This window comes from Alnus glutinosa, chromosome 1 (assembly GCF_958979055.1).
Source record: "Alnus glutinosa chromosome 1, dhAlnGlut1.1, whole genome shotgun sequence".
In the NCBI taxonomy this organism is placed as follows: Eukaryota; Viridiplantae; Streptophyta; class Magnoliopsida; order Fagales; family Betulaceae; genus Alnus; species Alnus glutinosa.
Genome location: NC_084886.1, coordinates 26,110,357 through 26,182,445, shown reverse-complemented (window position 1 = coordinate 26,182,445; position 72,089 = coordinate 26,110,357). Strand labels below are relative to the sequence as shown.

At 36.3% G+C, this 72,089-nt stretch overlaps 2 protein-coding genes, 2 long non-coding RNA genes, 1 other non-coding gene and 1 pseudogene across 5 annotated transcripts; 1 reads left to right on the top strand and 5 right to left on the bottom strand.

Moving 5' to 3' along the window:
- Positions 1-8,001: 8,001 nt before the first annotated feature.
- On the bottom strand, positions 8,002-12,906 carry LOC133877977 (serine carboxypeptidase-like 40). The gene is made up of 7 exons (XM_062316450.1): positions 12,355-12,906; positions 10,990-11,097; positions 10,547-10,824; positions 9,954-10,223; positions 9,134-9,339; positions 8,500-8,605; positions 8,002-8,401 (listed from the first exon to the last, which is right to left on the bottom strand). Exons 1-7 carry the CDS (start codon positions 12,815-12,817, stop codon positions 8,237-8,239), a joined length of 1,596 nt encoding a protein of 531 aa, XP_062172434.1. The 5' UTR covers positions 12,818-12,906; the 3' UTR covers positions 8,002-8,236.
- A 9,798-nt stretch (positions 12,907-22,704) lies between these two features.
- LOC133877983 (putative calcium-transporting ATPase 13, plasma membrane-type) lies at positions 22,705-35,528 on the bottom strand (annotated as a pseudogene).
- A 4,499-nt stretch (positions 35,529-40,027) lies between these two features.
- Positions 40,028-40,459, bottom strand: LOC133870454 (uncharacterized). Its single transcript, XR_009900736.1, has 3 exons — positions 40,415-40,459; positions 40,151-40,230; positions 40,028-40,057 (listed from the first exon to the last, which is right to left on the bottom strand). It is a non-coding gene; the product is annotated as an uncharacterized LOC133870454 (long non-coding RNA).
- Positions 40,460-41,654: 1,195 nt separating this feature from the next.
- LOC133858342 (uncharacterized) lies at positions 41,655-42,192 on the bottom strand. Its single transcript, XR_009898511.1, has 3 exons — positions 42,077-42,192; positions 41,902-41,953; positions 41,655-41,748 (listed from the first exon to the last, which is right to left on the bottom strand). It is a non-coding gene; the product is annotated as an uncharacterized LOC133858342 (long non-coding RNA).
- Positions 42,193-50,699: 8,507 nt separating this feature from the next.
- Positions 50,700-50,838, top strand: LOC133859004 (small nucleolar RNA Z247). Its single transcript, XR_009898672.1, has one exon. It is a non-coding gene; the product is annotated as a small nucleolar RNA Z247 (small nucleolar RNA).
- Positions 50,839-56,586: 5,748 nt separating this feature from the next.
- Positions 56,587-59,900, bottom strand: LOC133877960 (putative calcium-transporting ATPase 13, plasma membrane-type). Its single transcript, XM_062316427.1, has one exon. The coding sequence runs from the start codon at positions 59,816-59,818 to the stop codon at positions 56,765-56,767; it is 3,054 nt and encodes a 1,017-aa protein (XP_062172411.1). The 5' UTR covers positions 59,819-59,900; the 3' UTR covers positions 56,587-56,764.
- Between the last annotated feature and the right edge of the window lie 12,189 nt (positions 59,901-72,089).

Genomic DNA, 72,089 nt, shown 5'->3' with positions numbered 1-72,089 from the left:
CCCACTTAATTCCCAATTCACACATTAGGTTAAAAGTTAGTGAACTTGAACAATGAACTTGGTCCACTTCCTATAATCCCCATTACCCGCTCCAAAGGGGAAGGGGAAGTCTGAACTTGGTCAGTGGAGCATTTTATCAAGCACCTTGTGTGCAATGGAAAAACAACCCAAAAATTTTAATAAAGCAAAATGCAAAACAACAAAGCTGGTAAAAGGGAAGAGGAGATCACCCCTAGCAACACAACAGACTCGGCCAGAGAGAGAGAGAGAGAGAGAGAGAGAGAAACCTTTTTTTAGCGTGGCCGGAGACAGAGCTGGACTGAGACCCAACCAACCAATTACTCCTTTCCTTTCATAAATCAAACTGCAAAACCATAGTTCACTGAAATGCCAGAGAATGTCGCAGCCAAAACAAAAAAACCCCAAATCAAAATTTCAAACAGAATGTAGCAGCAAAAAAAAAAAAAAAAAAAAAAAAAAAAAAAAAAAAAAAAAAAAAAAAACCTGCCCATCGGAGAGAAGATCTGCCGGAGACAGAGCTGGACTGGGACGAGATCTGCCGGACGACAGAGGACGCCGGACGCCGAGAGAGAACGGCGAAGAGAGGAAAACCGCCGGAGAGAGAGAGAGAGCTGGAGAGGATCTGCCGGAGGGGGAAGACGACGGACAACCGAATCTGGCGGAGCGGGAAGCGCCGGAGAGAGAGAGAGCTGGAGAGGATCTGCCGGAGGGGGAAGACGACGGACGACCGTCTCTGGCGGAGTGGGAAGCGCCGGAGAGAGAGAGAGAGCTGGAGAGGATCTGCCTGCCGGAGGGGGAAGACACGGACGACGGGCGACGGGCGATGGGCGATCTGTACGGACAGAAATTTGAGAGAGAGATAGGGACTGGGCAGTGGCAGTGGTGCGGGGAAATTTGATTTTCCCCCTCTCCAGTTTTTTCTAGCCGCATGAACCAAAAAACAAAAAAAACAATAAAATATTCTTGCCACTTAAGCCTGTTGTGTGAGAGTTGTGAGACTTTTGTGTATAGATCATTTCCCTTTTTTTTTTCTCATCAAGAACATGTCCACATCCACTGTACGTCCACACGTTTCCCTTCTTTTTTTGTTTCTAAGGTTTTATTTTTTGGTGCCTAGGTCATTATGATTTTTTTTATTTATAAATATTTGTTAGAAATATGCATTTAAATATATAAAACACTCTAAAAAATAAAAATAAAAAATTAACAAATTAACTGAAACTCAAAATAAATTATATAAATTTGATACTAACAATATAATATTAAATTTCAAAGCTATAAAAATTAAAATTAATTATATTTATATTTATATAAAAAGGCCTCATTTATAATTTTCGCCTTAGGCCCCAAAACATATAAAGCCGGCCCTGATTTTTCGTGTGCCAAGGAAACAAAAAATTATTAGAGCACTCCCATCATTGACCCTAAAATGGTTCCCTTCCCTATGTTTAGGGAAAATATCATAAAAAAGACCAAATATCAACCTCCAACAGATACCTTAAAATTGGGTTTTTTGGTTGGGAAGCAACAGTGCTTCCCAACCCATTATTTTAATATAAAAAAAAAAAAAGCTCTCTCCTCTATCTCTCTGCTCTCTCCTCCTCTATCTTCCCCCCATTGCCGAAGCTCTCCCTCGGCTTCAAACCTCGCCTCCCACCCATCCACGTCTCCTCTTCCACAAATTCACCATCCCACCATCGCCGGCCTCGTCCTCAGCCCCTTGCCCGTCGGAGCCTGGGCCTTTCTCGGCCTCACCGCCTCTGTCGTCACTAAAACCCTGTTCTTCTCCTCCGCCATCTCCGCCTTCACCAACGAGGTCATCTGGCTCATCGTCATCTCTTTCTTCGCCCACGGCTTCGTCAAGACTGGCTTGGGCGATAGGATCGACACCTACTTCGTCAAATGGCTGGGCAAGAGTACCTTGGGGTTGTCCTACGGATTGACGATCAGCGAGGGCCGGCGGCATCTTCTTGCCAATAATCAAGTCTTTGTCGCTATCGGCGGGGAGTAAACCGGGCGATCCGTTGGCGAAAAAGCTCGGGACTTGAGGCTGTGTTTGGAATGCGGGAAAAGAGAGGCAAAGGATATTGGGGAAATTGTGAGAATTGCGGGAGAGATGAATTCGGTGAAAGGCAAGGAATTGAGGTGGCTGTGGTTGAAGATAGAGGGTTTTGGGGAGAGGATTAAGGAGGCCGTGGAGGGTGAGGGAGATACAGGCGAGAGAGGAGGGACTTGGAGAAGTTTATGGAGAAGACGAGAGAGAGGAAGAGAGAAAAAATAAAATAAAATAAAATAAGAAAGAGAAAAAATAATAAAATAAGATAAGGAAATAGTATTTAATTGATATAGGGAAAATTTAGGGAATCTATTGTGTGGTGTTTTTTTATAGAGAAGTAAAAAATAGTTTTGTTCTTTAAATATAGAAAAAATTGTAGGGAAACTGACGGGAGTGCTCTTAGGCATTATGCCATTATTCTTCTCGGGTATTGAATCAAGTCTTTCGCAGACCAAGGGGAGGAGGAATGATATCACAAGGGTTGTCTTCACTTTCTTTTTCATTAAGTATCTTGGACGATCTAGGAGGTTTGAAATGGTAATAGAAAAGGCAAGGGAGTTATTTTAGTGGGAATAGAAACCCACATATGCTACCAAATCCAAAGCAGAGTTAGTGGCATATAGAAAAATTGTAATGGGATGATGACACGATTTAAAGCTCTGCAAGTTCTTTCTCCCTTTGCTGTTAAAATGAAATGGGTATCCTGTTGCAATGTGAAGAAGCCTTGACGAAGGTCCAACACTCCAACGTAGTGTTTCTGAAGCTGGTATAGAAAAGCATGAAAAGTGGACTGCAAAATTTGAGTCTTCATCTTTGGAAGTAGACGTTAACACCGTCTAAAGGAATCAGTTAGTTCCTTTAAAAACAACGTACGTAGCTTATTTTAAAATTGGAAAAAGTACACATAACCTCCTTAAACTACCACTCAATTGTTAATGTACCCCCTAAACTACCAATTGTGTCAATATCCCTCTCTAAACTACCAAAAAATGTCAATGTCACCCTTAAGACTAATAAAAAGACAAAAATGACTATAATTTTTTTTTTGAATAAGACAAAAATGTCCTCATAAATTCAAAAAATTAAAACTAAAACTAAAAAACTAAAAAAATAATAAAAATTATTTAAAAAAATTAAATAAAAAAAGAAAAAATAAATAAAAAAAGAACAATTTTTTTTATTTTTTTTTTTTAAAAAGCAAACGAAAAATAACTGTAATTTATTTTTATTTTTTTAAAAAAAAATGAAAAAAAAAACTGAATTATTTTTAAAAAAAAAAAAAAACTGTTTTTATTTTTTATTTTTTTTGGAATAAATTTTTGTTATTTTATATTTTTTTAATAATTTTTTTTAGTTTTTATTTTATTTTAATAATTTTATGAAGGGCATTTTTGTCATTAGAGGGACATTGATTTTTTTGATAGTTTAAGGAAGGACATTGACACAATTGATAGTTTAGAGGTACATTGATAATAATGTGATAATTTGAGGGTTAGATGTACTTTTCCGTTTAAAATTTCTACTTTTCAACCTTTACCGTCCATTTTTAACGGCAAATTAATGTGCTGTTTTTTTTTTAACCAAAGCTGTTTCTCTTTTGTGTACTTTCACCTGACTTCTTGAATCAGATGGCCGATGGGATGACGTGAGAGAGTTCACGAGTAGCCATCTTTAAATGATTTGAGGCGTCAGAGGGTCCCATAGAAGAATTGTCCAAAAATCCTATGAGCCTCCATGCTCCACAAATCTGGCACATACACGTGCACAGAAACACCCAATTGGCGTCCTCGTGTACGGTTTTGGACTGGGATAAATAGGTGAAGCTGCGGAGCACTCTAGCATCTTCTCCTCATACTCCCGTTACAGCCTTTCAAGAACACTCGTGAAAGGGACAAGTCGAGGACCTGTCCTTGACCCGACAAGTCCACTTGCACATTTCACGCATTATTTTTATCATTATTTTACTTTTTTCCTGATTCCAAATGAAAAAGCTAGTTATTGCACATACTGCTCACTTTTATATTTATTCAAAAAAGAGACAGCGAAATTATTGGATGTTTGTTTCTTGTCGTCTCCCATATTCTCATGTCATGGAAGAAAGCTTCCTAAAATGGAAATGAAAAGCTGGGTGAGGTTGAGCAATCTACAAGGCCCAGAATCACGAGATGTGTCTTTAAATTGTGTCTTTTCTATTTTTGTAAATTTTTTAAATAAATAATGAATTAGTGAAAAGCCAATGATAATGATAAGATATTTTATCTTGATAAAATAAATTACGTTAAAAAATCGTCTCTATTTAACTCATCTCAACTTTACAATAAGCTAACCTTCTTTTATAGGTCTGATACTTCATGTAATATTTGGACAATGGAGGTTCAATTTTTTTAATAATTTTTTTTTCTTTTCTTTTGTATTCCCTCTTATACAATTGTATTATATTTTACTCCCTCTATGCCAAAGAGCTGCATCCTTTTCTTAATTATTTATTCTCGCCAATAACCATAACTCAATTAATTCAACAGACATTCACCCTTGTCTCACATGCTTCAAATAAATTTGGCGATGACCCTAGTTTAAGATGAATTTGTTTTGTTGATGCTGATTTTTTACCTGGTGACGTGGCGTGATCAAAGACATCTCTTCTTCCATGTGTTGGCCTACAAAACAAGAAAGACCCGCCGAGGGTTGGCCGGCGAAGCCGCCTCCGACGATCAAGTCAGTCCAGTGTCTAAAGAAAAGGAAGAAGGAGAGAGTGAGAGAGAGTCCAAGAGGCTGGAAAAAAATCCCCCTGTCAAGTAGTCCTTATAGCCCTTTTATATCCCTGCATGCTAAATGTTCGTTTTACCCTTGTCAAGCACACTGTCCAATGGGGATGTCTGATATCTTCTCTGACTTGATTTGACTGGTCTCATAAATATTGGAGGCTTCCTGCGACCAAGGCTCACAACCGGGGACTAACCCATTCCAGGGGCTGAAATCTCACTCTGGGGCAGACCTGGCCCCACTTAAAGGTGGAGACAAATATTTCCCTAACATGTTTCATAATTTTTAATTTTGTTTTGATTTTTATTTATTTATTTATTTTCGCATCATCAATAGCGACAAATGGTTTCAATTATACAGTTTTTAGTGTCGACAAAAAAATATTTCACCATTATTTAGTGAAAAAAGTTTTATTTTTCACCATTGTATTGAACGTTCAAGAATGAATCACATCATTAATATTCTGAATATCCGTATTTCAATGTTAAGTCCAAATGAATCAAAACATATCACTGTTTTGCTATCTAAGCCAAATCTAAAATTAAATACTGATTCCTGTGATTTTTCCTTTCACATGCATTAGAAGGTTTTCATGTAAAAATCTCAACGTCTTTCTTTGGGTAGACCCGTTTGATTTATTAATTTGCATTGTTTGTTCATTTGCAAAAAAATAAAATAAAAATAAAGTAAATAAATTTAGATATGTGTTTGTGATTAGTGTTCAGCATTATTTACAGTTTTCTCTCTTATGCAATAACACATTTTTTTCACAATAAATGATCAGTTAAACTTCTTTTGTGAAATACTAAAATTCTTGGGTGATAGAATGACTTGGATTGCCTTGCCGGTTTAGTGAAAGCAAATAAATAACACGTGAGGGAAGTAAATGAGTCAAATGACACACCCTGCAAAACTCACATATTCAGACTAGTAAAATACATGAAGTTCTGATAAAAACAAAAATGCCGTAGGTGTGTGGACAATGGAGTAGGCATAATTATTAACCTTAGTCTTATCATGGTGGTCCAAGCATTTTCGTGCATGAAAAAGAAGGGTAAGAAAAAGAAAGAGAAATGACTTTCAGCTCGTGAACTGTTAGTTATATTTTGGTTTTGCAGAGTATTTTTTTTTCCTCCGCAACAAATACGGTAGTTTACATGCATTAATGAGCATGTATTAAAAACCACGTTGTTTCATACACATAAAAACCCGTGTAGTCCCGCTGTCTGGGGCATGTTTGGATGGAGTGAAGCACAAGGGGAGACAGTACATACACATAGAAATCAAAAGCTTACAGATACAAAGAGAGAGAGAGAATAATCTCCCTGTCGTAATCATATACACATGCCGTGAGGGAGTTCACGAGTAGAGAGTACAGATGCCCATCGCAATCATAACAAAAAACTGTGTCCCACTTTAAATGAGTTGAGGCATCAGAGGATCCCACAAAGAAGAGTTGTCAAACATCCTAGCCCTTCCAAGCTGCGCATCAGCCATATGAGCCTCCATGCTCCACAAATATGGTACATACACATGCACAGGAACATCCAATTGGTGTTCTTGTGTACGGGTTTGGGCTGGGATAAATAGGTGAAGCTGGGGAGCACTCTAGCATCTTCTCCTCATAGGCTCATACTACTGCTACTGTTACAGCCTTTCAAGAGCACTCATGAAAGTGGCAATGACAATCGGTAGATGAAATTTTTTCCTCCACTTTATAAATACTTATAAATTGTCTATCAAATAATGAAGTAATTTTTAAAATTATTATTTTATTAATCACAGACTCAATGATAATTTTAAAAACTACCTCATTATTTGATGAATATTTATATGACATGTTGAATTACTCTCTGAGACATTTAAAATGGTAAACCTATAATGTTCAATCCACTAACTAGTTGTACTGGGACAAAAATTTCTTAGAAATTAGGGCTCGTTTAACTGTTTTATTATTATTATTATTATTATTTTTGTATTATATTTTATTATTTTATATTATATTTAAAACTGTGAATACCAAGATAATTAGTTTTTTAAAATTATGTTTTGATGGTTTAGAGAACTTTAAACAATATTAGAAAAAGTTTGATAAAATCTGAATAAAATTTTAATTCTAAAAAACAACACAAACATGTTTTTGAAAAATAATAAAATATAATAATAATAATAAATAAATAAATAAAACAACTGTTACTCAAACATGCCCTAGGTTGTAACAATTCAAACTCTAAACAAACTGAACGGGTGGCTTGGCCACCCCCAGTGGCCGCAGGGGCTGGCCGAGGGTGGCGCGCGGCCACCCCCAAGCTACAGGGGGTGGCCCGATGGCCACCCCAGGCAACTGGGGGTGGCCTTTCGGGCCACCCCCAACGCACGCCACCCCTAGTGGCTGGGGGCGGCCAGGCCACCCCTTCACCCCCAAAGGGGTGGCCAAGCCACCCGTTCAGTTTATTTTTTTTTTTGAATTTTTTTAAAAAAAAAAATAAGTATTTTTATTTATTTTTTAATAAATTTATTTTTTTTTATTAAGATGGACACGTGTCGCCATAAGATGGCGACACGTGTTGCTGACGTGACATTTGACGGAATCTGTTAAAAAATTTAACAGAATTTGACGCCAGGGATCAATTTGTAATTATTGCATACCACGAGGACCTCTCAGTAACTTTTTAAACCATAGGGAATAAAAAATAATTATGACATACCACAGAAACCAACAGTGCAATTTTTCCTTTTTTAACTCACTCCTTCGGTTGAAAATTGATTTGTGCCATTAATTGGGCCAATGCAACGTAATTAGTTTGCCACATCACAAGGTCACCATGTGTTCAAAACAATAAATTTTTGTTATATCTAAGAAAAAATGCAAAATGAAAAAAGAAACAAAGCAGGGTCGGGCAGTGGCCAGACCATCCTAGGTGCGAGGGTGGTTGAGACTTCCCAAAATCCATCTCCACCTCTTCAAGTAGGTGAAGGGCCAGCCAAAAAAACATTTGGGATGGCTGGGACTTACCCCCACCCAAAGGTGAAGGTGCAGTTAAGCCAACCCAAAATTCATTTAGGGGTGGCGAGAGGATGACCAAACCACCCCAAATACATAGAGTGAATTGTCAAATTTAGAAATCCAGAGAATAAATTAAAATTGTGCAAAATCCCAATGATTAAATTTGAATTTTCTATATATAAAAAATCTTCTTTCGTATCATTCACTTCCTTCTATTGCGACAAAGACGCAAATGTTTTGTCAAGACAATAATGATTAATGAATGATATCAATGTTTGCCAGTATATTGATATCTATAGAACTAATCAATCACTAATAGCTTCCTGGCTGAATTTCTAAATGAGATAATATATACTAAATTAAAATGCTAAACAAATAGATTAAAAGAATCAGCTAATTAATGATCTGTTAAGGTCAGGAAGAGGAGTGCCATCGAGGAAGTTCTTGATCAGAGTAAGTGCTCTAGCAGGTTGGAATGCCGGAACCATATGTCCTGCAGCTCTTACTGTTGCAAATGTTAGGCCCCCCTCATATACTTCTGTAAAGCCTCCAACCTGTGACAGATCAAAATGACAAAAACAATATATTAATTTCTTTAGCAGGGTCAAAGAGAATTCAGTTTTCCAAGCTGAGAAAATTAGAATTAAGTTACCTCTCCTTTGTCGAACCAAGCACGCCATGCAGTCTTCACATGAAGCTTCATACGTCGTAGGGTGTACTTTGTTGAAGTAACCGAAACAACCATATCCGTGTCACCACTACAAATTGATATCCCAACAAAGACTTGTTTTAAGATTTGCATAATATATATGATTATCATATATTGATAAGATCATGATGTTAAGTTATAATCCAAAACTCTTCTTTTACATATTAAACTTGTTTCTAATAGAAATTGTTGCCAAAACAAGAGGTGAAGTCAGGTATATCATCAATGACTCTTTGGCTAAAGGATCTCCATTGGAACAAAGGTCAAGAATTCAAAAATCCTTGAATCCTTGAATCAAGAATTCACCACTAATCGCAAAAGGTTAAGCCTAATTATAATATGAAGCGGTAAATTTAATCATTTAACACTTTAACAAAGTCGAGATGATGCGCATCTAGAATATTCTAGCATATAGATTCTATAGGATCCATTTGGGTTCTTCTATTGCAAATAATTTGACTCACTTAGCCAAATATTTGGTCCATAACTATTATTATGCCACCATCAATTGACAACAATTATAGTATATGGTTGATGTTGATGTCAATAACAATAATGGCAATGATGTTTTCTTTACCTATAAATCCAAACTTGAAGTCCATTAGCCATAAGTTCCTTTATAACGGAAGAGATGCTTCCCTTGAAATCTGAGTATCCTCCCAGGCTGCATTCATCCCATTTACCTGGAATTTTTGTTACATTGGCATGAAGTGCTTCTTGAACATCCCGCCGATTCATATAAGCCGCCACATAATTAGTCTCACAATAATCAAGGTTCAGTATCTACACCACAAAATAATAGATCATTCTATTTTGATTTATCTAGAGCATAATCGTTGTTTAATGATATAAATGAGTAAAATTCACTCCATATATATTGCCAAAAAGATATTCTTATTACACCGCAGAAACCAACTCCATGATGAGGATAGCTTGGATGCTCTTCCTTTGCATGATAACTCTAGGTTGTAGCTTATATGAATGCCTGAATTGTACAAAGCAAATATACACATTCAAATACTAGTGAGTTTAATTTGGTTAAGTTAGCCAAAACTATTCTCTTGATCAGTATTTCAAAAACCATTCCCTTCAGTATCTCTTTCATGCATGGTATCATAGCAAGGTTAATCTCACGCTAGTCTCCTCAGTTCATCTTTTTCCAAATCAACATCCTTAGCTACTCTGTTACTTCAAATGGGTTGACAGCATTCTTTTCTTGTAATTCCTACATATATCGTGTGCCTGTGTGTACAATGAATGCATGAATTCAAGCAATACAACATATTTCAAACTCAAATGTGTTTTAATTCTTTAAGGTGAACCTTTTGTATAGCTCCTATATACTTATGGTCTCTTCTCCTAAAATTCATAACTTTAAAAGAAAAAATGTCACTTACAGAAACTTTCTTAGGCGGAACTGTGAGGTTGACGTGCATGCAATCAATAGGTGGAGAAATCAAAATATTTGTGTTCTCAGTTGGAAATGCATCAACTATAACTGCATTCCAGGCTTCTTTGCACGCTTTGCTGAATTTTTCATTGGGTAAGGAGAAATTACAGTATTTTAGCACTCGAGATGTGTCTCGATCCGAAGAGAGAGCATGGGTCGAAGCAAATTCGAAGCTTCCTTGTCTTTCAGCTTCAAAATTAATTGTTGGATTTCCAAGCTGCATATAATATACAAAATTCAATATATATGAAATATGTGGGAATAGCTAGCGATTTCCAAGCTGCATCAATCTATATGAAATATAATTATAATTACATTAGTAATTAATGCATATAATTTTAGAAAAAAAATAATAATAATTACTAAGCCATTTGTCCTTCAAATATGTGGGAATAGCTAGCGATTTCTACTTAAGCAGATGAGCTCCAATTATAAAGACTCGCATTTACTGCCCTCGGATTACTAGCAATATCTAATTATCCAAAGAACCTAACGTTCCAATTATTGGTCTAAGAGAGAGAGAGAGAGAGAGAGAGGTACACTGATCCCTTTGAGGTTGATAATGGTTTTGCTAGCCTTCTTGTTATTGTGGAGAATAGCATTTGCAAGCAGAGGAACATAAAATCCAGCATAACTTTCTCCAGAAATATAGAAGGCCCGGTTCTTGTACTCAGGAAATCTCTCAAGCCAATTCACCAAAAACCGATAATTATCTGTTGTAGTGGCTATATCTCCCATTTCATCATCAAAGTCGGATGATGTATTGGAGTATGAAAAGCCAACCCCAGCAGGAGACTCAATGAAGAGGACATTTGCAGCTGAAGAGAAAATTTCAAAAAAATAGAATTCATTTTTTAAAATATATATATATATATATATATATATATATATATATATATATATATATATATATATATATATATATATAAACTCTCCATGTTTTAGGAAAAATTAAAAAAAGACATGTTATTAGATAAATTTACCATGATTCCAAGAAAATTGGTTTGTATAAAGTGTTTTGCCATCGCTCCGCACACGAAATGGGCCCACCTCTTGCATTGCTCCAATACCCAAAGATGAACAAGCTGGGCCTGTACATACATTAAGCAAGCTAGGTTAATCATTGAATTAGAACATAGGATTAACTAGCTAGGTGGCACTTAATATAGACGTTTATTTCAATTTTTTAATAATTCGTACGTAAGTGCCTTTAGAGCATCTGTATCAAGCTCTCTAAATTTTCTCTAAATTTTAGCTAAGTAATCTACTTTTAATATTTTATCTATCACTTTTAAAAAGTTTCCTCCATCAAACTCGATCTCTAAATATTTCTCTATTTTAGCTAGATATTATTTTTATTGGTTTTGAGAGCAACCACTTTAACTACCTATCATGAACATCAAAATTGCACCATAACAACATACTCAATAAAAGGAAAAATCAACCAAACTAGAACATATTCACAAAGCACCCCAGATCAAAGAAATACACCATGGGTTTTCACAAAGCCTAGTCAAATTTAGTGAAAACGCAAGATGTGTTTCTCCATATCAAAAAATAAAAGAAAAGAAAAGGGTATCTCAGATTTTTCCTTTACTCTTAGAAAATCAACGAGAATAATGGGGGGTTTTTCAAGCATTACACGGTAACATCATACCCAATTTACAGAAGTGAAAAGAGAGAATCAGAACTTACAAATCATAAAAGAGTAAATTAACATCTGATTTTGAATTCTTACGGATCATAAAAGGACAACAATCCCCCCAAAAAATACCAATTCCTTCACAAACCCATCAAAAATTATGCCCAAAACCCCCACCGAGCCACCTTCAAGTTCCACAAATTAGCCCAAATCCCACCAGACCCACCAATTTTTTCCCAGTAAAATCCCCAATTTCCGTTCTACCAAGTCCCGATTCTTCCCAAAAATGAACACCCCACAAACAAAACCACCCAACGCCCAATCGAACTACTACTTCTTCTTCACCGATTTTTTTCTGCTGCTTTTAATTTTTCTTTCCTTCTTTTTTCAATAGATACAGATGCTCTTAATGCTAAAAATACAAGATGCTAATAAATGTATAATCCCCAACTCCAAGACAAGTTTATTGTTATTATTGGGAAACAATAAAAATAAAATGAGTAGTTAAGTTTTCACACTACTTCAAAATTTTCATATTAATTGTTTATTGTTTTTGCTTTCTTATTAAAATAAAAGAGGATAAAAAAAATGTGCCTAACATTATTCAATTCTTTCAAATAAATACCAAGGGAAAGAGAGATGAAATAAATGAAAGAAAAAATGCCATTATTTTGTATTTTCGTCAAGATCGAGTATATATGAATACCTCCAGTAACCCAAAGAAGGAGAGGCAATGTGTCATTAGGCTGCTGAGCTTCAACAAAGTAATAAAAAAGGGCACGACCCGCTGATTGATTCACCGTGATATAGCCACCATACTGAGAGAAATTTACAGGGGGTTGTCCTGGCAGCCTCTCAATCCTATCTTTCTCCTTGAAGCCCTCCTGAGGATAGACATTTGTTTCAATATTGCCATGTTCGAATGCCTTGAAACGACTCGTGTTCACACCAAAATTTGGCTTCAACAACGTGGCCTTGTAGCCATAGAGTGAAGATTGTTCTTTCATACTCCCATGAGTTTGAGCCACAAAGCACGAAAGAATGAGAAAGGTTAAAAGAAGCCAACAAAAAGGCCTGCTGCTCTCCATACTCCTTTGTGTTTCCTTTGTTCTATATAATGTAAAACAAAAGGAAAAGAGCGAGAAAAGGAAGATGGAAACCAATGGCATTGTTGCCGAAGGAGGAGAAGGACACAGTATGAAGAAAAAGGAGAAGAAGAAAGATTGAAAGAGAAAGCTAGCTGGAACCCAAAGAGTGAAGAAGATGGACAGACGTTGGGGAGGAGCCAGGCCTTTGATGAGTTTCAAATCTCCAGGTATACGTGGCAGCAGGTGCTGAGAGATGTGAAATTATGGTCGACAACTCATGCGCAGCAGGAAAATTCCAGAAGTTCAAGGGACTTGCGTCAATTTGAGATATGTGATGACGAAACACACATGCGCGCAGTTACTGAGTACTGACAGTAGTGCTTCTGAAAAAGTGACTTTAATACCACGAGACGCCATTTCAGATATTATATGAAATGAATTAAAAGGAATTTCTTTTCAAAAAATAATAATAATAATAAGAGAAACTTTAATGCTCAATTGAAAATGCTGAAAAAAAAAAAAAAAAAAAGAGTATATAGATGGATTTTGTAAAAATTCGACGGAGATTTTTGCTATCAAAATCCTATTTTGCCCATTAATGAAACCCATTTTTACTACAAATTTGAAGCTTCATCCCCTTTTATCGTAGACTAAGGTACAAGAAGCATTGACTTTTACGTGGACCACAACAATAATGACATTTTGCGCATTAACTTTTGCATTATTTTCTTTTCCATTAATTCGCTCCAACGTGAACCATTAATAAAGAAAAAGTGGTGTACAACTTCCACACCACTTTTCCGATCTACACCGTTCATTTGAATTCACGCAATAACTAAAGTTTTATTTACACCGTTGATTTGAAATATTAGGTTACAAGTGCTTGCACCTAGGAGTGTAAACGAACTGAGCTACTCGTGAGCTTACTCGAGATCGACTCGAATCGATTATTAAATGATCTATTCGTGAACACAAAATCAAACTCGATTATTAAACGATGCAAACTCATATAAACTCGACTCGACTCGATTAAAGCTCGTAAACTCACTCGTATAAGGATTGACTCGTTTATTAAGGTTCGACTCGTGTGTGTGTGTATATATATATATATATCACTTTTACTATTTTATATACATATTGATATAATCAAATAATTATAACCAATTAATATTTATTGACCATTTTTAGTTGCTACTTAATTTATGCTTACATATACTCAATATACTATTTGTAAGCATAAATTAAGTAGCAACTAAAAATGGTCAATAAATATTAATTGATTATAATTATTTGGTTATATCAATATGTATATAAAATAGTAAAAGTGAATAATATCAATACTTAATTGTTAAGTGACTTAATTATATGATATAATGACAATTCAGATACTTAGTCATATGATTTATATTATATTATTCATGTAATAATAGGATTATATGATTATATAATAATATAACATTGTGGCATATGATATGTAATCACTGATTCACTATATCCAATGTTATAACTTATAAGTATTATTATTAGATACTCATGAATCATTAGATCATCGTCATCACGTGATCCAAGATCTAAAATCATATGAATTGTTAGATCGTATGAATCATATGATCATACGATAATATTTAGATCATATAATTTATATGATATTAATATTATTAAAAGATAGTTAGGAATTATGATAATTATGACTTATAATGATTATATTTATCAATGTTATCATATATATATCAATCAAGCCATAATTATAAATTACAATACATAATGTCATATTAGTATATAAATACAATGATTAAATATTTAGATTCTTAGATACACTGATTAAGTATGATGTAAGGTTTTAAGTATCTAATAATTATTAATAATACTTAGAGTCTTAGATACAATGATTAAGTACATAGATTACATACATAAGTATGAATTCACATTAATCATATAATATAATAACACTGTTGAAACTCAATCATATTATCCTTATATAATAACATTGTAATTCATATAATCCAAAATTAAGTTATTAGGATTGGTCGGTTAGTCTGATTAGAATTACCAATGTTCTAATTATGATCACAGTTTAGGTGTTATCATTAAAATTTAGATCATATGATCTAACATTGTGCATTTGTACTACATAATTGTTAGACATTAATTATATGATATAAGAATTATCATTAAACCTTAAAATAAAGCATTATTATCATTAGATATATAGGACCATATGAAAATATAATAATTATCATTATTAATGTTTTAACTTAATATTTATATTGACTATTATTACATCTTTTTTAGTTAAATACTTATGAATCGACAAAATCGTTATATGTAATATACTTATAAGTTATATCACGTGATTCACATGATTTTTAAGATCAAAGATCAAATGATGATACTTTTTTGTTTGAAATAATATGATAATACTTAGATTATATGATACTATAATTATATTTATATCTATATTAACTTATTAAGTATGTAATTATTAAGATTATGAATTGTTTAATCATAATTCATAAAGTATTAAGATTAAATATTAAATACATATGTGTGTGTGTGTGTGTGTGTACAATATGTGTGCAATTTTTTACAAGAAAAATAAAAAATAAATATACCTCACTTTAATTTATTATATAAAAAAAAATACACCCAAAAAAGATAAAAAATAAATAAATAAAAACACTTTAATTTACAAAAAATAAAAAACACATCCAAAAAAGGCATTGTGTGTACAATTTGTGTAAAATATATGTGCAAATAATATACTTCACTTTAATTTATGATTAAGTGTCTAATTAAATAAACAATATATATATATATATATATATATATATATATATATATATATATATATATATATATATATATATATATATAAAGTTAAACTAGTGTGTTATTATTATAATTTAGATCATATGATTTAAGTATACTTAAGAATATTTAGATAAATTAAAAAAAAAAAAAAAAAAGATTTAAGTATTATAAACTTAGAATAAATATCATTCATAATTATATGATTTAACTATCGCATTAGAAACTTAAGTATCACAAACGGGTTCGTTTTGTACCACCAAGTAGGTAATTTTTTTTAGTTACAATGTAAAACTTGTTGCTTGTGGCTAGTAAATTCTAATGAGGGAACGTTTTACAAGAGTTTGTCCTATTCTCTATATTTAAAATATTTTTTGTCTCCTATATGTTAACAGCCTAGCAGGTTTCGCACAATAAGCTAGCCAGCTGGGGCCCGGGGATTGCACGCTCCACTAAGCAGTAAACACGTGGTTTCCAAATTTCAGTTCTAATCAAGGACTCACGCATGGTTTCCAACTTTCCCACTTTCCCGAATTCCCGCCCCTAGTTTTGGCCTTTTCATTTTTGATTTTTGAGAACCTTGTGCATGCGGCGTGCCAGTGAGCCAGTGACGCCAATCAGTCAGTCACAGTCTGACGCTGAATAGTGATTGAGGCACGCACGGACGCACAGTCCACTAAGCAGTAAACATACAACACGCACGTCAGGTGCTACCGTGCTACTAAAAAAAGTCAAATTTCCTTAATTTTTTTGGCCGTACGATCTTCTGTTGGTGAATCTGAATCGTTGATTGCAAGATTAATCTAAGCCGTTGGTAGCAGCTGAAACCAATGATCCAGTTTACCCTACCCCGAGAAAATATATGGTGTGTAAACTGATTGTGTGCTCACTCTCACTAGATTTGATCCAACGATTTTAATTTTAATCTTGAAATTGGTTATAATACTTAACGGTTAGGATTGCAAGTGACCTTAATTTTAGCTGTATAAAGGCGTAGGGAATTATTTTCAAAACCAAAAATTTTGTTTGATTTAAAAATTGGAATTTCTTGTTAGTGTCTTTCAAAGCTCGATTTTTTTTTTTTTTTTGAAACCAGACCACTAACCAGTCTAACCAGAACCAAATCAGATGGAACTTTCTGCCTTTCTTCCTCTTAGCAGAACTGAGAAACTAGAGCATTTGGGACTCCCTCAGCGCAGTTGCTCTACTTCACTCCCCAATCTCTCTTTGAATTTAGGGGTTTCAACGAAAATAGCGTTCTTGCTTAACAAAACTAGCGTCGTTTCTCATTTCCGATATCATATTTTCCCAGGTACGCACACTACGTCTCTTCTTTATGCGATTCTCCTACCTTCGACGCCCTTTTCTTTCGATGTCTTATGTGTTTCTCTCTTCCAATTTGTTCTCTGCTTCGGTCTGGTAACGCAGAAGAAGGAGGACACGCCACGTATACCACATTGAACTCGGGCCTCGCGAGAAAGTCGTGAGTCTCTCTCTTCTATCTTGCTCAAAATTGGTTTTATTTTTTTTGTTGTTTTATTTTATTTTTACGCTAATTTTTTTTTTTTAGATAATTTGATTCAAGCGAGCTTGAGCCGAGTACTTGAGTTCGGGATCGACCAAAATGATCGAGCTCGAGCTTGGACAATATATTTTCCTACGCGAGCCGGTCTCGCACAGGATTTTTCAGCTCGTGTCGAGCTCGAGCTTTACTGTTAACTAAACGAGCCGATCCCGAACAGGCAATACCCGCTCAGGATCGGCTCGTTTACATCCCTACTTGCACCTAACAAATTCTGAAAAATGATAGATTATGATTGTGTGTTGTGTGTACAAAATGTATAGGTCATCAAAGTGGCAATGACAATCATTTGATGAAACTTTCTCTCATTCAACGGTTGTTAATGAACAAAATTATTCAAAAAAACTGTTTTTACGGTGAACTTGCGTACATAGGAATATTTCCGGTCAATTTTTTTTTCCCCCCTTACTCCAGCAAGCTAGCTCGACGTCTATGTAAAAATCAACCTCAATTTTATTTTATTTTTTCCCTTTCTCACCATTTCTCACATAAAACTCAAAAACAATAAATGCCGGAACTTAGAAAAAATAATAATAAAAAAAAAATGTTAGTGGGAAGGTTGTAATATTACAACAAATAATGGCTCAACTAAAAAAAAAAAAAAATCGTATTTATATTAAATTTTAAAATGCGCAATTTGAATTTTTTTTTTTTTTTAAAAAAAAAAAGTTAAGTGTTTGATAAATTGTAAGTTAGTCTTTAAAATATTGTATTTTTACAAAAACACCACATTACATGCAATTTGAAAAATTAATTTTTTACGTTTTAAATCGCTAACAAACCTGATCGATGACAAGTGACTTTATATAGACTTTCAAAACTGCGAAAAAAAATGTTGCATGGGGTGAGAGGTGAGAAAAATATTATTATATTGGAACCCAGCCTCCCTGGCATTAGTATAATTGTGAAGGTCAATTGGGATGCAATAAGAGGATGGGTATTAGTGTAATTGTGGTAAAAGTTGTACTTGTCCCAAGATTTTCCTTAACAACAATTTTTCCATCTTCCTTCAATTATAGGGCGGTAGGATATGGGCTAATATATTATATTTTTCCATTCAAAAACATATTGCAATTACATATTGGATATATCATGCTTAAGTTATGGCATGATGATGTGAGATCTGAATGATTAAATCAGATATTTCTCTTGGACAAATTAAAGTCTATTCAATATTCTGTTTCAACCCTATTATGAATATAAGCTTACAACGATGCCAGCTGGCATCACGAGCTCTGAGCTCACCCATACTTGGTTGGAGTTCTGAAAGATACACTTGGTTGCTCTATTTGTAAATTTTACAAAACATATTTATCACACAACTCAGTTACGTAGGTACCTATATACCAGAATATTGAAATCCAGATATAAGGTTTACTGAGGCTTTTAAGGGCAATTCCATCTAACAAAAAAGATGACATGGCTTCCAACGCAAAATTTATTTATTTTTAAAAATAATAATAATAATAATCAGATTTAAAGTAAAATTAGATATGAAACACATACTAAGAATATTGTATGCGTTAATGATAAACAAACCCCTGCTTGTAGGAATCCCATCTACATAATAATAATGCTAAATAATAATCAACGGACACCTCAAGTATGTTGGGTTCTCATGCACGTGGGTCTACATTTCTATTTAAGGAAAGGAAATTGTGGACCACACGGAGATCAATGTGTGAACATGCATGCATGTTGAACTGGAAAGGGTATTTGGTACCAGACCACCATTTTTTTTTTTTTTTATCAGAAGACATAAAAAGTACGAGGAAAGAAAAAAATACAGAGCCTATCTTGTTTGCTTCCTTGGCATCTGGCAAAATAGCTGAGTCCTTTATGGCGTTTGCTGAGAGAGTTGGTCTACTGCATTAATTGTCTTCATTTTTTAATGGTAAATTTTAAACAGGATAAAATTCAAAAAAATTTGAAGAATAAATATATTAAATTAATGGAGACTTTTTAAAATTTATGAATATAATGATAAAAATAATGAAAAATAAGTGAAATATTTTATATGCAGTTTTGAAAGCTTTGCAATAATCAACCGGCGGTAAAAGATTTCGAACCATCTCCCTTCTTTTTTTCTTTTTATTTTATTTTATTTTATTTTTTATTTTTAGAGTATCATACTGAAGAGTTGTGCTATAGTGCTAATTGTCCTCAAATGTTTTAGGAGAAAAATGTAAAATCAATTTCGGTAATTTATTATTTGTAATTAGTTACTTGTGGTTCAAAAGTCCTTAAAATATGCTAAAAAATAATTTACTCTCTACAATCAAATTTTATCCCCTGACACATGAATAGGCAACTCTGCCTATTCACTATTCAATGTTAGATGAAAAATTTTACTCTGGCTATTCTGCTGGAGAGCAAAAAAGAGCCAAAATAGTTAAATTTAACCATTTTGGTTAAAATAGCATGTCTGTTGGAGATGGCCTAACGGTCTACAAAGTTGTAAGTATAATTACTTACTGAGATTGAAATGATACTGTTTTACTTATTGAAGTATTTGATAAAGTGTTGAAATATGATTATTTAAATTACATGAGCCTGAGTATTTTATGAATAACATGATTATATGTTTTAATTATTTTACATGTGTTGAAATAATTTGTGAAATGAAATAGGATTATGAGAACAAAAGAATGACTTTAAGAGAGACATGTTATTGCACATAGTTGATTAATGAAAATAAAAGATAAATAAGAAACTAGAAGGTTTTTTATGTTAACTGTGGAAGCCGAAGGGGCCTTCCAGGTTAAATAAGAAACTAGAAGGTTTTCCTATGTTAATTGTTGAAGTCGAAAGGGCCTTCCAGGTTAAATAAGAAGCCAAAAAATCTTAATGTGTACAGTTAAAAGGTGTTTTTATGTTAATTATGGAAGCGGAGGGGGCCTTCCAGATTAAATAAAAATTCATAAAGCTTTCTTATGTTAATTGTGGAAGTCAAATGGTCCTTCTAGATTAAATAAAAAACCGGAAAGTTTTCATGAATAATGTTTAAACGAGGAGCCGAATGTGCTTCTCATGGAAGTTAACCGCGAAGCCCAAGGTGCCTTCTGATAGCCATAAGTGAAAGGTTAAAGTCCTTTGGAAAGCCAAATGAGCCAAAAGAGTCTCTTGGAGAAAAATGAGAGAAGAATACATTATATATAAGAATAATGTAATTTATATGTTTTATGATTATTGATTGGTTTCATTGCTTTATATTTATATACATACGAATTTTATGAGATAACATGTATATTGGTATATATGTATAAAGCCATACATATTAAATAATGTCACTAAAAGATAAGTGAATTTTATTATATATTATTAAACAACTCTACAGTACTTATCTTACTAACTATGAATTACATAAAATGATTCTTTTTGGTAAACCCAATTTAGTTGTTATTATAATCACCATGTTGGAGACATTTTCTAAAAAGATGGCTCATATTTGAAAATGCTCAATAATTCCTTATACTTTATTGAGGCCGTGGACTTATTAATTCGCTAATGTAATTGTGGATCACAATTGCATAGTTATTGTGATAGAGCTTGCAGGTATGGAAGATTGTAGGAATCTCATAGCAATGCTTAGATGTCTTTTCTTGAGGTACTCAGGGACCCTAGTCTCATGAAGTTCTGATTTGAGTTAAATCGATATTTATAGAATTTGTTTTAATGCCATGTGTAGTATATTGTAGTTTAGATATATAAAGAGTAAGATTTGAGTTTGTAATGACTTTACAATATGTAATAGAATTTCTGATATGTCTTATTGTTGAGTTTATAAGATCAATTGAAAGGCAAAACTTTATTGTTGATATTTTTGCTGCATGGTTAATATATATATATATATATATAAACTCTTAGAGTTAGTAGTGCTCAGTGAAGATCGAGAATTTTCACTTTTGTCTTTCATTAAGTAAAGACAGGGCACAACAGAAGGTATTTCACGCATTTTCAGTAAAGCCCCATTGCTTGGTCAATTTTTCCACTGCCTTAAAAACTAGCCGTGATTCTCTTCCCTTCATCCTTTGCACTTTTTTTTTTTTTTTTTTTCTTGCTTCTTTCTTCTCTTTTTTGAAATTACCATTTCGTTAAAAAAAAAAAAAAAAGGTGCAATTTTTAAATCAAATGGCAGAAAATAAATTATTTAAAAATTACATTTTTAAAAAATTACTATTTGAAAACGCAGAAAACTGTTTTGTTAAATCACAGGCAAATAGTGGCGATTTTTAAATTTTACTACTAATTTTTTTTAGTTTTGCCCCCCAATTTTTTTTTTTTCAACTTGGCCATCCCACATATTTACAAGGCTGGGTCTGCCACTGCAGGCAAATATGTACTTTTTTAAAAACACAAAATTTTAAGACTAATATGCTATTTTAAATATCAAACTGCGATTTTGCTTAATACTTAACTACATTTCTTAAACTATTTTTTGAAAACGCACATTTTAAAATTGCTATTTTTAAATCGCAAACACAAACGAACCTTAATGAACATAAATTCCAAATCTAACAAAATTTCCTACAACACATCACGTATCTCTTTCTTTTCTTTTCCTTTTCCTTTTTTTTTTTGGAAAGCTACACATAACACTCTCAAACTACCACCTCATTATCAATGTTTCCTCCAAACTACCAATCGTGTCAATATCCCCCCTTAAACTACAAAAAAAATGTCAATATCTCCCTAATAACAAAAATACCCTTCATAAAATTATTAAAATAAAATAATTATTAAAAAAAACAAAAATTTATACAAAAAATAAAAATAAAAATAAAAATAAAAAACTGTTTTTTTCTTCTTCTTTTTTTTTTTCGTTTGTTTTTTGTTTTTTGTTTTTTTTAAAAAAATCGTTCTTTTTTGTTTTTTAATTTATTTTCCTTTTTCTTTAATTTTTTAATTTTTTTAAGTTGTTTTTTAAAAAATATATTTTTTTGTTTATTTTTTAATTTTTTAGTTTTAATTTTTTTTTTTTCATATTTATAAAGACATTTTTGTCTTATTGAAAAAAATGTAGGGTGATTTTTGTCTTTTTGTTGGTCTAAGGGGGACATTAACATTATTTTTTATTTTATTTTATTTTATTTTATTTATTTTATTTTTTTTGTAGTTTGAGAGAACATTGACACACTTGGTAGTTTGGTAGGGACATTGACAATCGAATGATAATTTGATAGGGATATGTGTACTTTACATTTTTTTTTTTTTGTTTTTTTTTTTTTTCATTGAAATATCTCTTGCATTTAAATCCTCTCGAATGATCCATCATCCTCTTCTTCTTTTTTTCATTGAAATATCTCTTGCATTTAAATCTTCTCGAATGATCCATCATCCTCTTTAATATGCATCTTCCTATTCCCAACTTTTTAAGAGGTAGCTGGCCCTCATTTAAACCTCTTTGACAAAATATAAGTTGCCGGGTTTGTTTTTTTTTTTATTATTATTATTATTATTATTTCTATTGACATGATATAAAAATTAAAACATGATTCTCTAAGAAAAAAAAAAAAAATCTTTCAAATATCATCTCTGATCTTTTATATCTTAAAATAATAACTCTTCCCTCGTACAAATGTTCAAAATTAAAATTATTTTAATAAACCACTTTCAAATAGAACATATAATCTACTTATTTAGGTCCTTTCTTAAAAACTCTTACTAAATAATTATGGACTGGGATATCACATTAGGTAGCAAAGAAACGGTTTCTGTGGAACAGGTATCCACTTGACAATCCAACCGATTGGCCAAGATAGTGCTGCGATTCCAATGCATGCACCCCATTGCACCCAATTCAACCTTTCTGTATCTGCAAACTTCTTCAAAAACTGTACCATGATCACCTGAAGAACAATGGTTATCTGTTGAATACTAAACTTAATTTTTAATAATATTTATTTGAGTCTTTTCTTATTCTTATAAGTTATTAATTAAGTGACTTGAAGAGGTTGTGTCTTTTGAGTTTTCAATAGTTATTTTACATAGGAGTTACATGGGAGTTATTTGAGATGTAAATGAATGGAGTTAATGTGAAGAAGTTAGAAGGGTCATTTGTATCCTATAAATATTCATGTAAGCAAGTTATTTTGAATTAAGTTGAATAAAAGTATACAAAGTCCTCTATCAATTTATTGTCTCTCTTCCTTTTCATTCTCTCTCTTAGTGTATGTGTGGTTTCTAATTTCCAACAAACTGGTATCAGAGCCCAGCTTATTGATCCTAGAGAAATGGCCAATTCAACCTTTCCATTTCAATTCCCTCACCTTTCCAAAGACAATTTTGATAATTGGTGCATTCGTATGAAGGCATTGCTTGGATCACAAGATACTTGGGAGATTGTAGAAAAAGGCTACGATGAGCCTAGTGACGAAGCTCTTTTGAGTCCTAATCAAAGAGAGGCTTTGCAGAAACTTCGAAAGAAGGATCAACAAGCTCTCACCCTTATTTATCAATGTTTGGATGAGGCTATGTTCGAGAAGGTGGCGAATGCAACCACCTCCAAGCAAGCATGAGAGATTCTCACAAACTCTCATCAAGGAGTTGATAAAGTGAAGAAAGTTCGCCTTCAAACGTTAAGAGGCGAATTTGAAGTTTTACGAATGAAAGATTCCAAGTCGATTGCGGATTATTTTTCAAGGGTGTTGGCCATAGTAAATCAAATGAAGAGATATGGAGAAAGATTGGAGGATGTTCGTGTCATTGAAAAGATCCTTCGTTCCTTGCAACAAAGATTTGACTATATCGTTGTTGCTATTGAAGAGTCAAAAGATTTAGAAACCATGAGTATTGATCAACTCATGGGATCTCTTCAAGCCCATGAAGAAAGGCTCAACAAGAAGAAAGAAGAGCCATTGGAACAAGTTCTTGCTACAAAGATTTGTTTCAAAGATAAGGAAGAAGAACCGGAAATGAGTCAAAGAGGACAAGGTCAAGGATGTGGACATGGACGTGGACGAGGCCGTGGCCGTGGTAGAGGAAGAGGAAGAGGCAGACGTAATAGTTTCAATTACGAAGAGAGAGGTCAAGCATCAAGAGGACGAGGATGAGGAAATAATTTGAAGCAATATGGAAGAAGGTATGATAAATCTCAAGTTAAATGTTATAATTGCCAAAAATATGGTCATTATGCTTGGGAGTGTAGAAGCCATACTAACAATGTTGAAAAGAAAGTTAATTATGCTGAAAATGAGGAAGCGGAGCCCACTTTATTGCTAGCTTATAAAGGAGAAGAAAGAGGAGAGAATAACTCGTGGTATCTTGATAATGCGGCAAGCAACCATATGTGTGGAGACAAAAACAAGTTTGTGGAGCTTGATGAATCGGTGAGCGGAAATGTTACTTTTGGAGACTTATCTAAAGTTCCAATAAAAGGGAAAGGTACGATCTTAATTTGCTTGAAAAATGGAGAACATCAATTTATTACAAATGTTTATTTTGTTCCAAGTATGAAAAGTAATATTTTGAGCTTGGGACAACTCTTGGAAAAAGATTATGAAATTCATATGAAAAATCGTAGTCTTTTACTAAGAGATGACAAGAAGAATTTGATAGCTAAAGTTCCCATGACAAGCAATAGAATGTTTTTATTAAATATTCAAACGGATGTGGCTAAATGTCTCAAGACTTGTTTGAAAGATTCATCTTGGCTTTGGCATTTGAGGTTTGGACATGAAAATTTTGGCGGATTAAAGTTGTTGGCACAAAAGAAGATGGTGAATGGCTTGCCTTCCATTAATCAATCGGATCAACTTTGCGAAGGATGTCTTGTTGGTAAACAATTTCGGAAAAGCTTTCCAAAAGAATCTACTACAAGAGCAAATGAGCCGCTTCAACTTGTTCATGCGGATGTTTGTGGACCAATTAAGCCATCTTCATTCGGTAAAAACTGTTACTTCCTCCTTTTCATTGATGACTTTAGTCGAAAAACTTGGGTCTATTTTTTGAAGGAAAAGTCTCAAGTCTTTGAAGTTTTCAAAAAATTCAAAGTCTTTGTAGAAAAACAAAGCGGTTATTGTATTAAATCCTTGAGATCTGATAAAGGAGGCGAATTCACATCTAATGAATTTAAAGAATTTTGTGAAGCAAATGGAATTCGTCGTCCTTTAACGGTTCCGAGATCGCCACAACAAAATAGTGTTGTTGAAAGAAAAAATAGGACAATTCTCAATATGGCTCGAAGCATGTTGAAGACAAAGAGAATGCCTAAAGAATTTTGGGTGGAAGCTGTTGATTGTGCTGTATATTTATCAAACCGTTGTCCTACAAAAAGCGTATGGAACAAGACACCACAAGAAGTATGGAGCGGAAGAAAGCCAAGTGTCTCTCATTTGCGAGTTTTTGGAAGCATTGGCTATACACACGTACCGAATCAAGAGCAGTCCAAGCTTGATGATAAAAGTAAGAGGTATATTTTCATTGGCTATGACTCAAGTTCTAAAGGCTACAAGCTTTACAATCCAAATTCCGGCAAAATGGTGATTAGTAGAGATGTGGAGTTTGATGAAGAAGATTTTTGGGATTGGAGCACTCAAGAGGAAGAAAAATATGATTTCTTTCCTTTTCTTGAAGAAGAAGAAGAGTCAAGAAACGAAGAGGTTACTACACCTTCTCCATCACCAACAAATTCTAGTACGCCGTCGTCATCATCTTCGAGAGGAAGTTCTCGTGAAATGCCACCACACATGAGAAGTCTCCAAGAACTCTATGAGGTAACAAAGAATTTAAATGATGATCTAACTCTTTATTGTCATTTTGCGGATTGTGAACCAATAGGTTTTGAAGAAGCGGTGAAATATGAAAAATTGAGAAATGCCATGGATGAGGAAATCAAAGCAATTGAAAAGAACAACACATGGGAGTTGACGACTATTCCAAAAGAACAAAAACCCATTGGAGTGAAGTGGGTGTTCAAGGCAAAGAAGAATGCTAAAAGAGAAATCGAGAGATACAAAGCAAGGTTGGTTGCCAAGGGTTATAGCCAACGACCCGGCATTGATTATGGTGAAGTTTTTGCTCCTGTTGCACCGTTGGAAACCATAAGGATGGTGATTTCTCTTGCGGCTCAAAATAAGTGGAAGATTTATCAAATGGATGTAAAATCTGCTTTCTTGAATGGAATTCTTGAAGAAGAAATTTATGTTGAACAACCTATGGGCTATGTCATCAAAGGGGATGATGAGAAAGTCTTGAAGTTGAAAAAGGCATTGTATGGCTTAAAACAAGCACCAAGGGCATGGAATAGTAGAATTGATAACTACTTTCAAAAGAATGGCTTCCACCAAATGTCCTCATGAATATGCTCTTTATGCTAAGGTGTGTGAAAATGGAAATATTTTGCTTGTTTGCTTGTATGTGGATGATTTAATTTTTACAGGCAACAATCCAAGTATGTTCGAGGATTTCAAGAAAGCAATGACTCAAGAATTCGAAATGACAGATATTGGCCTCATGTCCTATTATCTTGGAATTGAAGTAAAGCAAATGGAAAAAGGAATTTTTATTTCTCAAGGAAGTTTCGCAAGGGAAATGCTCAAAAAGTTCAAGATGAACAATTGCAAACATGTTAGCACTCCGGTAGAATGTGGGATTAAATTGTCAAAGCACGAAGAAGGAGAAAGGGTGGATCCAACAATCTTCAAGAGTTTAGTTGGAAGTTTGAGATATTTGACATGCACAAGGCCAGATATTCTCTATGGAGTTGGGCTACAACTCATTTCAAGGCGGCTAAAAGAATTCTTCACTATGTCAAAGGTACAATTGATTTTGGTCTACTTTATCCATCCTCTATTGAATTTAAACTTGTGGGTTACAGTGATAGTGATTGGGGTGGAGATGTAGATGATAGAAAGAGCACAACTGGATTTGTTTTTTATTTGGGGAGTTCGGCATTTACTTGGAGTTCTAAAAAGCAACCAATTGTGACACTTTCAACATGTGAAGCTGAATATGTTGCCGCTACATCAAGTGTCTGTCATGCAATTTGGTTGAGGAAATTGTTGAAAGAGCTACACATGCCACAAGAGGATGCTATGGAAATTTTTGTTGACAATAAGTCGGCAATTGCATTGGCAAAAAATCCGGTATTCCATGATCGGAGCAAATACATCGACACGAGGTATCATTTTATTAGAGAGTGCATTGTCAAGAAGGAGGTACAACTCAAGTTTGTGAAGACTCATGATCAAGTTGCGGATATTTTTACAAAGCCCCTAAAGAATTAGATTTTTAGCAAGCTACGAGCATTACTTGGAGTCACTGAAAATTAAGTTTAAAAGGGGATGTTGAATACTAAACTTAATTTTTAATAACATTTATTTGAGTCTTTTCTTATTCTTGTAAGTTACTAATTAAGTGACTTGAAGAGGTTGTGTCTTTTGAGTTTTCAAGAGTTATTTTACATAGGAGTTACATGGGAGTTATTTGAGATGTAAATGAATGGAGTTAATGTGAAGAAGTTAGAAGGGTCATTTGTATCCTATAAATATCCATGTAAGCAAGTTATTTTGAATTAAGTTGAATAAAAGTATACAAAGTCCTCTATCAATTTATTGTCTCTCTTCCTTTTCATTCTCTCTCTTAGTGTATGTGTGGTTTCCAATTTCCAACATTATCATGATGATCCCCAAAAACAATCTATTCTTGTGTATCCCCTTGAAGACGTTCTTCTTCTCGAGCTTCCTTCCATTGAATTCATTGAAGACTTGGCAAAGAACAAAAGTATTAAAGATTAAGGTCTCATTTACCTTCTTAGTCACACCAAAGATTGATTCACCTTTGAACTGCAGGGTCAAGAGGACGACTATTTGATATGAAGCTTGGGCTAAGAGGTTTCTCCACATAATGTTGGTAATGAGTGGCTCTGTCCGACCCACAGGTAGTTTATCCATAAGCTCCTTAGTAGGTTGCTCTGTCGCAAGAGCCAGAGCACCCAATGTATCCATGATCAAGTTCACCCACAATAACTGCACTGCTGTTAGCGGGACTTCACCAGTTGAAACTGCTGCCACAAAGTTGATCACCAGAGCAGCAACATTTACAGTAAGTTGAAATTGGATGAACTTCTGGATGTTATTATAGACACATCTTCCCCACTTTAGAACTGTGGCCACAGAAGCAAAATTATCATCCAAAATGACAATGTCTGAGCTTTCCTTGGCCACCTCGGTGCCTTGAATCCCCGTCGAAAGTCCTATATCAGCTTCTTTTAGTGCCGGTGCATCATTTGTGCCGTCGCCAGTAACTGCAACCACGTGGCCTTTTTGTTTCAAGCATCCTACCATCAAAAGTTTGTCGAAGGGAGAGGACCTTGCCATCACACAAATTTTATCTACTTTCTCCAATCTCTCCTCTGGCGTATAGTTTCTGAATTCCACGCCTTCTACTACTGCTCCACTGACCATGTCTTGACCAGGCCTGAGTATCCCACACTCGGTGGCTATAGCTTTTGCAGTGAAAACATTGTCTCCCGTGATCATTTTAATGTTCACACTGGCATATTGGCAATCTTCCACAGCTTTCTTCACCCCTGGACGACATGGGTCCTTAAGCCCCACCAGTCCTAATAGGGTCAAACCATCTTCTTTTAGCTTTTTATTTTCTTGATCTTCTTCTGAAACCTGCTTATGTGCAAATGCAATGCACCGGAGGCTGCTAGCTGCCATACCTTGAATAATTTGCTCAAATTTCATCTTTTCAGCATCATCAAGATCTTTTACAATTCCAGAAGCATCATAGTAACTTGAACACATCTTCAATATCATCTCTGCAGCACGTTTCCAGTGTACATGGATTGTGTTGTCTACCTTTCTCCTCACAAGGACTCCGCTTCGTTTCTTTTGGGAATTGAATGATTCAACATAAAGAATCATACAACTTTGCACCAGTTGCTCCATTTCCATGTTTAGGTGCAGAACAGCCCATGAAAGAATTGCTTTTTCAGTGGGGCTACCTGAGAACTCAGTTTCAGATTCTGAATTAGGCCTGTAAACACTACCAGTTGTGTTCAGAGCAACTCCTTCCTCGACCAATTCAAGAATGTATGGAGCAATTGATGAGTAAGAACCTGTTGCAAAAGTTTCTTTCCCTAGCCAAAACTTTGTCACCTTCACTTGATTGAGCGTGAGAGTGCCTGTTTTATCAGTACAAATGGTGGTGGCGGAGCCCATAGTCTCACAGGCAGAGAGCTTCCGCACCATTGCCTGATCAACCATCATTCTCTTCATGGAATAAGCAAGTGTGAGGGTGACGGCCAATGGCAAACCTTCTGGAATTGCAACCACAACTATAGTAACTGCAGCAGCTACAATCCCCACCACAGCGTTCACTATGTCATCAACCTTGGTCTTGCTGCCATTGAACTCTTTATTCCATTGTCATTTTCCGTATTTCCTGTGAAGTAGCGAACCAACAAGACTACGAGAACTAGGAAAGCGACTAGCAAACCAACTTTACCTATTGATGAGGTTAACTTGTTGAGGCGAGCTTGTAAAGGTGTCTCTTCGTTTGTGTCACGGCTGATTGAACTCATCATCTCGCCCCAGGTTGTGTTCATGCCAACTGAAGTGACAAGCATCCGAGCATAGCCATCGACCACCTTAGTACCAGAAACCAAAAATGGATGACTGCAATTTACTTCTACATGGTCACTCTCCCCTGTCATGCTGGATTCATCCACTTGCAATGAGTGGCCGTCAAAGAATAGCCCGTCAGCTGGAACTTGATCTCCAATCTTTAAGCAAACGACATCTCCAACCACAATTTCAAATACTGAAATATGTTGACGCCTCCCAGCTCTGACAACATCAACTTGGATATTGTTGCTGACTTTGGATAACTTTTCAAATTGTCTGTTTTGCCTGAAGTTGCTTATGGAAGAAACAGCAATGACAAGAAGTATAGCAACAAATATGCTTCCACCATCATACCAACCTTCTTTGATTCCATGCTCTTTAATGCCGAAAGCAATAGAAAGTGTGGCACAGCCTAAAAGGATGAAAATGGTAAGATCCTTGAAGGCTTCCACTACGAAATGGAAGAAGCTCTTTGCAGGCGGTCTTTTATATGTGTTGGAGCCAAAAGCCTCATGCCGGAGAGCAATATCTTCAGCATCTGCTTGAATGCCGAATTCAACAGTGGCTTCAAGACTGGATGCTACTCCATCAACCCCTCCAAGTTTTCGTAGCCTCTCAACATTTTTGTCTTTCACAAGTTGAATGAGCCTGGTTTGATCAATTTTGAGCCTTTTGTCAGGTTTGAGATCCACAATGGTGAAAGATGGACAATGAGAAAGCTCGGCATTTTTCACTTTCACAAGTTGAGTGAGAGGTTTGAGATTCATGATGATGAAAGATGGAGAGCGTGAAACGCCAGCATTTTTCATTCTCTGGAAGAGATTGAAGGCTGCCAACATTTTTTTCTTTCACAATTTTGAAGCTATTGCTTGGTGTGAGATCCACAATGGTGGAAGATGGACAACATGAAATCTCAGTAATATTTTTCTTTTGGGACAGAGAATCTTTGAAAAAAGATAGTAGGGTTCTAGAACAATAGATGATCACAAAAGCAGAGTGCCATCTCTTGTTGGGTAGGCTTAGGATTTCTGGCACATGAAGTAAAGTCTCAATGCACACCAACTTTGGTGGGAGAATTGTAGCCATTGATTTTGGAAAGCACAAAAAATGAATGGACGGAGCAAAGTGATCGAGGATGAAAGGACAAATTCCTTCAGAAAACAAAAACCAATGAGGAAATGCAGGATACATTTAAGTTGGGGAAGTCCTCATCATTTTATACATAGCCGGGTCAGTTGTCGGGTGTAAAATGTTTGCGCGGTTTTGAACGCCTTTTAGTGTAGGAGACCCACTGGAAGGGGGAAACTTGTAATCAACTGAAGCTTAAAGGGGAAGGAGAATGACCAAGCTTTACCTTGGGCCTAAGCAAACGGAAATGTCTAAATTAAGGAAAAAATTTGGACATCGTTGTTAAATGTATCCAGGCAATTTCCTTTTATTTTCTCCGTCTCTGTGTGGAAGCTAGGAACATATTGACGCCCAAAAGCCAAAGAGATATGACACGTTGTTACCTCAAGATACAATTTTTGACCACCTTGCTCATATATGACAAGGTGGTCTCCTAACTAACTTTAATTTTTTTTTTTTTTTTTAAGGAAAAAAAAAAAGTTGCCACTTAAGCAAAGATGGTCAAAGAGTTTTTTTTTTTTTTTCTTTTTTTTTTTTTAGAATAAAAATAGTAAAGAGTTGTGTCTTAGAGTGACAATATATCATATCTCAAAGCCAAAAGACAAACTTAACAATTTATTTGCATTGAACAGATTTAAAAGGCTCTGTAGCAGCATGCTTGTAGGGAACTCTTGTGACCAATTGCATGGAAAAAGAGAAGAAATCTTGTTAGACAGTTAGAGTGGGGATGGGTTTCAAAATCAGAATAATTTCTTTTCATTTCATGACAAACGATCACTTGTTTTCAAGTTTTAAATTAAATTAATGACTGTGTTGGAAAATGTTGAGCCCATCAAACATATATTATTAGTCGTTCAACTTCCAAATACCAATTTCCACTTTCCATGACGACAGCAGCAATGTATAAGAAAGAATGATGTAATTCTATGCGCAAAATGCTCATTTTCTTCCGATTTCCCCTTCCCCCTATTCATCAAAAAAAGAAAAAGAGAAGTGTGTGTACGTGTTGTCCCACATCGGTGAGGAAAGTAGAGTGAGACGGCCTTATAAGTTCATTCCTCTCTTCAAGAGATAAGCACTTTTGAAGAGATGTGTTGGATTCCGCTTGTAAGGTTGTCTGCGTCTACCTCTTTCTCTTAATTCACTTCCGATGTGTGTGACTTCATCCTGTTTCCCCATCCCCTGTTCAATAAAAAAAAATAAAAATAAAAAAATAAAAATACTCATTTTCTATTCCAAGCGGTGGACCACAATATTTTTTTTGTTTTTGTTTTTATAACTTACTTTGTCTCCAATATTTGCCATGACTTTTGCAATATTAAGATATTTGGCATTTTTTTTTTAAATTCAAATAAGGGAAGAGGAGAGGCGTCATGGAAGTAATAAGAGGATATGTATAAGTTAGAAGTCATATTAGAGTGGAATTATATTAAATAATGATAGATATCTATTTAATTTAGTCTTTTAATTATTTGTAGCACTATGGTGCAGAAGTAATTTAGTAGTAGGTTTCTATTGTTTTTAATAGGAGTTTATCTCTAAATAGTTTATTTGTATTAAAGGTTTATCTTTGGGTAGAGGTAAGAATTCATCTCCTATTCTATATCTTTATTTTGTGTCTTTTTAATTATCTTGTTTATATGAGTGGGTGATTAATAAAAAGTAAGCAGAATTAATCCCAAAATCTAAGGTCTAGATTCGCTCAAAACCTAACAATTTCTCACAGATTTTAGGTTCTGAGAGAACTTAAACCTTAGATTTTAAGGGAATCTAGACCTTTAGATTATGAGGGAACCTAAACATTTTCGAATACAAGATTTGAGATTAATTTTGCTTACTTTTTATAAATTACTCAAGCCTATAAATTAGAGAATTACAAAGACATAGAATAAAGATTGATATAGAATAAGAGATGAACTATACTCTAAAATAAACTTCTTATACAAATAAACTACTTGCTCGAACATAACTCTTACTCTAACTTGGAGATAAACTCTTATAAAAAAAAATAATAGAAACCTACTAGTCTACTACTAAATAACTTCTATACCTCTACTAGTCTTCAAGTAATTAAAAGACTAACTCAAATAGATAACTATCATTATTCAACATAATTCTACTTTAATACGACCTCTAACTTATCCCCATATTACTTTCATAACACGTTAATTGTTTGGAAAATCATTCAAGTTACAGGAGGGGATAGTGAATGAATTGTTAATGGCAATTTTTGAGCATGTAAACAGGAAAAGCAGTTCCCGACATGTTTCGGTTTTGTGGCGGCTGAACAGTGGAGGATCAAATATGGAAGCAGTCCTGTATCTCAGGCTTCGTGAGGTTTCCCACCCAAAAAGTCGTAAGTTAAAGGAAATTTTGCGCAGGCTTTAGACTTTGCAGAATGCATGCGCCGCCGCGCCTGAGATGCAGCCACCTACCTTGTGAATCTGTAATCAATTCACATACATATTATTAGACATACAAAACGCATGCGCCGCCTGGCCTTAGTTGACGCAGCCTGCTTGTGATGATGCATATCTAGGAGATTTACATATATATTATTAATAAGGAGATAAATATGAGACTATTTTGAGTAAGGCAAGCTCATTGCTAAGGAGAATTAGGCAATAGTATAATTAAATTTCTTTTTATTAAACAAATTAAAATAAATCAAAACTTTTTAAGGCTCTAATATTTATGGTAAAGCAGTTTAGTCGATACTCTTTAATTAAAGCCCAAGTTGTGGTAAAAATAATTACAAAGAATTGAATCTCATTATTTTCAGACTTTAGAGGAAAAAAAAAAAGAAAATTTACATTAATATATAACACCTCTAAAGTAGTAAATAAATTCATAATTTTGCTAAGGAGAATTAGGCAATAGTATATATTAAGGCAAGCTCATTGCTAAGGAGAATTAGGCAATAGTATAATTAAATTTCTTTTTATTAAACAAATTAAAATAAATCAAAACTTTTTAAGGCTCTAATATTTATGGTAAAGCAGTTTAGTCGATACTCTTTAATTAAAGCCCAAGTTGTGGTAAAAATAATTACAAAGAATTGAATCTCATTATTTTCAGACTTTAGAGGAAAAAAAAAAAGAAAATTTACATTAATATATAACACCTCTAAAGTAGTAAATAAATTCATAATTTTGCTAAGGAGAATTAGGCAATAGTATATATTAAGGCAAGCTCATTGCTAAGGAGAATTAGGCAATCGTATAATTAAATTTCTTTTTATTAAACAAATTAAAATAAATCAAAACTTTTTAAGGCTCTAATATTTATGGTAAAGCAGTTTAGTCGATACTCTTTAATTAAAGCCCAAGTTGTGGTAAAAATAATTACAAAGAATTGAATCTCATTATTTTCAGACTTTAGAGGAAAAAAAAAAGAAAATTTACATTAATAACACCTCTAAAGTAGTAAATAAATTCATAATTTTGTCTGAACTTAAAACCAATGTGTCGGCTTTCGTTCATTAATACTAGCACGTTCTCTTATGCAATTGTTGTAAATGGCCAGCCAATGGGAAAGATAATTCCAACGCGGGGAGCTCGGCAAGCACACCCCTATCCCCTCACTTTTTTCTAATTTGTGCTAAGGCATTTAGTTCTCTTCTACACCATAGGGAAAGGGTGTGGACCATATCGAGAGTGCCAACATTCAAAAGAGGCCCAAGCCTAAATCATTTTTTTTTTTTTTTCTGACGATAGTTTATTATTTTGCAAGACAAATTCCGTGGAATGGTACAGATCGACGAGATTGCTGAAAATATATGAGAGAACCTCTAGTCAAAAGTTGAATAAGGAGAAAACCTCAATTTTCTTCAGCAGATATACCATAATACCAGCCAAGAGATGAGAGATTAAATTATCCAGCTATCTAGAATTCAAGCCACACAACGCTATGACAAATATTTGGGACTACTGTCGCTCGTAGGCAAATCCAAATCACGGGCTTTTAAGAAAATTAAAGCAGTGATCCAACCAATCCCTATATATGTACAAAGTGAGCGTTTTCCAAATGTCGATCCAACTCTATAAATAAATTAACGCAACGATGTGGAGTTTTTGGTAAGGACATCAGGAAAACGAATCCAAGTTTTATTGGATGAGCAAGGAAAAGATGGACATTACGAGGCGCAAAGAGATATAGGGTTGAGAGATTTGATGTGTTTTATTAGATCAAGTTGCTTAAGCTACCATCTTAGATGCAAAAATGAGCAGTTTTGGTCCTTGCATGAATTTTTTATTTTGCAATTTCTGGCCGTATGATATCTAATGGTTACAATTTTGGAATGATGCTAAAAAATTCTTAGCAATTGAGTGAGAGGTTTGAGATTCATGATGGAGAGCGTGAAACGCCAGCATTTTTCTTATCTGGAACTACATTTCTTTCTTTCACAATTTTGAAGCTACTGCTTGGTGTGAGATCCACAATGGTGGAAGATGGACAACATGAAATCTCAGTAATATTTTTCTTTTGGGACAGAGAATCTTTGAAAAAAGATAGTAGGGTTCTAGAACAATAGATGATCACAAAAGCAGAGTGCCATCTCTTGTTGGGTAGGCTGAGGATTTCTGGCACATGAACTAAAGTCTCAATGCACACCAACTTTGGTGGGAGAATTGTAGCCATTGATTTTGGAAAGCACAAAAAATGAATGCACGGAGCAAAGTGATCGAGGATGAAAGGACAAATTCTGTTACGGTCTACATCCTATGGTAGAAGAAGTCTTGTAGTAGCAATACTCTTTTGATTTAAAATAAGAATGCATAATTTCTTTAGGAGTTTAAGACTAGAATAGCTTAGAATAAGTTATCTTTATTGATAACATTAGAATTAGAATTAGATTAGGATTTAAATATTACAGATAATATGTTATCATTATTGATAACATTAGAAGTGGTTTATTCTAGTTAGTCTTTTACTTTTACTATTCATTGTAAGTGTCTATTTAAAGACACCATAAGTTCTTTAATAAAATTAAGCAAAGCAAAGATTAATATTATTCAGCTCTAGAGTTGATTTGGGAGGTGTTAGGATTCCTCGAACTACCCTTGTTCTATCCATTATGTTCTTGAGAAATTAAGCCCATAACAAATTCCTTCAGAAAACAAAAACCAATGAGCAAATGCAGGATACATTTAAGTTGGGGAAGTCCTCATCATTTTATACATACCCGGGTCAGTTGTCGGGTGTAACAAGTTTGCGCGGTTTTGAACGCCTTTTAGTGTAGGAGACCCACTGGAAGGGGGAAACTAGCTTGTGATCAACTGAAGCTTAAAGGGGGAGTAATGATAGGCAGGGGCCATCTTGCCGGCCCCTGCCCGGCCCTTTCCTACGTGGAAAGGGCCATTTTAGTTTTAGAGTATTTGAAAAAAAAAAAAAAAAATTTAAAATTTCGAAATTTGAAAACAACTCAGATATCTATACTCATTTAACCATTTTCTTCATTTTAGAGCTTCCCCACAAATTTTTCCCTTCCTCTCTCCATCTACCCATTTTCTTCCCACCGTCGACCACCAAGCACGACCCGCCACCGCCGTTCTCCACGCACGACCCGCCACCGCCGTTCTCCATCTTCGGCCAACTCCGTCGTTCTTCCAATTTCGGCTCTCTTCCATCTCCGGCCGTCTTCCAGTTCCGGCGACCATTTGAAACCAGTGCAGTACGTCTTCTTCTCTGTAACCAATTTTTTGGTCCCCAAAACCACTACAAACGGCCACCATCGTTCTCCATCTCCGGCCAAAACCCAACCACCGTGCGATCTCCATCTCCGGCCGTCTTTTGTCTTCGAGCGTCTTTCATCTCCGACAGAACGACCGCCGACGAGGTCCCCCAGTTCCGGCGACCCATTTCTGGCCCAGATTTCCCCAATTTTCGGCTCTGGTACCGATCTCCCCCATTTTTGCGTTTTTTCAGTTGTTTTCAGATTTGCTTTTTTTAGTTCCTTGCTGTGATTTGTGTTGTTCTTCTATGCTTTGTTGATCTGTCGTACTATTTTATTTTTTTTCTTTTTCTTGTATTTGTGATGGATGTGCTGTTGATGTTTGCCCAATTGGATTGTATTGTATTGTAAACTGGAAATTGGATTGAGATGATGGAATTGATTTAGATGAAAATAAGACTCTTAACAGGTGTTAGAACATTTTTTTGGTCAGATATTCGAACATCCGGAGGGGGTATTCTTCACTTGGGTTGTTTTTGGGTGTTTTGTAGAATTCTTTGGAAGGAGTATATGACCTTTGAGGTTTCGTGTTATAGTGGGGTTCCCCGGGTGAAATGGGCTTTCTATACATCTGCCTACTAGCAACAGATGGCCAGATCATGGCTGACAAGCTAACTGCTAAACACCACATGCACGATCAGACAATCTGTGAGAAAATGCAGAATTCTGAGAAGCATATATATGATCATACAGCTCAATTTCATTTACTTCCCATGTTTGTGGTTGAATATTAAACAAGCACCATATCCTGCATGCAGCCCCATCGATGACTTTTCTTACCACTCAACAACTCATCTTTGTTCGGCTTCAATGTATGTCGACGTGTTATCGTTTTCCATACTATAACACACCCACAAACACTTTTGTTTCTTGTTTTATTATCAATCATAAAGCACCGGGAAGCTAAAATCATGCTGCATACGAAAGAAATAGGTGAAAACACTGTTTTCTGTGTTCTTCAGTTGGCTTATTTTATACAATTTTGAATTGGGTTTTTGGAACTCACTCATCTTAATTTACTCATTTGTTGGTGGTAGTTTACAAACAGAATAATATAGGTTTCATTTCCTTTCCAGGTAATCTCTCATAGTGGTGCGTTTAAAATCCTCTTTTTCCTTTTGGGAATCACTGAATTTAGAATTGGGAGCTAACATTTTTGTGTTGCCATCTGAAAGTTGCTTGCTTTTTCACTTTCTTTGTTTAATTTAATGTTTTTGGCAATGTATAGTGCAAGGTGATGCACTTATCTGAAGGTTATGATTGTATCTTTCTTGTTTGAGTGACATATATTTAGCCCTCCAATTCAATATATAGAAGATTCTCATGTCATGTGCTTCTGAATTTAGGCACAAGTAAATGTCTACAACAAGTGATTTGTCAAGCGGTCATCCGTTATGTAAGTGTGGAATTCCTGCACGTCTAAGGAACTCTTGGACCACATCCAATCCCGCTAAAAAGTGGTTTGGATGTAATAACTACAGGGTAATTTTTGTTATATTCTGAAATTAGCTTTGTGTTATATTTCGTCGTTAGTAGTTTATAACATTTTTGTTGACCCCTTTTTTTTTCATGCAGAAAGCCGATGATTATGATTTTTTTGAATGGGCTGATAAGGAGATGTCTGTATATGAGAAGAGATTAGCACAACATCTGAAAGAGATGGAGGAGAGAAGACAGGCTGACAATGACAAAGTTGAGGAATTAATTGAAAAAAAATGCAAGGAACAATTAGCGCAACATTTGAAAGAAATGGAGGAGAAAGTTGAGGAATTGATTGAAAAAAAAAATGTAAGGAGCAATTAGCGCAACATAATGAGAAGATGTTTCGTGTTTTGTTATTAGTTGTCATTTTGCTTTTAGCCTTTTATTTTTGTAGTTATAGTGAACCTAGACATACTAACTTGATGTTAAAATGAAATTATGGAAACAATTCAGTTGTATGATACTTTTTTCTGTTTGTACGAATTTCTTAAATGTATGTTAAACTTAATTGTTGTCTTTTGGTCTTAAACTGAATTGTTCCTGCAGTTTCTTTGGTCTTTTGATTAGTTGTTGAGTGATTTTGGACAATTTCTAATATCGGTTGATTCATCTTTGGCTATGACTTCCAACTTTGGGGTTTCAAAGAAGAATATATTCTCGTATCATTAAGATGGTACAGAAGGCCAAAAATGTAGCTACTGTAGATGTGCCCCCACCCAGAAACAATAGAGCTTTGTCAGAATGTAAAGAACCCATTAAATTTGTGAAGGAAAGAAAAAAAGGAAAAGAAGAAACAATATAATCCTTCAATGGACCATAGAAGATGTAGCACTAGGTGCCAAGCCCAAACAACTAATCCAAAATTGTTCTCTCCCATCCACTCTACCCAAGTGTTAAAAGACTAAGATAAGTACAAAATCTTTGACCAGATCATTTGCATTTCTGTAAGGAATATGACTTAACCATGCCAGCGCAATCCTTCTCCAATGGCTCTCAGGTACATTTAGGTATCAAATACAGTAATTGAATTGAGAAAAATTGCCTATCAGAAAAGAAAATATAACATTCAGTGCCATGGATTCTTGTTTTTTGTCCAACTTCTTTTGGCGCTCGATGTTGAGCTTGCTTTCTGCCAAGACCAAAAATAATTAAAGCAGTTATTTAGATAACATTGGGCCCAATCTCAAGACATAACTGAGTAAGGAGGAAGAATACATACCGATTTTGATTTCTTTGCCTTACCCCTGATCTTGTTCTTCGGAGGTTTCAGTTTGTATATGCGAACCATCCAATGATGAGTTGTGAACACCTAAACTGATATTAAAGCCACAGAAATCCAATCAGAAAAAGAACAGGAACTTCACATGAGAAAAATTTCAGATATATTTGACTAGTTGCACCAAGATCAGTAAAGCTCATCAATCATTGGTTTTTCCCTCATGATGAAATGAGAATGAGCACTTGCTTATGGTACCTATTCTTTTTTTTTTTTAATAAACAGCTTAAATAAAACAACATTTTGGAAAAGAAATCCATGCAAACATCACAAGGAGCTAACCATTTCAAATCATATAGAAGAGGTGGCCAAAACTAGCAAAGGTCCAAGGGGCCACATTTAATTATGTGACAAGAAAGAAGCCGCTTTATTGGCAATGTTCTACACCCTGGGCGCCACGGTTTAACAGTATGGAAGAGTAACAGAGGTTATGAAAACTAGATTCCTGGACTACATAACGTTTGCATGGATTAAACTGCTTTTATTTCAAAGCCCACCACATTCAGCAAGGAGTTAACTATTAAAAAGACTCCCTAGCAAAATTTAATAGTCATAATAAAGAAAACAAAAAAAATAATAAAATATTACCAGCCACGTCAGCTTGTTGTGGGGCTGTTGTGAGAAATGAGTGTAGGGATCATTTCTCAATATATTAATCACATACAATGCTAATTATATCCCACAACGCATTTTTTTAAAAGGCTTGTCAAAGGCTTTACCATCTGTCTCCACAAACCTGTAGTAAAGAGATGAAAAAATTCAAAATTTAAACAGCTAAAACAAATGTATCCTCCATCTAGAAACCACTGACTTCACAGCAAAATCAGACCTGTAATAGGAGAGTTTGTACATGAGGCAGTTTAGCATGGTGGGTGTGGCCTGAGAATTGATCCGATATTGACCATCTCTCTGCAAACAGAAACAAAACATAGTAAAACACATTGCTAACTAAAATGAATTACATAGTAAGCTACAATATCATCCAGTTCCTTTGCCAAAAAAAATGAAATAAAATCCAAGACCCTTAAAAAAATCCAAGACCATTTTTTTTTTTTTTTTTTTTTTTTTGTGGAAAGTAGTGATAATCACTTACAAGGTAATCGGGTTCCTTGATATGAGGAAATACACCACCTCCTATGTTGTAATACTCGTGTCCAACTGTCAGACACGTGTATTTCAATACACGTGTTTATTTTGTGTTTTTTTTTTAAAAAAATTCCAAATTGTATTTTTAAATTAAATTAAAAATACAATTAAAGAATTAAATAAAAAATACAATTTGGATTTTTTTTTTCAATTTAGTTTTGTTATTGATTTTTTAAATTTGTTTGGGTTAATTAATTTTAAAAAAAAAACATTTTCTTATTTCCGACCACAAATAACGCAATATTTATTTTACCCAAAAATATCACAAAATCAAATTACACAAACCAATAATTAATAACGTATTTGTTAACTATGCAAATCTTTACAAACAAAAAATAATTACACAAAATATCTGCAAATCCGAAGGGCATTCCTGCGAAGCACGAGGTACCGTCCCAGGCGTGTTCTCGCCAATTGGCGATTGCTGCGCAAGGGATGGTGTAGCGGGCGAAGGTGTAGCGACAGGGGAGTGCTGGCTCAGCCGTCGTCCAATAGGCGACAACGTACCAACCATTGTCGCATTACCTGCAAATAATATAGACAATTAAAGTATATAATATTACTTGAAAAATTAAAGGGGTAATGAAAACAAATTGAAATTAATTTTGTCCTATACACAATATAAATCATACCTGCAGATGCACTACTAACTGACGACGTACTACCTACATTTGCAGGTGAAGACTAAGCACCAAGACATGGTTGTGATACTCCCATTGAGGACATGAAGACCTCGAACTGTCGCATGCGCTGCTCCATGGCGTCGAACTGTTGCATGCGCTACTCCAACGCGTCATTCCTCTCTCGCTCAGCCCGTAGCTCCGCTTGGATTTCTTTCATCTTCCAGGCGTGTTCGGCCCAATCCCGAGACGTGCCCTCAGATGGTCCCCCCTATGAGCGAGGCCTGTATGAGAAACATGTCCCCCGAACAGGTGTAACGTTCGGCCCAACCTGTTGAACCCTCCCCGCGTACTCAGGCCTCCCAACTGGCTGTTCGTACGCGTCGTTCGGTGCCCAACACACCGTGTCTGCTGAGACGCTCTGTGTGGCGACTGGATCACTGGATAAACTCTGCGTCATCCTCTCCTGTACGTCGTCAACATGAAATACTCATATACTGAATAATGACATATCACACACATAATTTAGAAATATTAGTAAAATAGATCAGTAGCATACACATAGGACCTGTGTACGTTCATTCAAGTAAGTGCCGTCCTTCCTTGTGTGGGTCTTCACGAACGACGTGGCGCGAGTGGGGGGCGTGCCAGATGTACATGTCTGTCGTCATCCAGTTGAAATATATAACAAACAGAGAGCGAGAAAATAGTGTAAAGAAAAAAAAAACAATTAGCAACAAATATTAAAAACATAAACATATATTTGTTCATAACTCCTCGTGATTAAATCTGGCATAACTTTTGGATCCCGTACAATGGGGAAGGTCATTCTGCTCCCGCAGCCTCTTCATCCGTTCAGAGGTCGCCTACGCATTGAACATGAAGATAAAAATGTAAGCATTGACACACTTAAAGTAGTAATAAAATTAAATGAACTGTTATTAAAAAACCACAACATTTTTTTGACATACAATTAAAGACCTACATACCCTTTTTTGCTCAGTGCACCAATCGCTCAACAGGAACTCTACATCTTCTGCATCATACTTTGCAAAAACATTGTCCGGCACTCTCGCACGTATAATCTCGGGCGTGTCACCGTCTCAATATCCAGCTTGGTTTTGAACCTTGACTTCCACGAGCGGTGCTTACGGCCAATATCATTCCACGTTTCCTGTTGTGCCTTGCGCTTGTCTATTGATACAGGTAGATAGAACTCCTCCTGCACATTCAATTTAAGCATTATAGGTTTAAAAACTTCAAGAAAAACTTAATCTTAAGTTTAATTCAAATAAATAAATAAATTAGATTCATAAACATACCATCAGCGCGTCCCACATAGCCTGCGTAATCTGCTTATCTACCTTCGCCCATTCGTCTCGCATATGTATGTAGGACCCGCTCCTGATAACCAAGCCCTCAGCCCGCCTAAAACGATTGCAGGCTCGTCCTACAGGTTGTAGAATAGCATTGTACTGCAATACAACCTTCTTCCCCCTCGGGAGCACCCAATTTCTCTCTAGGTCCCTAATCACCTCATAATATATGATTCCGTCTGGGTTGTACCCTAATGAAAAAATATACAACATTTAATTGATTAACACTAAAAAACATAATTATATCAACAAATTGTAAATTCAATTTATTTTTCTTTCAAAACTTAATATTTATTTTTGGTAACATAATATGAGTTTTAAGGATGTCTAAGTATGTACTTACCCATCAACCAAATCTGGTCAATCTGTATGTCCTGGGTCGCCTGCGACCTCCTCGCCAACCCCTCCCGCTGGTGGAGGCTGCTAATCATCATCTGAAAGCATATCCTGGAGGCTATCGGGGGCCAACTGATCGGTACCCAACATCGCAATGTCCCCCTCATGGAGAATCTGGCTCCCCCCCAGATCTGGCATCTGACTCTCACCGGAAAGTGGTACCTGGCTCTCTCCAGATATCGGCATCTGGCTCTCCCAGATAAAGGCACCTGGCTCTTTCCAGGCCCCAGGCCCTGACTCACTGCCGATGCTGGCATTTGTCTCAACCCCATAATCTGGCCCTGCATCACTGCCTGTGCTGGCATCTGTCCCAACCCCACAACCGGCATCTGCATCTCCCCGGTCTGTGGCAGAGGAAACCTATCATTCTGTGTCTCACTATCAGATCCACATGGTATAGGTCCAGTATATGTATACGGAAAGTACGGCGCATAACCATGTGGCCCCATCCCCTCTCGCACCCACCATCGAGCCACGTTACCTGGTGGGGTGAACCCTATCTGAGATAATGTCGGCAGCTCTGAATATGGAGAACTGGAACATCCAGTTGTGCCGGTCTGCCCGTGATCTGACGTGGGCACGGCCACTGTACCCAGCAACAATGGTCTATAAGCGGCATCTGGGTGGTGTGGCCACGCCGCAGTATATAATACCGTCGAATCTGTGGGCATGGTCATGGGGGGCACGAGTGGGCGGGGTGCCCGATATGCACAATGAGGGGGTCTCTGGTCCATCGATACCTGCGAACATATGTAGACAAATTAATTAAAATTTGTATTTTATATATTATTAATGAATATGCAAATTATACAATTAAATTTATGCAAATAAAAAAAAGTGTATTGAGTTCAAGCGAATTGTACCAACAATAAATATATCAATCATTGTATCACGGGAGCTTCAATCGGATCAATGTCGGGCCTGTCGTTCTCGATTTTTTTTGTTTTTCCTTGTAGGTTTAGGGTTTTTGTATTTTTTTAGGGTTTAGGGTTTAGGGTTAGGATTTTTGTTTTTTCTTACGGGTTTAGGGTTTTTTATTTTATTTTTATAATTTGGAAGGGTTTAGGGTTAATTTTTTTGAAGGGTTTAGGGTTTTTGTATTTTATTTTAGGGTTTAGGATTAGGGTTTTTGTTTTTTCTTAAGGGTTTATGGTTTTTGTAATTCTTTTTTTTTTTTAAGGGTTTATAGTTTTTGGGTTTTTTTTTTTTTTTGTAGGGTTTAGGGTTTAGGATTTTTTGGTTTTTTTGTAGTGTTTAGGGTTTAGGGTTAGGTTTTTTTTTTTTTTTTTTTTTTTTTTCTTATAGGTTTAGGGTTTTTGTATTTTTTTAGGGTTTAGGGTTAGGGTTTTTTTTTTTCTTACGGGTTTAGGGTTTTTTAATTTTTTTTTTCCTTAGGGTTTAGGGTTTAGGGTTTAGACCTTTGTTATGAATTGCTTAATAACATATATTATTGTAAATGGTAGACGGTGGCAAATTTGTTTCAAATTTATTTTTATTTTATTGATTATAATTATTGAGGTTAATTTTCGTTGAAATCGTTGGGTACGATCATTTTATTATTAAATGAGGGAAAGTTTGTTTGAAAATCATTTTTGTAAAAATTTGTCAAAAAGGATAATAGCAACACAAATGTACAATTAAACTATGTTATTATTTTTGTAGAAAAAAATGCTGAAATAGAGTGTACAGCATGGTTGTTGAAATTTGATTTTAAACAATTCCACAATTTATTTTAAGGTGATTTTGTATATGTGAACCATTTTTAGAATTTATTTTTTCATATTTGGATTTTTTATGAATTTGTATATGTCGACCATATGTAAAATGCATATATTGATTTTATGTTGCTTTTTTAAATTTTGTTGTTAAGGCGAATTGTACTGAATGCTTAGAAAAAATATGTCTTCTCCTCACACCAACGTTTAAAGTGACAAAATAATATTGTAAATTTTATAATACGAATAATGAAGTAAAAAGTGGACAGTCAATTTGTAATCGTTGGTTTCCCATGCAAAACCATATTCGTAGTACAGTAAAATATATCAAAAAAAAAAGACAACAAAAAACGTACTCATATTTCACTTGCAAAACCACAAAAAAACTAAAAAAAAAAAAAAAACACAACAATATATATACAAACCCAACAAAATCAGTAGCATTGCATGGGGAAAAAAAACTGTCCACTATTAATTGCTAAATCCACGTTTATTATTAGAAAATATTAAAACAAATAGGAACATATTTTAAACAAATACATTTAAATGTACCATGTTTATTGTAGGAAAAAAATAAATGACAAAAATAAAGGAAAATTACTCACAATTTATGCTCCTTATATTTGTTGTGGTGTAATTTATGCTTCTTAAGGATTTTGTACCTGCATTGTTGGAAAAAAAAATTAATAAAACAAAAGAAAACAAAAGAAAAACACAAGTCAGAGAGAGAGAGATGCAGAGAGAGAGAGAGACAGAGAGATATTTAGAGAGAGAGAGGTCCGGACCTGAAGCTCACCGAAGTGTTTGGAGCAGGCCGGAGTTCAGAGAGAGAGAGAGAGAGCGATAGATATAGAGAGAGATAGAGATAGAGAGAGAGAGGGAGAGAGAGGGAGACTTTGTTATAATGTATGGAGAGAGGTTACGACCGGAGTGATTAAATCGCCGGTCGGAGTTAAAGGCCGGTACTGTTTGGGTTAGAGAGAGAGAGAGAGTGAGTGAGTGAGTGAGCTGGCCGGAGGAACAGCCGGACGCGCGGAGGTCGGTGAGGTGGCCGGTGACGTCGACGGAGAGGGAGAGAGAGAGAGACAGTAAGAGTAAGAGAGAGAGAATTGTCCCGCGCTGTTTATTTTAAATTTTAAATTTACCCATTTAAAATTTTTTTTTTTTTTAAAAAAATATATATTTAAAAGAAATGGCCAGGTGGCGCGCGGGAATTGTCCCGCGCTGTGCACCTGGCCAAATGTTGGCCACGAGGCAGGTGGCCACGTGGCCAATTAGGAACGTGTACTAATATACACGTCCCTAATGGGAGACGTGTAATTTTTTTATTATAAGTCTCCAATTGTAAAACTGATTTTTAATTTTTTTGTAAAAAGTAAAAATTATACATATAAATATATAAACCCTAACCCGACCCTAAGTGTACGTATATACTATAATATATATGTACATAAACCCTAACCCTAAGTATATTTAATATATATGTACATAAACCCTAACTCTAAGTGTATGTACTATATATAGTTATAAACCCTAACCGTAAGTGTATGTACTATATATGTACATAAACCCTAACCCTAGATGTATGTATTATATATGTACATAAACCCTAAGTGTATGTACTATATATAACTATAAACTCTAACGGTAAGTGTATGTACTATATATGTATATAAACCATAACCCTAGGTGTATGTATTATATATGTACATAAACCCTAAGTGTATGTACTATATATAGCTATAAACCCTAACCGTAAGTATATGTACTATATATGTACATAAACCCTGAATGTATGTACTATATATAACTATAAACTCTAACTGTAATTGTATGTACTATATATGTACATAAACCATAACCCTAGGTGTATGTATTATATATGTACATAAACCCTAAGTGTATGTACTATATATAACTATAAACTCTAACCGTAAGTGTATGTACTATATATGTACATAAACCCTAACCCTAGGTATATTTAATATATATGTACATAAACCCTAACCCTAAGTGTATGTACTATATATAGCTATAAACCCTAACCCTAAGTGTATGTACTATATATAACTATAAACCTTAACCTTAAGTGTATGTACTATATATAGCTATAAACCCTAACCGTAAGTGTATGTACTATATATGTACATGATCGCCTAACCCTAGGTATATGTACTATATATGTACATAAACCCTAACCCTAAGTGTATGTACTATATATAGCTATAAACCCTAACACAAAGTGTATGTACTATATATATTTATAAACCCTAACCATAAGTGTATGTACTATATATAGTCATAAACCCTAACCCTAAGTGCATATACTTGATATAGCCATAAACTCTAATCCTAAGTGTATATGGCTATATATATATCATTTTTATTCCCTTTTTTTTTGTTGAAAAATTTAATATTGTATTTATAAAACCCACATATAGTACATAAATTCAATTATCGATTTACACATCTCTTGTACAAACATGGATAAGAGATGTGTAAGAGAATGAAATTAAACATTTCTCTTTAAAGAATGAGAAAAATCAACATTTAGCTTTTTAATTTTTAATTTTTTAATTGTTTGAGGAGATTCTCTTTTTAACTTGATTGAATAAAATTCGACTTAAACGCCGTAAAAAAACTATAAGATATACACTATAGTTTTTTTTTCATTTTTCCAACTGTTTAGATTTAATATCACAATCTTTCTCATACAAATTTAGGGTAAATATACTGTAGTTTTTTATAACAGCACATAAGCCAAATTCATTCGAATTTCTATAATATCGAAAAATTCTTATTATAATCAATCTAGGATTTAATGTTATTTTTAAAAGTGTACAATAATGACACGTGAAAATTATATTGACATTATTATTCATAAAATGTAAAATCAATTAAATTATAACCCATAGCCCTAAGTGTATATATTATATATACCTATAAACCCTAAAACCCCTAACCCTAAGTGTATATACTATATATAGCGATAAACCCTAACCATAAGTATATATATATTAGGGTTAAATACATATTTGCCCACTGTGATTTACGACCTTTATTTTTTTCCCCCTCAGTTTCACTTTTTATCAAATTTGGTACCTGTGGTATATGAAAAGACGGAAATGGTACCTCCGTCTGATTTCCTGTCCAAAACTAACGTCCACCCACGTCATTGGGTACCTAAAAATTTGAAGCCCAGAACCCAATTCTTTACACATCATTTCCAACAACATCCAGACAACAACATGATAGAAAATGTCGTGGGTGGACGTTAGTTTTGGACGGAAAATCAGACGGAGGTACCATTTCCGTCTTTTCATATACCACAGGTACCAAATTTGATAAAAAGTGAAACTGAGGGGGCAAAAAATAAAGGTCGTAAAGCACATGAGGCAAATATGTATTTAACCCTATATATTATATATAGCTATAAACCCTAACCCTAAGTGTATATACTATATATATCGATAAACCCTAACCCTAAGTATATATACTATATAGCTATATAGCTATATAGCTATAAATCCTAACCCTAAGTGTATATATTATATATAGCCATAAACCCTAACCCTAAGTATATGTACTATATATAGCCATTGACCTAAGTGTATATACTATATATAGCTATAAACCCTAAGTGTAAATATTATATATAGCTATAAACCTTAATCCTAAGTGTATATACTATATATATTGATAAACCCTAACCCTAAGTATATATACTATATATAGCTATAAACCCTAGCCCTAAGTGTATATACTATATATAGCTATAAACTCTAACCCTAAGTGTATATACTATATATAGCCATAAACCCTAAGTGTATGTTTTATATATAGCCATAAACCCTAAGTGTGTGTACTATATAAGGGACTAAACCATAAGTATTTAATTTATTATGTAGCACAAAATCCTTAAAATAATTGCATTTACTATATATAGCCATAAATAACGAGGTTAGGGTACATATATACAAGTCATTATAAATGTATATAGTTTCTAAACCGTTTACATGCATGCATATCTATATATATAGTATTAATTATAGGTTTTTTAACTTTGTTATGTTTTAATTTTTTATTTTTTTTTTGTTTCTAAACGTAGATGGTGTACAAAACTAAACCCTAATTTGAACTATTTGGTTTAATTATATATATAGCACCAAATTTGGTTTAATTATGCATATAGTACAATATGTAAATTAGGTTAGGGTTTATGTCAGGGGCGGAGCCACCTTGGGGCTTGGGGGGGCCTGGGCCCCCCCAAGCCCCAAGGTTCTCCCCAAAAAAAAAAAAATTAAAAATTAAAAAAAATTAAAATTTTGCCCCAAATTTTATTATTTTTTCTAATTTTGGCCTCCCCAAAACTTTTTTTTTCAATTTGGCCCTCCCAAATTGGGGGGGCTGGCTCCGCCCCTGGTTTACGTACTTATCAGTATACCATATATATATATATAAATAAGGAACCTAAAAAACATAAACTCCAAGTATAGAATTTACATATAGCATATAGCTTTAAAACATAACCTTATGTGTATAAGCTATGTACACCGTAATTTCACAAATTTATATAGTTAATAAGATAAGGAGTTTTTTTTTTTTTTTTAAAAAAAAATGAACACAAAACAAATTTTTTTTTTTAATATATATTTGGAAAACAATAACAGTTGGCCACGTGTATTTATTACACGTGGCAACATATGGACGTGTGTATTTAATACAAGTGTCCAATTGGACATGTGTATTTTATACACGCGACCAATTGGGGTGTTTATACAACTAGCCACGGTGTCAAAAAGACACGTGGCTAGTTGGACGCGTGTCTACAGTAACCGGTACTGTAGACACGCGTCCAATTGTAGGGTTTTTTGTAGTAGGTTGTCATAGATCAAAGTAGAAATTGAATGACTGTGTGAATAAATTGACAAGAAGATTGGGTTGCGCGTGAATTGGTCTGTTCCTTCCTTCCTCGATGACAGAGATGGAGCAAAAGAAAAAGGAAATTGCGTGGATATATCTCGATCTTAAGCACGAAGGAAGTACGTACCCACATGGAAGGAAATTCACCTTCCCCTTTAGGCTTTAGTCGACGACAAGTTTCCGTGTCCACTGGGTCCACTCCGTCTTATTAAGACTGTTACAGATATTCAGCATCAGAGCATATCAATCCCGGATTCACAGCACAATACTTCCGCTCAGTATAATTCTCTAGCTCATGCAATCAACCTCACAAGGCAAGCTCTCTCAAATAAATGCATGCACAACCTGGAATCATGCACAGAAGGAAATGGACAAAGCTGTCAAGCCTTAACGTCCACAATCTTCTCTACAAGGAAACAGACAAGACCACACAAGGCATATCAATAATATTGCTCATTCAATAGCCCATGATTTATGGAATTATTCCTGTAATTAGAATACTCATGTCATGTATATATGTGCATCAAAACACTGTAAATGATTAAGCCAATACAATACAAATTCAAACTCTATTCTCTGTTCGTGTATGGTATCAGAGCCTTTCTAAGGACTCAAGTCTTTTTTTTTTTCGATCCTGCTGAGCCATGGCCACCGAAACTTCCCCTACCAACTCCACCAATGCCACCAATGCACCCCCTGATGTAACCCCACGCAACAACCTCAACTTCTCCCCTGCTTCCCTTTTCAATAACCTTCATCACAGGGTAACAGCTCAACTTACCCGTGATAATTATCTCTCCTGGCAATGGCAAATGGTTACATACCTCAAAGGCCAAAATGCCTATGGTTTTGTTACTGGCACCATCCAACCACCTCCACAAACAATTCCAAACCCTAACCCATCAGCTGACTCCCCTGCCACCATTGCCAATCCAGACTTCCTCACTTGGCTTCAACAAGATCAAATGGTCCTCAGCACCATTGTGTCCACCATATCCAAAAACCTCATCTCCCAAATCATGGCCTATTCCACCTCCTCTGAAGTATGGAATGCACTTGAACGCCTATACTCCTCACACTCTCGAGCCAGAATTATGCAGGTTCATTTTCAACTAGCCACACTCAAAAAAGGAGGCTCCTCTGTGACAGAATATTTTCAGAAGTTCAAGTCTCTGGCAGACACTCTTGCTGCAGCCGGTCAACCACTCAACGACTTTGATTTGATTTCCTTTCTCCTTGCAGGCTTGGGATCTGAATTTGATCCCTTTGTCACCTCAGTGACCACCCGAGTGGACCCAATGTCCCTTTAAGAGCTCTATGCTCACCTCCTCACCCATGAAATGCGCTTGGAGCACAATTCCACGACTGCTGAAAATGTTTTTCCCTCAGCTAATGTTGCAACTGCACGGCCATCCTCTCCCAAGAACAAGGGATCCAACCGTGCCCACTCTCAATCCACTGGATCTACCCGTGGTGCACCATCTCACAAAGGCCACAATTATCCCAACCGTGCTCAAGAAAGCCGTGGCCGTTTTGGTCGTCCTAGAGGATCTCATTCCTCTCCTTCATCCAGCAACCACTCTCCCCGTAATATTTGCCAAGTCTGCAACAAACTAGGGCATACTGCCCTCCAATGCTATCACAGGTTTGACCATTCTTTTCAATATGAGAATGCTCCTAACATGCAGGCCTTCAACACTTCAGCATGTCCTCCCACCAGTGATTATGACTGGTATCCAGACACTGGTGCCACAAACCATGTTACTACAGATATAGCCAATCTCAACATGCAAGCGGATAACTACACAGGATCGGATCAACTTCATGTTGGCAATGGACAGGGACTCCCAATCAGCCACACTGGTACCACCAAATTAACTTACCATAATATCTCTTTTATCTTGAAAAATCTCCTCCATGTTCCACAGATCAAGAAAAATCTTCTGTCTGTTCCTCAGTTCACTCGTGATAACAATGTTTATTTTGAATTTCACCCCTTCTTCTTTTGTATTAAGGATCGGCTCACAGGAACTACCCTCCTTCGAGGCAGGACTAAGGACGGCCTCTACACATTCCCCACAAGCCCACCTCCTCCTCGCTTAGCCTTCTTGGGTGAACGTGCTCCCTTGGACCAATGGCATTGCAGGCTCGGTCATCCCTCACTCCGTATTGTCAGTCAAGTTGTTCGAGCTCACAACCTTGCTCTTTTTAAGAATAAAAATATGGTTATTTGCCCTGCATGTCGCATGGGCAAAAGCCATGCTCTACCTTTTCATTTGTCTCCCTCTTTGTTTGGAACTCATCTTCACTGATGTATGGGGTCCATCCCCTTTCCCTTCAAATAATGGAAATCAATACTATGTGTCCTTTATTGATGATTTTAGCAAGTTTGTATGGTTATTTCCAATTGCTACAAAATCTACTGTCACTTCCATATTTATCCAGTTCCAGAAGCATGTTGAAAATCTCTTTGATCGCAAAATCAAAGCTGTCCAATCTGACTGGGGAGGAGAATTCCGAGCCCTTAATCCCATTCTTTCTAGACAAGGCATCTCTCATCGACTCTCCTGTCCCCATACTCACCAACAGCAAGGATCCGTGGAACGTAAGCATCGCCACTTAGTTGAAACCGGCCTTTCCCTACTCGCAGCCACATCCATGCCCCTTACTTACTGGGAAGAAGCGTTCCTAACCGCATCCTTTCTCATAAACAGACTACCATCTCCTGTCACTCGACACATATCACCATTTCAACTCCTCTTCAACAAACCACCCGACTATAACTTCTTGAAAGTCTTCAGGTGTGCGTGCTGGCCACATCTCCGACCCTACAATAAACACAAACTTGATTTTCGATCTCACCTCTGTGTTTTTCTTGGCTATAGTTTCCAACACAAAGGGTACTGTTGCCTTCATCTTCCAACTGGCCGAATCTACATATCACGAAATGTTGTTTTCGACGAAACTCAGTTCCCCTTCAAGGTACCCCCTGTATCCCCAGCACCTCCCTCATCTCAACCTATTCCACTACCTTCTCTCATGCCACTTACCACCTCACCACACATGACACGCACACCCCCTCCCATGCATCCCTCACATCACTCCTTTTCCCCACATGTACCCTGTTCCCCACTACCCGAATCCAACCCAAACTCCCACCCGTCACCTTCCCCTCCACCTCAGGAAGTTACCTGTCCCATTGATCAACATGTGGCTCCTCCTGTGGTAGATGTCCCCAGCACAATCATAGTGCCACAACCTACAGGCACTCACTCCATGCAGACACGATCCAAAACAAATATTCACAAGCCACGTCAATTTACAGATGGCACAGTTCCATATCCGCCAAAAGCTCTACTCACAGAAATGGAAACACCGGATGATGAACCCACTTCCTTCACAGCTGTAAACAAATTACCAGAATGGCGAACCGCCATGACTACTGAAATCAATGCCCTCCTCCAAAACGGGACATGGACACTTGTTCCTCGACAACCCCACATGAACCTTGTCGGTTGCAAATGGATATACAAACTGAAGAGAAAATCCGATGGCTCCATCGAACGTTACAAAGCCCAGCTTGTCGCCAAGGGGTTTCAGCAACAACCGGGGATCGATTATGGTGACACTTTCAGTCCAGTAGTCAAACCTACCACAATTCAGACTGTCCTCTCCATTGCAGTTTCAGCCAATTGGTCCATAAAACAATTAGATGTAACAAATGCATTTTTACATGGTTTTTTGCATGAATCTGTCTACATGATTCAGCCTCCTGGGTTCATTCACCCTTCCTTCCCGGACCATGTCTGTCATCTCCGGAAGTCACTGTATGGCCTAAAACAGGCCCCCAGGGCCTGGTTCTCCCGCCTCAGCAATCGACTCATTGAGTTGGGCTTTCATGGCTCAAAAGCTGATACATCACTCTTCATCCATGGCCACGGTGCATCCACAATTTTCATCCTCATTTATGTGGATGACATTTTGGTAACCATCCCTTCTGCCACTCTAATTGATGGACTCATTTCAAGGCTGCAATGTGATTTTCCAATCAAAGACCTTGGCTCCATCAACTATTTCCTGGGTGTTGAAGTCCTGCACGACCCCCGCGGCATCTTCCTATCTCAACGAAAATACATCCTGGATTTACTCAAGAAATCCAACATGTTATCTGCCAAGCCCATGACTTCCCCAATGTCTTCTTCTAAGACATTATCTCGGTTTGATGGTGAAGCATTCCATGATCCCTCCCTCTACCGCAGCATTGTCGGCTCCTTACAATATCTATCACTTACACGGCCGGATGTGTCCTTTGCAGTAAAAAAAGTGTGCCAATTTCTTCAACGTCCAACCATACCACATTGGACAGCTGTTAAACGCATACTGCGCTACCTCAAGCACACTCTCTTCTATGGCTTACTCCTCAGACGCAACTCCCCTGCTCACCTCAATGCATACTCTGACGCCGATTGGGCAGGATGCTCTGACGACAGGCGCTCAACTGGAGGTTACTGCCTCTTCCTAGGCTCCAATCTTATCTCATGGGGCTCACGCAAACAGGCCACAATCTCATGGTCTAGCACAGAGGCCGAATACAGATCACTTGCAAACACTACTGCTGAATTACAATGGCTCCAATCCCTTCTTCGAGAACTTGGTGTATTCCTTCTCAAACCACCCACCCTTTGGTGTGACAACCTTGGAGCCACTTATCTCACGGCCAATCCCATGTTCCACGCTCGGACCAAACACATCGAAATCGATTTCCATTTTGTACGTGACAAGGTGGCATCTAAAGCTTTGGAGGTCCGATTCATCTCTACAAAAGATCAAAAGGCCGACATTTTTACTAAACCACTTATATCCACCCGCTTTACTAGTCTCCGTGACAATCTCAGCATCATTGAACTTTCGCTTCAATTGAAGGGGCCTATTAAGACTGTTACAGATATTCAGCATCAGAGCATATCAATCCCGGATTCACAGCACAATACTTCCGCTCAGTATAATTCTCCAGCTCATGCAATCAACCTCACAAGGCAAGCTCTCTCAAATAAATGCATGCACAACCTGGAATCATGCACAGAAGGAAATGGACAAAGCTGTCAAGCCTTAACGTCCACAATCTTCTCTACAAGGAAACAGACAAGACCACACAAGGCATATCAATAATATTGCTCATTCAATAGCCCATGATTTATGGAATTATTCCTGTAATTAGAATACTCATGTCATGTATATTTGTGCATCAACACACTGTAGCCCATGATTTATGGAATTATTCCTGTAATTAGAATACTCATGTCATGTATATTTGTGCATCAACACACTGTAAATGATTAAGCCAATACAATACAAATTCAAACTCTATTCTCTGTTCATGTAGGTCTTCTCCTTCAGCTCAAATGCATTAAGAGATTTCAGAGCAAAAGTTAGGATTCTTATATCCATACTATATTCTCCAGCCTCGCTACCCTTTTTTCTTTTTTCTTTTATTCTTTTTTTTTTTTTTTTTTGTCTGAAGGAATAATATCTCTATTTATCCTCACTTTGCTCTATTTATTCATAAAAAGCATTTTTGCTCACTTGCATCCTTCATATTTTTACCCATAAAAAAGAGAATTATTGCCTTTTATTTTACCCATAAAAATTAGAATTATTGTCTTTTATTTTACCCATAAAAAAAAAAAAAAAAAAAAAAAAAAAAAAAAAGAAAGAATTGTTGCCTTTTATTTTACCCACAAAAAAAAAAATTATTGCTTTTACTTACCCTCACCCCTCACAGGCGTCGCCGCACTGTCCTCCTCGCCATTGTTGCACTGCCCAGACAATCTATCTCCTTTGCAAGGCTCTAGGGTTGGCTGGGTTGGTAGCTCTTTATCAATTAGTTACTTATAAATCAAATTTAATTTTCATTATTTATTTATTTAACTCAAACTTTTAGATAGGTAAGGGTGTAAATACGGACGGATAATAATCACCTGTATCCGCACCTAACTGCTATCCGCATATGCAGATGCGGATATGGTTTTAGGGTTTGCACATGCGGTTAATAATTGCATCTGCATTCTCTTTACATATATATAATATAAATTTAATTAAATTCACTAAATCGACGTCGTTTTGGATTCGGTAAGTTTAAGGTTTTTAGGTTATGTTTGGTTTTTTTTTTTTACTATCATCTCAAAGTCATATCTTACTACATTTACTTTTTCTTTTCTTTTCTTTCTTTTCTTTGAGAAATTCAAATCATGATCACTCTATGAAACAATGATCATCTACGGCTGATAATCATGAACTGTGTAACAAGTGAAATCTTAATTTATTTAAGCTTGCATATAGATTTAGATAGTAATTCAAAATGGCCCACTACCACATATGCGGATAGCAGATAATAACCTTCAGAACCACGTGGATGTGGATATTTAAAAGTGATAGCCGCAGTATGTGGATACGGATGCAAATATTGTTAATAATATAACTACATCGGCATCCGTATTTTCACTCCTATTAAGATAGGTCTCACAATCAACCTTCAAATTTATGCATTGAATCCTCTTTTGCCTAGAAGAAGGTTATCATTTTTTAAATTGTCATGATATTTTAATTACAATACAATTGTCTCAAGCACATTTGTAATTTGTACATGCTCGTACCTTGATATTATTATGTTAAGTTTATAAGCTTTCTTGTTGTTTTCTCCGTAGGATTTTGCTTGAAGACCAAATGAGAGTGGTGTAGAATTTGTTCTAAAGCTCATTGGATTATCATATTTTCATTTTGTTTTTATTATGTTTTATGTTTTTGAACTATTTTTATTGTGTTTGGTTGAATTTCTCTAGTAAACTTTTTTGCTTTGAATCCAATTGAGTGGAAATGGAAGTGGAAGTAGAAGTTGATATGTTTATGTTTGTTCGAATTTCTTGTAAAACTTGTAGTGATTGTTGTTAGTCTTCCCAAATATAAGTTATGTTTTGTACTTGCCTCTGGCTTTCTGTTAATAAAAGGCGACAGAGTTGTCCGAGATTATAACTACAAGTTGCATTCAGGCAGCCATTCGTAAAAGATATTGAAACTACCCTCCATGAATGATAAAAACCAAGTGAAAAGAATTGTATTATTAAAAATATGACATCAATACGTACATATCTGATAAGCTATACAATGAGAGAACTAAATAATTATAATAATGATAAGCTATACAACGAAAGAATTAAAGAATTATAATGAGAACCCAGATATTGAAGAAAAGCTCATGGCAGACCCATGGTCATATCTTTTTCATCTTTAGGTAGCTAAGAAATGGTCTTTGTGGAACAGGTATCCACTTGACAATCCAACCGATTGGCCAAGATAGTGCTGCAATTCCAATGCATGCACCCCATTGTGCCCAATTCAACCTCTCTGTATCTGCAAACTTCTTCAAAAACTCTACCATGACCACCTGAAGAACAATGGTTATCACAATGATCCCCAAAAATAATCTATTCTTGTGTATCCCCTTGAAGACGTTCTTCTTCTCGAGCTTCCTTGCATTGAATTCATTGAAGACTTGGCAAAGAACAAAAGTATTAAAGATTAAGGTGTCGTTTACCTTCTCAGACACACCAAAGATTGATTCACCTTTGAATTGCAGAGTCAAGAGGACAGCTATTTGATATGAAGCTTGGGCTAAGAGGTTTCTCCACATAATGTTGGTGATAAGTGGCTCTGTCCGCCCCACGGGTGGTTTATCCATCAGCTCCTTGGTGGGTTGCTCTGTTGCAAGAGCCAGAGCACCCAACGTATCCATAATCAAGTTCACCCACAATAATTGCACTGCTGTTAGTGGAACTTCACCAGCTGAAACTGCTGCCACAAAGTTGATCACAAGGGCAGCAACATTTACGGTAAGTTGAAATTGGATGAACTTCTGGATGTTGTTATAGACACATCTTCCCCACTTCAGAACTGTGGCCACAGACGCAAAATTATCATCCAAAATGACAATATCTGAGCTTTCCTTGGCCACCTCGGTGCCTTGAATCCCCATCGAAAGTCCTATATCAGCTTCTTTTAGTGCTGGTGCGTCATTTGTGCCATCGCCAGTAACTGCAACCACATGTCCCTTTTGTTTCAAGCATTCTACCATCAACAGTTTGTCGAAGGGAGAGGACCTTGCCATCACACAAATTGTATCAACTTTCTCCAATCTTTCCTCTGGTGTGTAGTTTCTGAATTCCACGCCTTCTACTACTGCTCCACTGACCATGTCTTGACCAGGCCTGAGTATCCCACACTCAGTGGCTATAGCTTTTGCAGTGAAAACGTTGTCTCCAGTGATCATTTTAACGTTCACACCAGCATATTGGCAATCTTCCACAGCTTTCTTCACCCCGGGACGACATGGGTCCTTAAGTCCCACTAGTCCCAATAGGGTCAAACCATCTTCTTCTAGCTTTTTATGTTCTTGCTCATTTTCTTGATCTTCTGAAACCTGCTTATGCGCAAATGCAATGCACCTGAGGCTGCTAGCTGCCATACCTTGAATAATTTGCTCAAATTTCATCTTTTCAGCATCATCCAGCTCTTTTACAATTCCAGAAGCATCATAGTAACTTGAACACATCTTCAGTATCATCTCTGCAGCACCTTTCCAGTGTACATGGATTGTGTTGTCTACCTTTCTCCTCATAAGGACTCCGCTTCGTTTTTTCTGGGAATTGAATGCTTCAACGAAAAGAATCATACAACTTTGCATCAGTTGCTCCATTTCCATGTTTAGGTCCAGAACAGCCCATGAAAGAATTGCTTTTTCAGTGGGGCTACCTGAGAACTCGATTTCAAATCCTGAATTAGGCTTGTAAACACTACCGGTTGTGTTCAGAGCAACTCCTTCCTGGACCAATTCAAGAACGTATGGAGCAATTGATGAGTAAGAACCTGCTGCAAAAGTTTCTTTCCCTAGCCAAAACTTTGTCACCTTCATTTGGTTGAGCGTGAGAGTGCCTGTTTTATCAGTACAAATGGTGGTGGCAGAGCCCATGGTTTCACAGGCAGAGAGCTTTCGCACCATTGCCTGATCAACCATCATTCTCTTCATGGAATAAGCAAGTGTGAGGGTGACGGCCAATGGCAAACCTTCTGGAATTGCAACCACAACTATAGTAACTGCAGCAGCTACAATCCCCACCACAGCATTCACTATGTCATCAACCTTGGTCTTGCTGCCATTGAATTCTTTATTTCCATTGTCATCTTTTGTATTTCCTGTGAAGTAGCGAACCAACAAGACTACGAGAACTAGGAAAGCGACTAGCAAACCAACTTTACCTATTGATGAGGTTAACTTGTTGAGGCGAGCTTGTAAAGGTGTCTGTTCGTTTGTGTCACGGCTGATTGAACTCATCATCTCGCCCCAGGTTGTGTTCATGCCAACTGAAGTGACAAGCATGCGAGCATAGCCATCGACCACCTTAGTACCAGAAACCAAAAATGGATGACTGGAATTTACTTCTACGTGGTCACTCTCCCCTGTCATGCTGGATTCATCCACTTGCAATGAGTGGCCGTCAAAGAATAGCCCGTCGGCTGGAATTTGATCTCCAATCTTTAAGCAAACGATATCCCCAACCACAATTTCAAATACTGAAATACGTTGACGCCTCCCAGCTCTGACAACATCAACTTGGATATTGTTGCTGACTTTGGATAACTTTTCAAATTGTCTGTTTTGCCTGAAGTTGCTTATGGAAGAAACTGCAATGACAAGAAGTATGGCAACAAATATGCTTCCACCATCATACCAACCTTCTTTGATTCCCTTCTCTTTAATGCCAAAAGCAAGAGAAAGAGTTGCACAGCCCAAAAGGATGAAAATGGTAAGATCCTTGAAGGCTTCCACTATGAAATGGAAGATGCTCTTTGTAGGCGGTGTTTCATATGTGTTGGAGCCAAAAGTCTCGTGTCGGCGAGTAATATCTTCAGCATCGCCTTGAATACCAAAATCAATATTGGATTCAAGACTGGATGCCACTCCATCAACCCCTCCAATGTTTTGGAGCGTGTCAACATTTTTCTCTTTCAGAAGTTGAAGGAGACTAGTTTGATCAATTTGGAAGCTTTTGTTAGGTTTGAGATCAACAATGGCGAAAGATGGACGGCTTGAAACCTCAAAACGTTTCTTTTCGGGTAGAGAGACATTGAAAAACGATAGTAGAGTTTTAGAACAATAGATGGTGACAAAAGCGGAGTGCCATCTCTTATTGGGTTTGCTAAGGGTTTTTGGTGCATGAAGTAAATACTCAATGCGCTCCAAGTTTGATAGGATAATGCTAGTAGCCATTGTTTTGGGAAGCACAAGAGGGGAAGGGGAGTACTAAAAGAAGCAGATCGCTATAAAAGATGGCTCAGGGGAAAAGAAAAAGGCTTCAGTACGCGTACTGTAAAGATGATATATATGTAGGATATTGAAAAATAATGGATTTATGGGGATATATTTGGAGCCAAATGGATAAAATAGTCAAAGACGTTGGATGCATGGACTTGTATTAAGGCATCTGCGTTTATATATAGTTACGTTTCAGTTGTTGCGTTGAAATTTCCTTGTGGCTTCTGCGTTGGCTGCGTTATGGTTTGAACGTTTGAAAAGGAGAGAGAGATTGCAACAATTGGTTTTTAATGTACTCGCATGAGTCAGGCTTTACGTGGCCTCACGCAAACGGAACGTGGAACGTGGAACGTACGGATGAAGTCGGCCGTGCCGTGCAGCACACGTTAATAAGCTAGAGGGGAAATTGACTTCAAACTTAGGATCACTTTTTCCTGATACGAAGACAAAGGCCCGTTTAGTAACCCCTTCCCCTTCCCTTTCCTTCTTTTGGGTGAAATTTTTTTTTTTAGTAAAAGTAAAAAGTGATTGATGTAATATAAAGTAGAAAGAATTTATATGAAAAAGTGAAAAAAAAAAATTTTATATTGCAGTGAGTTTTTTTATTTAAAGTAAAAAGTATCACGTATCCTCCCAAAAATAAATTTAATATTTACAAAAACAGAGCAACTTAGATGCGAAAACGCTCCAAAAATTCACAAACATGAAAGCAAACGAAAACAAATCCACCTTCCTCCCCAACATACAACTCGGCGGCGTATATACACCGGAGCTGGGTATATCCAGCCACCCAAATCGCCTTCACTGGATTCTGGGAACCAAAGAAATAACACCTGCGACAAAATCCTCGGACCCGATCGATCTGACCGTAGCTCACAATCTCTAAAACGTTCCTATCATAATGAAATGGGTTCTTGAAGTTGGCTTGCAGGGCTGATCCAAAGGGCACCTGATAAGGGCATCTTGTGTTGCTGGTGATGCTTTTTTTTCTTTTTTTCTTGTGAGACTGAAGAGTGAATAGGGAAGAGTTCGAGAGTGTCGTTTTTTTTCTTTTTCGTTTTTTTTTTTTTGACTATAGTTCGAGACTAATCGAGAGTGTTCTATTTTAAGTTTTTATGTTTTAATATATTTTTCTAAAAAAAAAAAAAAAAAGAGCACCCTGGGCTGAGCTAGTGGGCTGTATGTGATGTTTGATACTTTGACGGTTTGACTTGATCCTTTTGTTTAAATTGTTTTAAGGAAAAATATCATTTTAGTCCTACAAATTATCACTTATTTTGTATTTAGCCTTACAAATTATTAACACTCCGATTTCGACCTTCCAAACTACCAAAACCTTTGAAAAATGTCTCATTTGATAAAATACCTCTATATTACCCCTGCCACGTGTTATTTTTCAATTAAAAAAACTATAAAAAAAAATTAAAAAATTAAAAACTAAAAAACTAATTTTTTATTTTTATTTTTTATTTAAAAAAATAGAAAATATGATGTTTTGAGGTGAGAGGGGGGTCGCCCGTAGAGGTGGCTGGAGCTACCTCTTGGGTAGCTCGCGGGCCACCCCAACCCGCGCGCCACCCCCCAGCCCTAGGGGCAGCTTTCAGGCCACCCCGAAATTCATTTGGGGTGGTCCGAAAGCCACCCCAAGGGGGTTGGGAGGTGGTGCGGCCACCCCATTTTCCTTTTTTTTTTTTTTGAAAAAAAAAATTAAGTTTTTTTTAGTTTACTTTTTTATTTATTTTCGTTTTTAGTTTTTTTTATTTTAAATATATATATATATATATATATATATTATAATTAAAAAATGACATGTGACCGGGGTAATATGGGAATATTTCATCAAATGGGACATTTTTCAAAGGTTTTGGTAGTTTGGGAGGCCAGAGTTGGAGTGTTGGCAGTTTTGTGAGGCTAAATGCAAAACGGGTGGTAATTTGAGAGGTTAAACTGTAATTTTTCTTTGTTTTAATAACCTGAAGGTCCTGAACAAGGTCGATACACATGCAGTTCTAAATCCTTCTTCTTCTTTTTTAAGGGGTAAGGTATAAATAACAAAAGAAAATTTTGGAGGATCTTTGCTACTACCAAGCCAAATATGAGATTCTAAAATCACTTTGGTACCACAATTTTGCACGCTAAAAGTGGAATTTTAAATAAAATTGTAAAAAAATGCATCATTTCAAAGTTTGTTTTTAGAAGAAAAAAAAATGCAGTTTGAAAACGTAAAAAAAAAAAAAAAAAATGTATTTTCATGACGTATGGAAGGAATACATTTTTTTAAACGCACGATTTTAAATATCAAACTTCAATTTTAAGTATTAAATTACAATTTTATCAAACATGAAACTCCTTTTATAAATCAAGATTTCAAATATAACATTTTCAAATTATTTTCTGTTTTTAAATTACTTAAAACTGCAAATCAAAACAAACCCAAACCAATTTGAAGCCTACACCAGCAGGATCATTCATTAAAATAAATAAATAAATCTTGACCCCCTGACCTAAAATTTTGACTCCGCCATTGTAAGTGGGGACAATATTTGTTTGAGAGGTAAATTCATATTCGTTTTATTGTTCAAGAGTTCAGATATTTTCACACAGATTTTTATTATTGTTTTTTTTTTTTTTTTTCTAGAATTATGCAGTTCTCCCACATTTATTTTCTAACAATTAATCATCACAAATCCTACAAAGCGTAAAATAAAATCAACACAAAGATTTGGTGAGCAAGTAAAAATCTTTTGAAGCATCGTAGAGAACTTCCAGCCACTTCATCCTCTGCTAGTGTAAATGCTGAAGATAACACGTAGAAGCAAATACAAATGATTCTATTCAAACGTTATATATCTGAAGTCAAAGACAGGTGCTTGTATGTGGTGTAATTTAAATATTGAAATGTGTACGTACGTTGTAAAGTTTATCTTTTTGTTTTTCAAATGTTTACTTCTCCTCGATCGATCACTTTGTAATTTGTTTATATATATATGACTCATACAAGGAAGCAGCCTTCCAATTATAAATTCTAAATTTAGAAAATTATAAGAACATGTGAACGAAAATGGGAACAAGTGGATCCACTGCCCACTGGAAGCGGCAACGCGTCTCAATGGAGAGGGGAGGGAGAATTTGCATAAAAAGTCGGCAGGTATTTTTCTTTGTGCTTGAGAGATGCGACAGCCGACAGGTTTCCATGTAAACGATCTGAAGTTTTAGGCTGTCTTTCACGCGCTTTTATCGATGACCAAACTGGAAACAACCCTGAAAGGCTGAAATTCATCCAAAAAAAACAACCCTGAACGAGAGTCCTCCAAATTAATAACAAGGATCCTAATCCAGTAGGTCAACCACGTCTCAGACTGTGGTCAACATAGCGGTGGAACGAGCAAGCACTATTGAATTATTTTATGATAATTATCACAATTATTACACACCTATTAACAAAACCCGTCTTAAGTAATTGACAAAAAAAAATTCAATTATAATACATCACATCAATCAATTATAAATAGCTCTTCAAATCTATTTATGATAATTACTTTATATTGGTTGATGTGATGTATTATAATTGAATTTTTTTTATCAATTACTTAAGATACGTTTTGTTAATCGGTGTGTAATAATTGTGATAAATAAGTACGAAGAGTAATATTACTCTCTTAAATTTAAATCCATGTTAAAAGGAGTCAAAGTTTTATTTTTTTTATTTTTTCCTAAGCAATTTGAAGAAAGAGAGAAATTGATATAATTTATTTAGTATAAAAAGAACACTATAATTCGCGGGATTCGTTTGTTAAAATTTTCTCTCTTTTTTTTTATTCTTCTTAAAATAAAAATATTAACAAAGAACTCAAACACAAAACACTCTTAAAAACACAAAAAATAGTTTTTACCCTTATTTTACATTAGAATTTTTTTAAAAAAAAAAAAAAATTGTAAAAACATATCATTGGAAATGTAATATGAAAGAGATTGAGCATAAAAAGAATTAGAGAACAAGTAGAGCTACATCTTGAAGTGTATATTAAATTGTATTACTACGGTCTATATTTATAAAGAGACTACAAGTGATGAACAAGAAACTCTAGCCTAAATAAGGGAATTAATAAACCTATAGAATAATATAAATATTCTAACATTATCCCTCAAACTCAATGTGTAATCTTGAGTTATCTTCTTCTATGCTCACCATCACTCTGTCCACACTACTACCACCACACTCTACTTCTAAATCCCCCATTCTCTGCTTCCGCCCTCAATTGGTATCAGAGCCATAAGTGTTGAGTTGATTCCTGCTTGTTCTGCTATTGTTTCAGTTTGTTTGTTATACCACTCTCTGTTAAGATTCTAGGGCTAATAGGAAAAGGACACTGCCGTCAGCGTAGTCGAGAGCCGAAGGAAGGCCAAGTAAGTCGGGAGGACACATGGATAGGACACAGACGTATGACCTAGAAAACCTAGTTGGAGAACAGAGATGAAGTGTAATAGAGAGATGTCTTGCGGTAGAGAGACCGAAACAGTAAAAGTCTAAGTCAGGTAACCCTAAACTTGCAAAGATGAATAGATTGTTCAGATCTAGCTCATCAACAAGCTCTAGATCCACTAGGATCCCTGAGATTCCAGAGGTAATCAACGAAGAACACGTTGAGTACCACGATGAGGATTCCTTCATTGATGTCAATGATTGGAACATACCCAAAGTCCCTAGTAAAGAAATTTACAGGAAAAAGTGGTCTATGACATCGTTCAAGACTGAACAGCATGTCAAGACTGTAGAGCAAGTTTATGCTCTCAATAAGGAACATGAGTTATGCAGCTTTTTAGCCCAGAAGCCATTAAGCGACATAGAAGAGAATGCCACAACTTTATCCACATGGGATTAGTTCAGGTCGCCATTAAGCCCCTAACAAGAAGAGGTCTGAAAGCCTATGTAATGCTAGGATTAAGAGATGTCCGCTTTACAGACTGGCAGGATAGTCTCCTCGGAGTCATTGAAGCAACTATGCATGATGGGCCAGTCTATTTTGACTGTTTCCCTGATTTCACAGTAAGTCTAAGTGATCCCCATATCCTAAAGGTTTTAACCCTAAGTATCAGAACTCAAGGATACAAAATCCTTGAAGGAGTTCAGCCTTTAGCGTTAATTTACAAGATCTACTATAAGTGCACTGGAACTAACATGAACTTCCAGGCAATCAAAAGAAGCCCAAGTGGTCAAACCATGTTGATTCAAAGTAGCCAGAGTAACGCGAGTATTCACGTTCCTCGAACTATTAATTGGACTGACATTGAGTTACTCAAAGAATGGAGTTTAACAAATGAAAGTTTTAAGCCTGAGCTCATAAGGCATAATCTAGGAGACCTAGATTATATCCAGCAGTACTTGGATGGTACTGTTAAGATTAGTTTCGACCGAGGTTCTCAGTCAACCCTTAAGTCAAATCTTCTCATAGAAGGAGTTGCAAGATCTAGTACATCTAGATCTGAAGTGCCAAGGTCTAGATCTTCTAGACAACCTAAGGATAAGACTCCAGCTAGGTATTCGTTTGCCGGTTCTACCTCAACGGAAGAACCAAAGCGACGAGATCTAGAATTGGAAAAAGAACTAAGAAAGCTTAAGTTAAAGGGAGTCCAGACAACCTCCCAAGTAAGTCATCCATGTTATACAGCTAACACACAACTAGAAGATGAAGAATCCCAGGAAGGGAATGCCTCTCCTACGAAATCTGATTTTATAGTTGAAACAGTTGTAGACCCCAAACTATGCACCCTAAAGAAACCTAGGAAACCTTTCAAGATAGATTTTGATTTCCTTGAAATCGATTTTGATTCTGAATCAAATCTTGAAAGAAGAAAACCTCCCAAGTAAGTCATCCATGTTATACAGCTAACACACAACTAGAAGATGAAGAATCCCAGGAAGGGAATGCCTCTCCTACGGAATCTGATTTTATAGTTGAAACAGTTGTAGACCCCCAACTATGCACCATAAAGAAACCTAGGAAACCTTTCAAGATAGATTTTGATTTCCTTGAAATCGATTTTGATTCTGAATCAAATCTTGAAAGAATAAAAACCTATAAGGAAAGGTTCAACCTTGAACAAAAGAAGGAAATCTTAAGCAGCTTTAAGAAACATTTATGTGAAATAGAGATGAACATCTCTTATTTCGATTTTGTGGATGAGTTTTACCCTGTAGAAAACAAGGTTCAAACCATCTCTAAGGAAAAATGGGTAAAAGAAGACAACACAATTGTTTCTTAGAGTCACCCTCCACAAGAAGCCATAGTGTTCCAACATAGAACCACTACGGTTAAAGCTTCACCCTTTAAAGTTGCATCTGAGAACACAGATGTTAAGAAAGTCATTGAGCAAGCCAATTACACCAACCAGTACCTAAACTCCATAGGAAACCAGTTGGATAAGATTGAAGAAAATATCGATAATAAGCCTCTCCTAAAAGAGAAACATAAGCCTTTTAAACAAGAGAAACCAATAATCAAGTTTCCAGACCTAAAACAGGGAACTAGTTTAAAGGTTAACAAAGATAAGCCCTTTGTTGAAAAAATAGAGGAAATGCTTAAGGATTTGGTCAAGGCCAAACAGGAACAGCCTAGTAGTTCCAACACTCTGTCTGTTACTAAGATCCCTGAGTCTTCTGAAAGTTCATTAGAGACAGAATCCTCTTCGGAGTCTGATTCAGATGAAAATATCAGAAAAGTTGAAAAAGCCCTTTCAGCTTTAGAGCTGAATAGGATTCACAAACCTAAGTTTTCACCAACAAGTTTCACCAAAAATTGGTATCCCAAACCGAGCCCTCCGGATATCCAATTTGAGGAAAGAAGTTTCCAAAGTCAATTTACAGTTTCTGCTGATAAACTATATGAGTGGAATATCGATGGTTTAGCAGAACAACAAATTCTTGATAAGTTAACCCATATGACCATGGTCTCTAGCAGTTATGTTATGAACCATGATTTAAGCCAACCAGAGGTTATTAACCTCTTAGTTGCAGGTTTTACAGGAACCCTTCAATCCTGGTGGGAAAAACATCTCACCGATGAGTCATACGTCTCTGTAAAACTCAATAGACTTATCTGGGTGGATTGCTAAAAACTGCCAGCGAGGTGGAAAGTAAGCCTTGGCAATGGCTTCAGGAGATTTTAGGTGACTAAAATATGACTCAACAATGAACAAAATATGGGGTGGCTCTTTGGCAAAGTAAGGAGAAGTCTTAGGGTATCTTATGAAAGGCTTTTGAGGTTCGACAAGCTCAAATGGATCATAAGGACTTATAGGGCTTATTAAGGCAGACTGAAAAGACGGCCTTGGACTTATGGTGCTTCCTAGGGTGGTGAAGCGATTCACCATCTGGTTTGATGAAGTTCTTAGAATAAGGTCCTGGGAACTTAATTGACTTGGGGTGACAAGGTTGAAAGGCTTAGCATTTGTGCTTAATTTAGGCTTAGAGGCCGAAGCCTTTTCTTTCTTCTTATCAGCCATTTTTTCCCTGCAAAAATTCACAGGTTAAGAAATCAGGGATTGAATTCTGACTTCCCTTAATATATTCAATGTCAAAATCAAATATGCTTAAGATTGCTTGCCATCTAGCAAAAATCTGTTTAGATGCAATGTTTTGAACATCTTTTTCCAAAACATGTGTTTGCACTCATGCAATCTACTCTTATTAAAAACTTCTGATTTAAGAGATCATCTTGAAACTTTGAAATACATAATACTATAGATAAAATCTCTTTCTTAATGGTACTATAATTCTTTTGAGCTGAATTCCAAATACCTGAATGGAAACGAACAATTTGTTCAGCTTGGTTGGAATGAACTTGCTGCTAGGTAACTCGCACCGAAAGTAGGGTAAAACTTTTGGTGAATAGTGAAACAATCACTATTCATGAATAGTACCATGTCGGGTGGCCGACCGAGTACTGTTTGCTTTTGTCTTTTAGTGCCGACGAGGCAACTTTAGGAGTCCAAGTCCAAATCTGTGATATCATAGGGATCTTGGGCATCTTGGAAGAGATCAAAGTTGTAATGATGCTGAACAGAAGATTCTGCAGTAGAGGATTCTTCTTCTTCATCACCATCTTCAGCCTCTATAAGCTGTTGCATAAGCTTAAGAGCAACTTGCTTGATTTTAGAGGGCTTCTTCCCTTTTGAAAAGGAAGAGGACTCTGGCTTAGGAGAAGCAGGCTCAACTTGAGTCTCTGAAACATGAGTTACAGAGTCTTGGATTTCTAGAGGCTTTTCTGGAAACTCATTTTTTAGACGGGATTGAACCAAGGAGAACTTGAATTTATCCCACCACTTGACAAAAAATTGTCTGGCGACGCAGTTCTGAGTACTAAACATATATTGCCACTTTAGAATACATGAGACTTTGAAATGGGCAAAGAAGTGGACAGTTACTGGCAACTGTTCTTCTTGCTGGGATAGTTTTTTAACGGTATGGCTTTGATACCAATTGTTGGGGAAAGTACACTTTACCCCCCTAATCTATCCACCTATTGGCAATTTGACGCCCAATGTTCAATTTTTGGTAGATAACCCCCCTGACGTTTACCACTTGTGCCAATCTGGACCTTCCGTCAACTTAGTCCATCTAAAGTGACAGAAAGAGGGTCGTGTGCAATGCATGTGACCACTTAAAGCCTAGCTTTCCAAAATCATCCCTTCCATTCAAAACACATCGTTTCATTTAATTAGTCAAAACACACAATTTCAACACCGAGAACCCATTCTCCGAATTGCACCCGACCGACCAGCATGCCAGTTTCTACGCTGCCACCAAGAAGGCCGGCGAAGAAATCGCCCACACCTACAACCACATCTACGGCCTCTCCCTCACCGGTCTGAGCTGGCATTTAGATTTCTTCTCCTTGCTAGAAACGACTTTAGTTTGGGAAACGGTGTTGTTTTGACTTCGAGAGAGACTTCAAAGGACCCAGAACTCGATCAGTTCATGGTGATCACGTACTGAATCGATGCTGCATTTTGAGTTATGGCTGAGTTGCCGCTTGAGGGCTTCGACTACCAGTTGACATATTTTTTTTACACCAGTTTCTAGCCATTAATGACATATTTTTTTTACACCACTTGATTATCGCCATGCTTGGACTCCCACTGAAAAAGCTTTAACAGGTCCAATGAAAAAGCTACAGAAATCAGTTCGTAGAATATTGGTATACTGAGAAGAGGAAGGCGAGTGAGCTGGCAAGATGTGTGCTGAAGATGAGGGAGCTTCGTTCAAATGGTGCACCCACGTGTCCTACCTTGTCCACAAGTTCAAAGACCCTTCTACAATGCACCCATCAACCATGAGAGCACATTAGCAGGCAAGCAGTAACCCAAGCTAATGTGCGCCAACATCACCATCAATCGGTTGAGTGAGTGAGTGAGTGAGAGTGAGAACAACTGTATTCTCCCCTGTTTTGGTTGTGTAGAACATGGGAGAACAGAGTGTCAGCATTTAGCCTGTTAACTATCTTGGATCTTGTTTCTCGATGTTTATAACCCCTATATTAAACATAGCATCAGAATAATGCCAACTATAATAGAGGGCCTTCCACACCTTGATTGATGTCTCCCTCCCATTTAACCCAAAAAGCCATGCTGAATCCAATAAGACATACAGAACAACTGAACAGTTGCTAATTAGAGACACAAGAATCCTACAAACAAAAATCAAGGAACGAATAACCTATTAGAATATCTAGATCGCACGTGAAAGAAAACTGGAATCTACAAACAAAACTTTATGGTATCCAACAGATGCTTTACTTCGTTTATCGTCGACCCCACCTACCTTAAAAACTTGTCGCATGCATCTCGTATTTTCCATCAAACGTTAACTCACCAAAGATTGTAGGCTTTGCCCATCAACACTGGATCGTGGAGGAATAGAATTTCAACATGGGAGTTCTCAGATATGAAAAGTAATATTCAGGATATGGCTAATTGATATATGAATGAACATACAGATACGCATCAATGTGAGCAATTGAGAGTCCATCAACCCTAGACGATCAGCAGTGGCTAACATACTGGGTTTTATACTCCTTCATAACCCTTTTCGAGCTTTCTTGTTGGAAAGTTCTTTCTTGGTACGTAATATTGTTTAAAGCAGTGATTTTCTTTCTGGGTTATATATATATATATATATATATATATATATATATATATGAGTCTAGGTCTGGGTAATGGGTGGGTGCCTGCAGGTTTTCGATTTGGCCATACATGAAGCTCGTGTTTTGCATGTGGCTGGTGCTGCCAATATTTAACGGGGCAGCATATATTTACGAGAGTATTGTGAGGAAGTATGTTAAGATGGGGGGCGTTGTGAGCTCAACTTATTCTGAGGACCACAAGAAGGTGCTCCAGATGATGACCCTCGACGCAAGAAATCCGTAAAGCATTACATAGATAGACATGGGCTTGAAGCGTTTGAGAGAGTCATCAAAGCGGTAAGAAATAGAGGGTTACCCGAAAATCAAATCGTATGCTTCGTAAACACGTCAAGAAGTGGCAGAACAAAAGGGCCAAGAATAACACTTCTGAGTTTGGATATGAACTTGGGTTTTAGAGAGAGCCCTAGCGAGACCACCAGAGAAGAGTCAAGCAAAAACAACGACAAAGATAAAGACATGTGAACACCTAGTTCGTGAAAAGAAGAGATAGCAATACATGTGCATAGTTTGGTTTCTTCACAATTGACGCATTCATTGTCTTCCGTTCAGCAGTTCCCATATTTGTTGCAATAGACATCTTACTAGGTAAGACCATTGACGTGTACCAGATACAGGAGAAGGAGGTGGTGCGTGATTTATCGTACATCGTACAGCAACGACATCGTGAAAGGGTGCATCGGGGCGCTGGACACGGCGGAGAAGAGCACTGTCAGCAGAGGCAAGAAGCATGGCCCGGCGCAACTGAGAGTCTACAATCTGGGGAACACGGCGCCGATGCAGGTTGGAAAGTTGGTGTCCATATTGGAGAATTCCCCCATTCTCATTGTTACAGCACAACCAATCCAACTCAATCACACCCAAACGGTGGTACTACAGTAGACGCAGACTCTCTGTTTCTTTGGAAGCCTGTGGACGGGACGGACATCGAGTTTCATTTTTTTTTTCTTTCACTTTCCAGCAAACCAAACACCAAAGAGAAAAGGCAGAGAAGGCCAACATGTGGGTCCGCTTAGCTTCTAAGGCCAACACGTCAGCAAATTAAATTTTGTGGGGCGCCCTTCTGAAAACTCACCTTTGGAACACATGGGGCAAATTTGAAACTTCTGGCTTTTAAAGGTCACATGCAATGCACGTGGTCTTTTTTCCGTCAAAATTGACAAGCAAAGGACGGAAGGTTTTAAATGTCATACGTTGTTACCATTAAGGGGGTCATTTATCAATTTTTAAACATTGGGTATCAAATTGCCAATAGGTTGATAGATCAGGGAGGTAAAGTGTACTTTCTTCTATATATTTTTAAATTGATCTAGTGTGGTAAGAAGAAAAAACTAACTTTGAGCTCAACCACTAGAGTTGTTGGATGAAGCTGATGAAATGTGAAACTACATGGCTGTGATCTAGTGTGGTGTATGTGGAATTGTGAACTTTGGTAGAAGACTGCTAGAGATTGTGACCGGTGGTTTGTTAGAGATGGTGATCGGTGGCTGCCGACGACGGTTTTCCTTTGGATGATGACGATGTAGTGGCTGAAAGATGGAGCAGTGGACGAAGGAAGCCGCATTGGCTGGATAACGACGCGAAGGCCGAAGGACGAAATGGAGGCCAGTGAACGGCGGCATGCGCCGATGAACGATTGTGTCCGGATACCGATGGAAAAGTCCAGTGGACGATGGAGGAGGCACGGGGGTGGTGTTTGGACGTGGACTGCTCCAACATGGGCCAAAATTTTGGGCCTTCTGAATGGGCTGATTTGGCCCGAAACCTGTGGATTGGATTGAACATAGTGGGTAGGTTTGGACTGAAACTTGTGGATTGGGTTGAACATAGTGAGCCGGTTTGGTCCAAAACCTGCTGGATCAGGTTGATGGGATGTGTTGAACCGGCCTAAAAACCATGTGAAATCGGGTCTTGGATCTGATGCAGTTACTGAATACGATAAGTGTGGGTGTGCCACATATAACTCGTAGATCTGACTTGCTGAAGAGGTTATTGGTGCATGAGTGAGTGAACAAAACAAGTAGAAG

Coding starts and splice junctions, on each gene's coding strand:
- LOC133877960 (XM_062316427.1), bottom strand. CDS start 59,818: ATGGCTACTAGCATTATCCTATCAAACTTGGAGCGCATTGAGTATTTA.
- LOC133877977 (XM_062316450.1), bottom strand. CDS start 12,817: ATGCCATTGGTTTCCATCTTCCTTTTCTCGCTCTTTTCCTTTTGTTTT. Junction 8,606..9,133: donor CTTCAAGTTTGGATTTATAG/GTAAAGAAAACA, acceptor ATCAATTTGTAG/TGGTGACACGGATATGGTTG. Junction 8,402..8,499: donor CTTGGTTCGACAAAGGAGAG/GTAACTTAATTC, acceptor GATCTGTCACAG/GTTGGAGGCTTTACAGAAGT.